Source organism: Equus przewalskii, chromosome 13 (assembly GCF_037783145.1).
Source record: "Equus przewalskii isolate Varuska chromosome 13, EquPr2, whole genome shotgun sequence".
Lineage (NCBI taxonomy): Eukaryota > Metazoa > Chordata > Mammalia > Perissodactyla > Equidae > Equus > Equus przewalskii.
Window position 1 is genome coordinate 39,477,824 of NC_091843.1, and position 71,351 is coordinate 39,549,174.

Below are 71,351 nucleotides of genomic sequence, written 5' to 3' on the forward strand. Positions count from 1 at the left end.
AGCTCTGGCCTGGGAGCCAAGCCCAGAGACCCTCCGAGCCATCCCCTGTCACCAGGTCTACCAAGGAAGCACTTTACCAAGAAGTGAAGGGCAGACAGGCCAGAGCGAGGCCAAGTGGCCCAGGGACAGAAGCCCCAGTCCTGCAGCCACACATCCCAGGGCCCCTCCTGGCCTAGTCACCTGCTTCCAGGTTATGTGATCTTGGGCAAGTTATTTCTTCTCTGAGCCTGTTTCCATGCCTGTTGAATAAAGAAGTTAAAATACCAACTTGGAAGGAGATGTGTAAGAATCAACATATATAAAATATAGATATATATCATCCTGATGCCAATAAGTAATATTTCCTGGGTACTGAGTTTGGGCCAAGCCCTCTGTTAAACACTTGATGTGCAGGATCTTACGTAGTTCTCACAGCCACCCTATGACAGGCACTGCGACTACTCCACTTTACAGATGCTGAAACGAAGCATGAAGTCACTTGCACTGGTGAGTAGTGGGGCAGGAACCTCTGTCACCATGCCTGGGCCCATACCACTACACCACGAGCCTGGCACAACGTCTGGAACATGGCCTTCATCCAGATGCTTATCGCTGTCACATCTCCCTACTGGGCCCCTGCCCAGCTCTGGAGAATGGTGTGGCAGTGAGGAACCCCGACCTGGTTCTCCCCACCCCCTAGACAGCTCCAACAGCCGCCAAGCCACATACTCACTTTAGGAAGACTTCCTCTCAGAGTGACCAAACCTCCCCCTACACCCACTCTTTGAGCCAGCTCCAGTGACCACAGGCCATGGCTTTGCTGCTGTACAACCTATGGTAACCTCCCTCCGGACCTGGCCTTGTGCTCTGGCCACCAGGGCTGCTGGCCCAACAGGGTCTGCTCACACTCTAGGAGTCAGGCCTGCTGGCACTGACACCTGGCACCTGCCCCAAAACTCTTTCAGGTCTTCTCAGAGGATCTGGGCCACGGGCCTGGGTCTCCCAGCGCCTCAGAACAGCAGGCCTGTCTGGCCAGAGGGAATCACGCGAATGAGAAAAGCAATGCTGCCTCCGTATTGTCCGGTGGAGCAGGGGGCATTGGATGTGTGCGCGTGCTGGAGTCTGGGTGTGCAAGTGCGTGAAGGAGACCGTGTGAGGGAGCGAGATGGTAGCGGATGTGTGAGTGTGCGTGTGCGCGCGTGACTCCGAGTGTGCGCTGCTGCAATCGGTCCCGGGGCAGGCGGCGGGCGGGCGGGGACGGTCTCCTCCTCCCACCGCGTTGAGAAATCTTAGTGAGTCACCAAGTGGTTCTGCATATTAATGAGCTCGCTGCCGCGAGGGCAGGAGCGGATTTAAAAGAGGCCTGGGCAGGCGGAGGGAGGCTGTGCAGAGAGCGCGGAGCCGAACGCAGAGCGCAGCGCACAGCGACAGCCCCGAGACACCCACCGACGCGGGCAGCGGGAGCCAGTCGAGCCGGGAGGCGCGCTACGGGCAGAGAGAGGCGACCCGGCGGCGTCTCCGGCCGCTGCACGGACGGGCGGGGCGCCCTCCCCGAGTCCCTGCTCTCGCGCCGGGCCCCTCCGGCCAGCATGAGGCTCCTGACGGCCGCGCTGCTCCTGCTGCTCCTGGCGCTGTGCGCCGCGCGCGTGGACGGTGAGTGCCCCGGGAGGTCCCTTGTCGCCGTCCTGTCCCGTCCTGGAGAACCCAAGCGCCAACTGCTAGGCTTCCTGGGCCCTCGGGGGTTCTGGGTGGGCACCGAGGGCGGTCGAGGGGCAGGAGACCCCGCGCGCAACTGAGCGGCCCCCCGCGGGCTCTCTTGCAGGGTCCAAATGCAAGTGTTCCCGGAAGGGGCCCAAGATCCGCTACAGCGACGTGAAGAAGCTGGAAATGAAGCCAAAGTACCCGCACTGCGAGGAGAAGATGGTTATGTGAGTTCTTGCTCCTCGCTGCGAGCGTGTGCGCGCTGCTTTTAACCCGGTGCTGGGGCACAGCAGGGGGCTGGGTCGGGCTAATGAACATTTCTCGCTGCCTTAGGCAAGGCCCTGGCGAAGCCTTTTGTAATTGCCCACAGAGTCCTTAGGACGCTGGCGCGACAGTCTGGAAGAGAGTTTGGAAAGAGAGAGGGTGACTGTCCCGCGCTCCGGAAACAGCCTCTCGGAGGAGTTCCCCCTCGCTGGGTTTCAAATGGGTAGCCTTGGTGTTTGCACTGCCCACCTTTCTAGGGCAATCAGGGTTAAGTGGCTCCCATGAGCCGATTTAGAACACCCAGATTGAAATCACTCACAACACACCCAGAACTCCTGAACTCTCGCCCAAACTGGGAGGCAGGCTGCCTTCCTGTTACGGGAGAGAGGATGGAGCAAACATCGTCTCAAGTCCTCAACTCCGCTGTTCAGATCCTTTTTCCATTCAGGGCACTATGGGCAGCCAGTTTTTGGCTTCTAGTGATTTCATTTTGAGAATGAACCTGGCTCTTCCGTCACCAGCTGGACGCCTGCGGGGCCCTGAGCCTGAGCAGCGCTGTGGAAAGTGCTCTGCTGGGGTTAACTGCCACGCGGCTGGAGCCCGGCTTGGTGGGGATGCAGGGAATATTTTTAAAACTGGGGCAGAGTGAGAGAACACTGAGTTTCCTTGGTCCTCTGTCTCCCAATTAACCACTTGAGGCCAGCACCACTGTTTCCCCATCAATAGGCTCTTGGCCAGGAAGGGAGCCCTTGGCAAAGCAGCTACCAAATTTCTGCCACAGACCATTGCCCCTCTTCCCCTCCTCCCAAAACAGGACACACTTTATTCACAGTCTGGGCAAGCGCCTTCAGCCTGCTGGACCTGCTGGCCCAAAAGCCTCCACGTAGTCCGTGGGGGCAGCCCCCAACCCCCACTGCCACCTGGGGGCTGCACAGTCGGCTGAAGTTAAGGGAATTCGCAAAGCCAGCCGGCCTGAGCTGAACCCCACTGCCTCCCTTCCTGGGTACCTAAATTAACCTCCCATCCCTGCCCCTTTGCCTTGCAGACCAAGTCCAGAAAAACTGCCAGAAAATCTTTTTTGATGGGGGCCAGGGGTCACACGAGCTGGGAGAGGAGCTACAAGCCCCTCCTGGCTCCCAGCTTGGGGGCCAAAAATGACCAGGACTTGCAAGTCAAGTCTGCACTCCTCTAAGTGCTGAAAAACGCTGCACACACAGGCTGGTTGCTGAGACCCTGCAGGAGAGAAGTAGCGTATGCAGTGCAGGGACATCTCCGAAGGACAGAATCCTCAGTAAACAGGCTTGCTCTTTTTCTTGGCTAAACTTTTCAGAATAGAGAGGAAACTGACAGCCGGGCAATTATGCGAGAAGGCTTTATGCTGCCTTGTGAGAACTTGCAGGGGCCTCATGAGATCTGCACACCCTCTCGAAAACCTCCACCCCACACCCAGAGCCCCCATCCCGTCCCTGAAGGGCTATGGGTCCTCTCCCCTCTCCAGTTCCTGAGACTCTCTAGAGCAGAGGAGGGGCCAGCACTTTTTTCCAAAGCAGGTTTTCAGCCACAAAGGCTAAACAAAAGCAAGTTTTCTAGCTCGCTCAGAATCACCCCAAAATCTCTGATGAGGCTGGGGGAGGCAGTCTGCTTTGCAGGTGGGTGTCCTTGCAACTAGAGGGCCTGGGAGAGTCCAGATTCTAAAAAGGGCAATTTGTGTCGTATGTCTGCCGAGCTCTTGCCAAAACCTTCAGCACCCAGAACTGCTGAGGAGAGGGATGCGGGACCCAGAATTTCTGAGTAACTGCTGGGGACAGAAATCCTCATGTCTTCACCTCACAACCAGTTTCCACAGTCCCAGTGTTTGGCCGGAGCGTTTGAGCACTGTGGTGGGAGGGCTGAGCGTCCTTCTCCTGCCGCCCCGACCTCAGCCTGCACACTGACTTAACTGGGAAGGGGATTTTTATCAGCCTTTGCATGTCCTTTCATTCCAAGTGCAAAAGCAGCATTTCTGTAGGCAGAAAGAGCAATGCACGGGCTAACTTCCTGCACAGTGACTAGGTGCTCTGGGGGAGGGGAACAACTACACAGCCCTCTGGAGCCTGCCACCTGCTCAAGACCTAGAGGGAGGGACAGGACACAGGGAGCACCAGGTCTCACAGACAGGGCCAGCAACATCAGGGCCCAGCACTTGGCATTAGCAGAAGACCGGTGCCTGCCCCGGGAAGCTTAGGCCATGCTGGGGGCCCTGGAAATTCAGAGCACAGGGAAGGGATGAGAACAGGTTGCCCTGAAACATTCTGCCCCAACTCTGGTGGCAAGATTCGATTTTCTCTCCCCGTCAATTGGGAGACTCAGAGTTCATGGAGACCCTGTTCCCTTCTGGAACTTGGCCCATGCACCCTGACACTTTACCTTTAGGAGCCTGCAGGAGCTAGCTGACCCCTCTCTCTCCCTCCCTGCTCTTCCCTCTCCAACTTCCAACCTCCCCTCTTTGCCCTCCCCCATTCCCCAGCAGCCTAGTCCTCCTCCATACCGTGTTCTTGCTGCGACCTCTCAGGAAGTGACATCCACACCTCTTGCCTTCACCTTCCTTGTCCACTAGGTGGTCCTTCATTCTTGAACATCATCCTTCCTCCCCTACCCAGAAGCTTCCTCCTCAGTCTTGCCACCCTGGCCCACCCCTGGCGGAGAGCGGCCTAGCAGTTCCGGGCAGCAGTCTTGCCTCTCCGTCCTGGCTGGAGCTTGCACTATGGCTTCTCTTCCTCCTTGGCCATCTCATCTTCCATGACAGCTATGAATAACAGTAACTCTTCACTGTGCATCTACTAGGCGCTAGGCACTTTGCATAGATTACATCCTCTAATCATCTCAGTAACTTTAAAAGGCAGATCCTATTATTATACCCATTTTACAGATAGGCAAACTGATTCAGAGAGGTTACCCAAGATCCCACAGACAGACCTGGGATTCAAACCCAGGCCCTACACTCTGTACGAAGCCACTGCTTCTCTACCCCATGGCAAGGCCTCCACTGAGTGTTGGAACACTGGCTGGGAGAAGCTAGAAGGGAGGTCTTATTTTCCTCCCCTTCATGCTCAGGAATCAAAATGGGCTTCGAGGCCAACAAGATTCAGCTTCAGGATCACAAATACCCAGCCCCAGGACCATGTGCAGAGGATCTGCGGGAACTGCGGCTTAAAGGGTCAGACAAAACCATAGCATGTGCCGAGCATGTCCAAGCCTGCCGTGGAGCTCCTCAGATCCAAGGAAAGAGGTCTTGGCATGCGCGCCTTGCTGGTTGTGTCTCTCTCTGCCTCTCAAGGCCAGGTTCAGAGGAGCTGGAAACATCCTCTGACCTTTGTTCTCCAAGGGAGGCATGAGCCCTGTAGACAACACCCTGCGTGGGGGTGGGGATGGGGGTGGGGAACTATCCAAGACTCCAAGGGCCCCGGGGGGAGAAGTGAGAGCCGATCACTCCATACGGGGTTAGACCCTAACATGGAACCAGAGATTTAAGGGAACCTTCCGAAGAGCCAGCCGGGGAGTGAGCACATGGGTAGGCTCCCTTGAAAAGAGGGAAGAGGCCACAGTCTTTCAGTGCCCTGACTGGGAAACACCCAGGGCCACCCACGGGCCACACTGAGGGACTCTCATTCGGGGTCCTCAATCCTCCTCCCTATCCCGTTCCATTTTAGCATCACCACCAAGAGTGTGTCCCGGTACCGGGGTCAGGAGCACTGCCTGCACCCCAAGCTGCAGAGCACCAAGCGCTTCATCAAGTGGTACAACGCCTGGAACGAGAAGCGCAGGTATGCCCTGCCTCTTTTCACCTTCCTTCCCACCTTCCCACCAGATCCAGATCCTAGACCCCTTCTAGGCCATCTAGCCCTATCCAGTGGGTGAACATCCCCCACAGTAGCCACAGTAAGCAAATCCCCAGACACTGCTTACATACCCCTAGGGATGAGGAACTCACCACTTAACAAAGCAGGCTATTGCTCTGTTGGACAGTTGTAAGCATCAACAATTTACTCTTTTATGAACTAAAGTCTGTCTCATTCTAACTTCTATGTTATAGTCTTAATTCCTCTTCTTATTTAAGTAACAAGTTCTTTGACCCTCAGTTTCCCTCTGTCAAATGGCTGGGCAAGCACCTGGCATGGCTCTCTCTGTGATTCTTGTGGGGCAAAAGATGACCACTTAAGTAACTGGATTTATTAATATAAAACTGTGGCTACGACCACAAGGTGAACAACATACTCTCCCCTCAGGGTGCCCATGCCCCCTGCTGCCCAGACACCTGATAAACTCCTTCTCATGCAGGTGCAGGGAGGGACCGTGGGTTCAACCCTTAAAAGTCGGAGCCACTCTTAACCACAGGGAGCAGCAGTGGGCAGATAACCAGACCCTGAACCAGACCCTTGCCCTCTCTGGGCTTTGTTTCCCCATTGGCCGAAGATGGCTTCCCAGCTCTGATCTCCCGGGGTCCGACGTGACCAGCTCTCCCTCAGCTGACACTTGGGCCGGCCCAACCCCCGTACCTGAGCCGTTTGTGCTGCCTCCAGAACTGCCTTGTCTGCACTTGCTTGAAATAGAAAGTGATGAGAGAGAGAGATTATTTTCTATAAACCTGATGGGAATGAAGCCCTCTCTCTGGTCAGGGCAGGCAGCTCACATGGTAAAAGCCGGAGCTGTCCCATCCACTGTCCGTCACCCTCCAGGCCCTGCGTCATCAAAAGTGGGACGAGGCTAACCCCGAAGCAGTTCATGGCGAGGTTGAAAACACCCTCATCGACTGCTGGGAGAGACTCAGGCCTTTGGTGTACTCTGCCCTCCTCCCCCGCCTCCCATAACATTGGCCGCTGCTTCAATAAAGAGGAGGCGGGCATGGGCCCTGCAGCCTGCTTTTTATTTCTGCAAACTCCAATAAAGAGGGCACCTCTGCTACCAGGCCTCCCATCACTTCATTACAAAATGAGTTCATCCCTCTTTCTTGGAATGCTGAGGTGTTCCGCAAGAGAAAGGGGCAATCCCTTGCCCTCCTCACCTCTCCTACCCCCGTAAAAGGTAGAAAATGTTTCTGTGAATGCAGAATGGAGATAAAGGAGCTATCTTGAAGTCCTCTTTGCAGAGAGAGGGAGAGAAAGCTGACCAAGGGTAGAAGAAGGAGAAGGCAATGGGCTGGCCCAGGCCCGTGGGGGCCAGTCCAGAGACTCTGAGCATCGCAGAGCCCAGAGTGTCTGGCTGCCACCAGAAGCAGCAGCATCAGTCATTTGATTTCAATGCATAATTAGATGTCTTACTCAGAAATCAGGAATGAGGCAGAGGGACCAATGGGGAGTGTGAGTGTGAAGTGTGGCCCTAGGGCAGCCATGGGGCAAGAGAGAAGGGACTGAAGTCCCTAAATCGAGATGATTTGGGAGGTGAAGGGAACGGTGAGCTTGTGAATGCACACAGGCCTGCCAACAACGAAGAAGTGAGCTCGAGGCACGGCCTCGGTGACAGTCCCAGCCCCACTAACCACCCTTCAGTCTTCAGGTAGCAGCTTCTAGAACTGGTGTTTTTCTGGAGGACATTCATTCTTTGGGCAAAATACAAAGAAAGATTCAAGCCTAAGTTGAGGGAGGGGATGCCTCTCCTCTCCCACTCCTCCCACCCCCGTGCTGCTGACAGACCTCGTTCCCACCACTGACATTCAGTGTTCCTTGGGCAAATCTTAAGTCTCTTGTGCCTCAGTTTCCTCACATACAAAGAGGGGTTTTTTTTCATAAGGCTTTGAGGATAAAATGAGATTGCAGAGATAGAAGCTGTTTAGAAAGCACATATCCAGATTTGGGAGGGCTTTTGTGGTCCATGTGGCGTCATCCTCTGAGATATCCCCCCCACGTCTGTGGGCCCCTGCAGTCCTGGGAGGGGGCACTCCTGAAGACAAGAATGAAGCAGCTTAGCCACCGGCCCGTGCATTGCCTGAGTCATGTCCCGAACCACTTACTCAAGTCTTTTCTCTTCCCAGAGTCTACGAAGAATAGGGTGAAAAGTCCCTGATGGGAAGACTTCGCACCAGTTGGGAGATGAGCAAAGGACTTCGCAGATAAAAAAAAAAAACAAACCCTTTCTTTCTCGCAGGCATAAGACACAAATTATATATTGTTACAAAGCACTTTTTACCAAGGGTCAGTTTTTACATTTTATAGCTGTGTGCAAAAGGCTTCCAGATGTGAGACCCGTCTCTCTTGCGCTCCAGGCTTCATCACAGGCTGCTTTTTACCGAAAAGGGGGAAAACTCATGCCTTTCCTTTATTAAAAAAAAAATGTTTTTTGTATTTGTCCAGACATCATTGTACATCTGAGCTTTATAACCGCCTGGGAGGAACAGGGAGCTTGGTTGAGACATTTCATAGCAGCGCTGCTCCGTTCCTAGCGCGGGAAGCTTCCGCTCCACGGTCCTGGCGCCTCGGCACAGCTGCCACGGGCTCTCCTGGGCTCAGGGTCACCACAGGCTCGGGGAAACTCGGCAGCCGCCCCTGTCGCTGGGCAAGGAGGAGCAGATCGCTCTGCATCTGTTCTCTGAGGAACTCGAGTTTGGCTGCCAGAGAAAAGTGCTCCACCCCTGGTTAATTTTTACCCGCTCTAGGAAACATCTCCAAGGTCCAGGGATAGCGAAGCACAGGGTCCTTAAGGAAGGGGTTGGGTCTTCTCTCCAACCTGAGGGTTTGTGAAAGGTTCACAGCTTCAGTATTCAACGCTCTGGAAGCAAGTGAAGCTCCCGACACTGTTAGCGAAAACCTTAGGAGAAAACTTAAAAATGTATGAATCCATGCACAACATACAGCTACAGACACACATTCTCTTGACGAGGGAGAGCCTTCAAAGCGCATTTCTTCCCCTCATCTCAATGGAACATGCAGTCCTCAAGCGATCTATCTGTGATTCCCACATCCCTCTCCAGGATGAACAGGGCAGCCGTCCTCTGAAAGCAGAGATGACCACCGCCCCCTTCTTTGTAAATATACTCTCATGACGCCCCCTCCACACGCTGCCCCTTCAGTACACGCCGCTCGGCACTGCTGTGTCATATGCTATGTAAATGTCGGAAACCATTAGCGATGCATGCAGGTTTCATATTCTTTCTAAGATGAAAAGAAAAGGAATAAAATATATTTGAAATGTATGAAAATTCTGGCTACTGACTTTTTTTTCTATTTAGTTAAGCCAGGATGACACTCAAATGTTGACCACGTCCTGGATAAACAGGGACAAATGTATTAGGAAGGAAAACTGGCATTTCCCAAATACCTGTCAACGCTGTCACTTCTATGGAACGTCGTTACAGTCCCCAAGACAGAAGCCAGGTCTGCAGGCTAATGCTTCTTCCCGACTCCCACACCTGGGGCAGGTTCATCAGAAGAGCCAGGTCGATGCCCACTTGGGTCCCCATTTAGAGAAGATAGTAGATGGGGGACCAGTCAAGATGCCCTTCGCCCAGGGCCCCATGATTCCAGGGGGACGCAGGGAGGAGCGAGAAGTGCCCACCAAGAGGCTGTGAGGCTCTGGAGCCAGGCTGTCTGGGAGCCACTACCAGGGAGTTGCTGAGGCTCCATGTCTGCTTCTGCAAGACGGAACTGATGAATGACACCTCGTGGTGCTTCTGAGGACTGAAGGAGGCAATCCACATAATGCCCTCAGGACACCAGGGCATGGTGAGCACTTGGTAAACATGAGCCCCTTCCATATTCACAAGAGAGGCCACTTTGCACAAACTGCCCATAGCACCATGTCTCACCATATCCACGTCAGCCAGGCCCTGACACAGGCCCTCTGTGCCCACCTGGGTCCCTTGCACTCTGCAGGACTACCCAAGGCAACATGTTTCCTGATGTCACAGCTGGCTCTGCCAATGCTTGAGGGGACACCCCGCCCCAGGGTGCTGCTGCAGACCATTTCCATCACAGCCTCACCTCCTGGCAGTGCTGAGTGACATCAAATGTACTCCTGAGGAAACTGAGGACCAGAGAGGTTAAGAAAGTTGCCTGAGGCCACTCATCACACAGCTGCAGTCACTGAGTCTGACAGCCTTTCTGCTGAGGGGAGCAGGAGGGGTGGGCTGAGACCACACTGGGCCAGGGCGACTGTGAACGGCTGGAGTTGGTCTCGCCTTTCCCTTCATTCTGGAGAAAGGAGAGAGCCCGGACAGGGAAGCCCAAACACCAACAGACAGATCAGAGCAGGAGGAGAGCCCAGTAGGAGGACGCACAGTGGGGTGGGGGACAGCAGAGGCTAGGCCCCTCTCCCGGGAGCCCTGAACCCTGCCTGGTCCTAGATTGGCACCAGTGGGCCTCAGGAGGGAGAGGCCACTGTAAGGAAGTCAGCTGAAAGAGCGTCACTGTCACCACTTCTGTCCCCAGACCCCCACACTCCCCACTCCCAGTCCCGCCAACCCAGAGACAGCTCCATCTGCTGGCTTCACTTTCACCCCTTCCACTCACTCTAAACACGCCACAAACCCCTCTTCACCCTTGCTTGGGGCTCTCCTCTAGCCAACCTGTGGCTCTGGTACCAGCACTTCCTCCTCCAGCCCTGCTGGCCCATGTGTCCCCTCCGTTCTCTGACCTTCCAAACCACAGACTAGATTCTTAATAACAGTAAGAACGTCTCCTCACAGTGCGCCAGCACTGACCTAGGCGCCTGCCCCGCATGCTGCATCTCCACCCGCCTACACGGCTGTGTTGTAGGTGCCCAGACAAGTTAAGCAGCGTGTTCAGGAGGCACCGACAGTCAGTGGAGGGAGAGCTGGACTTCAAGCCCCAATCTGTCAGAGAGCAGGAGGAGTGGAGACTTTGTGTGTAAATGTCTCGTCCCCTAAAGAGACTGTGTGTCCCTGGAGAACAAAGGCCAGGGTATGCTTCTGTGGATGACTTGGACTCCATCATCCAACAGACAGGTATTAGCTGGACCGCTAAGAGTGGACTCTCAGCCCCAACACATCACCAAACACCAAATGAGGGCCCTCTAGCGCCAGGAACTGTGCTCAGCCCCCGGGAAGAATGCCCTTTTTCCCACCTACAGAACTGCTTCCTGTCCTTTTTCTCCTCTGGGCTTCCCAGCAGCCCTATGAGGTGTCCACCCACCACATTCCAGAAAGGACAGTAACTGGTGCAGCAGAGCAAGGCCAGGCTGCCTATCCAAGTGGCTCTCCCGGGCCTCCCTGGGGGGTGTGCACATGCCTCTGCACACGGGGCTGACCAGGCCCATGCAGACCCCACCTCCAGAACCACTCCCTCCTCACAGATAAGCATGCTTCAGGATCCAAACGCCATACCCCTGACCCCCCACTGTTGACAAGCACATCCTGGGCAGGTCCGCAGTGTGGCACCAACCTTGACAGCAGGACAGCCACATCCTGGAGAGCTCCAGCCCAGCTCTGCAGCTATCGTTTCTGCTTAGCCAAACCCTCCTCAGATGCCCTCTCTGCCACAGAACTTTTCCTGGTCTCCTCAGACCTGGGGTCAGGACCAGCAACATAATTCCAAGGCCTGGTGCAAAATAAAGATGCAAGGCCCCCCATTCGAAATTGTTAAGAATTTCAAGATGGCAACAAGAGAGCATTAAACCCCAGCACAGAGCCCTTCCCAGCACAGGGTTCTGTGCAACTCACATGTCACAAGCCCATGGAGCCAGTCCTATACCACGGGTACCAACTCAAACACCTGTCTGTTGGGCCCATTTTGGCCCTGAGTCATTATGTGACTTGTACTGCAATTTAACAGTTGTATTTCAACTTGAACATCTAACAAGATGTGTTCTTAGAAGCCAGGGACTATGTCTTATGTTTCTTTATAAAGACCTCCCAGACCCTATCCTAGTACTTATAAGGTACTCAAACACATGAATTAATCTTCATCTGAAGGAGCTCCCTAAGAACACACTTTCTGCACTCATTCACTCAGCTACTACTACGTGCAAAGCCCTGTGCTGAGCACCATGGGGAACAGAGGCTTGAGGTGCTGTCCTTATGTCAAGCGCAGAGCGCAATCACTCATCCGCCAGCCACTGCTTCATTACGAAGATCATGCTATGTGTTGCACACTGAGCAGGATGCTGGGGACGGCCCCTCCAGAAACTCGGTCTATAAGGGAAACAAAGACGCTGCCTGAAATTGCCTGTTAGTCTAAGCACCATGCTAGAGGGCCACACACAGGCTCTAGGGACAACACCCCTAGTCTTGCAGCAAGTGTCCCCAGACCAAGACCTCTGTCAGTCCTGGGAGGGTTCATGGCAAGTTGCAAGTTATTCTCAAGCAACAATAGGAAGTACTGATTCCATCCTGGCTCTGATGCGGCCCGTGGCTCTCGTGTCCACACGCAATGCGACAGGCCAACAAGGACAGAGAGCGCTGAGGGCGGACAAGTGAAGAATGCTGAGGGAATTCAGAGGGGCCTCAGGAACACCAGCCGTGCCCCAGGAGAATGTCCAGGGAAACCAGCCCCAGCTCCAACCTCACTCTCATTTCCTGTATCTCTCTTGCTCTCCTTCGTCATCACCTCCCGTCTGTCCTGCCAGGGAACCGTGGCTGGGGCCTCCCCAGCCTCATGGGCAAGGAAGCCCACCACAGCTTTTCTGCTTATCCTCCCACACAGGGAAGACGTTGTACTCTTTTAGAGCCCTTAGGATATTTTTTCGTCCTCGCTTTTTTGAACAGTTGAATAGACATTCTTGGAGGTCATCAAGAAAACAACAAAACCCAAAGCGATTTTCTTACTTTTAAGGTAACATCTCCCAGCTGCCTCCACGCCACCAGAGGGTGGCAAAGAGCCAAGGGCCCCTCAGCCAAGGGCTCTCCAAGCTCCCTGAGACCGTGTGAGAACAGCAACAGTGACTGGTACAGTGACTGCTTACCATGAGCTAGATCCCATGCTGAGGACCTTACATGCCTCATCCCATTGGATCCTGGTAACAGCCACAGCAAGGGCTTCTAGTATCAGCTCCACTTTACAGATGAGGAAACCGAGGCTCAGGGAGGTGAATACACCGTCCATATTAACAAAGCTAGTAGGTGGTAGACAAGGATTCGAACCCACTTCAGAGCAGGGCTTCTGCTCCATGAAGTACATATTGCCTTACAGCTCCTGTAAATCCCAGCCCACAGGAGACTGTGCTGTGCCCTCACCCAGGGCTGACCTCCTGATTATGGAAAGAGGCTCATCATCCTGTTACCTGGGGCTGCAGGACCACCAGCCTTAGCAGATTTGTTCTGCGTGGGCCTCGTTTTGTCTCTCAGAGGCAGAAGAAGGCAACAACCACGTGTCCTAGGGCTTCTCCCAGTGACCCAATGAAGCGAGCCCTACGGTGTGAAATCGCCACTCTGACCCACGTTTGGTAGACAAATTCTGCTTAAGAAGAAGCAGCCAGCGACTTTTTCTCCCCAACTCCAGATAAGTTGAATAAACAAAACAACTACGACATCATCAAATTCAAGTCAACATTTTAGTTAGAAACAAGGTGAAACCATCAAGACATTGGTTCAAAAAAATTTACTCAAAACCAGAGTTAAAATAATCAGCCTGTGTCACAATGAGGAGAGTTGATATTTGGGGATGAGCGGTAGGACATCTAATCAGATGCAGATGAGACTCTCATTAAATATTCAAAGTTATTCCCCAGAGCAAAGGGGAAGGTGACGCAAGGGCCTCTTTCTTTCCACCCATTGTTTCCTTAAAGACAACCCCCACACAGGAATCATTTCTAAATTCCAAAGACTTTTGTCCCCCTGAAATAATGCCCTGCAAAAACAGACTGGAGTTAAGTATCTGCATTGGTACAGCAAAAAAAAATTATAAACTGAGGAAATTATGAGAGAAAGAATATCCTTCAATTCCCTTAAAGCTGCTCAGATAACGACCCTGTTTATTCTCTGTCCTCTGAGGAGCCACAGAGTTTAACAGAAACAACAGCAACAACCACAACCAATGTTTACTGAGTACTTTCTCACCAAACTCTACTATTAGTCCTATTTTACAGATGAAGAACTTAAGGCTGAGAGAGCTAAGTCACTTGTCCAAGGTCACACAGTGGCCAAGTGGTCTTGGGCAGTGTTAAAATCTTTGTTTGGACACTCCTAGGTGGGTGACCATGTCCCCGTTTGCCTGAGACAGTCCTGGTCTATGACAGCTGTCCCACTACAATTACAAAGAGTGTTCCCTTTCACTCTCAAAAGAGTTGTAGTGTGGGGGGCCAGCCCCACGGCCTAGTGGTTAAGTTCAGTGCACTCCACTTTGGTGGCCTGGGTTCAGTTCCTGGGCACGGACCTATACCACTCGGCAACAGCCATGCTGTGGTGGCAATCCACATGCAAAACAGAGAAAGACTGGCACAGACATTAGCTCAGGGCGAACCTTCCTCAAGCAAAAAAGAGGAGGATTGGCAATGCATGTTAACTCAGGGCCAATCTTCCTCACAAAAAAAAAAAAAAAAAAACCCAAAAGACTTCTAGTGTGGTTGATAAATCATATGATCACCCCACTTACAGGGCCTAGCAGGAGAATGCATAGGGTGTGGGACTGTGTGGGGTCCAAGAAATGATTGATCAACTTGTCCCCTTGGACAACCTACTCCTAAGTGAGTGTAGGCCCTTTGGAAGCAACAGCAACTCTTTAACCCCACAGAGCCTAGAGAATCTTCCCGGGCAATCTCCTGGTTTCCCCGTTCCACCCTGGCCTGCCTCCCCTGCTGGACAAAGACTGGAGCTGACACCCACAGATTGTTCACTGGGGTCACATGGTACTTTGGAGACCCACCTGTTGAATGATGACCCAAATCAAAACCCCCGTCCCTCTCTCTGTGTGTCTGTCCATATGAGATTCCCCTGACAATTAAAGTATCAGATTCTGGTTTCAGGAAAACAAAAGTCAGCCAAGCAGCTGCACATCCCAGAGGACTGAGTTTGCACATCCCATCCTTGACGATCTGGTTGGCATGTGCTGTATACATGGGGGATTAGCTACTTCAGAGGAGTGGTAATGGGATATGGGCCTTTGACATCCTATTCCGATTCAGGGAGGCTGGGAAGGCCTGGCGTGTATCAGGAAGCTTAGGGAAATCCATGGAGACCCAAAGGTGCAACTCCCTCAGGACTGACTGCTTTGGTCAGGGCTGGAGTGTTTTCCTACAATAAGGCTGCTGACTTGCTCCCTTCCCTGAGTCTGTAAGGAACTGGGGTGGGAGAGAGGGCAGCACCCCAGCACCCAGCACGCAGGCCATGCTGGAGCCTCAGCCTCACTGAGCCACTGGAGCTGGGGTAGCTCTGGGGGCTCACTGACTCTGCGGTCCTCTCCGTGTGTAGCCCTTGGGCTAGCACCCTATTCCTGAGGCTTCAGGGTTTGTCCTGCTGCCGCCCTGTCTGACCTGACCTTCCCTGGATGCTAAGGGGTTTTCTGCACTTCCCCCAAGTCTATTCAAACAGCTCCTCACGGGATCATCCCACAGCTCAATGTCCCAGCCCCAAGTGTCTGCAGACCTGAGAATGCAGGCTGTGAACCAGAGGGGCACATTCAAATCCTGGCTCCTCTCCTTAAAAGCCGAGTGACTGTGGGCAAGTTCCTTAATTTCTCCTAGCCCCAACTTTGTAGGGTGAGTGAGTATTAAATGAGAGAAATGCCTCAACACAGAAGGTAAGTGGTCAATATGTGGGAGTTGCTTATTATGATCGTCATCCTGCCTTTAAAATTTCCAACTACAGTTTTCCCTATGTTGACCTACCTGGATTAACATCACATTTATTAGGCATAAAAAGGCCAAACTTGGGGCACATATCTAACAAGAGACGAAGTTGGAACCTTCTGTGAACTTGAGCAAACTTCCATGCCTCAGTTTCATCACTTGTAAAACAGAAATAACAATAGTGCTCAATAACAAAGAATTTTTTAAAAAATACTAAACAAGATAATTCAAGCAGAATATGTAAAACTTTGTGTAGCACATAATAAGCACATAGTAAATGATAGCCAATAATAATAACAATAATTTCATGTTACTCACAAGAACATATTTAACAATCCAAAGACTCTTAAACCTGGGGGGAAACACCTTAGAATCTAGTCCCACTGTGTAGCCAACACTATATTTCTTTGAAGTTATAAATTTTTTAACTGCTTTTGAACACCAGGCCCCGTTGAAAAGCTGGCGAGTGTTATGTTTCCTTTTCCTTGAAAAAAATACACAAACTATTTTGCAAACCATTTCAGAAGATTCTTAGATTCTGCTGAAGTCATTCTCATAGTTCCTTGGACCCTGTGTGAGAAATTCCTGCCTTGGACCACCTAAGATAGGGCATCCATATGAGGCTGCTTGAATGCTTCCAGTAACAGGAGCCTCACCACTCAGAGAGCAGCTCACTCTGTGGTTGGAAAAGTCCAAGTGCTAAAAGCTTCAAAATTCTTCCTTAAAACAGGACACGAAAAGATGCCTCCCGAGGTCCATCTCTGGAGCAACAGGGGTGGCACAATACCTTTCTCAGGTGCCAGCCCTTGATGTTTTGGGAAGGCAGGGGCCATGCTGTGACACATCTGATCCTCTCCAGGTTAAATGTGCCTGTCTGCTCAGCATTCCAGGTGATGGCTTCCAGGCCCTTTGTCACTCAGGTCACCCTCCCCAAACCACCTCCCGGTGGCTGTGGCTCATTTCCTTTGTCCAGGACACTGTGCTTTTATTAACTCCCCCTGAGTCTGTGCCGCAGTTCTTAGCCACCTCATCACATCCTTTACGCAGGTATTTAACGGACCCCCAAGGCCTCATCACACAAGAGCCGGGTTTCACGCCTCACCCACTCCCCCCCCCCCCCCCCGCCGCCCCCAACCTTGTGTTTGGGCAATTGATCTTTTGAACCTAAGCCCACCGCTTCACATTTGTCCCAATTAAATTTAGTCTCACCAATTTCTTCCCTAACACTCCACACCTTTGGGGAGTGTTTGGAATCCACATTCTATCACCCAGTGTATTAATTCTGTCTCTCAGCTTTGAGACATCTGCAAATCGCATACAATATAAGGAAATTAATGAGACGTGAGCATCTCCCTGTGTTAAGCTCAAGGCAAAGTGCCTTACACACGTTCTCATTCAACTTCACACCAACTCTATGAAATAGGCATTGACATCTATACTCTCATCCCTGTTTGATAAACAAGAAAACTGAGTCTGACAGAGATCAATCACTTACATTAAGGTCACCCAGGTACCAAATAGCCAAGCCAGGATTTCAACTCAGGCCTAGCTGAGCCACACTATGTCACCACACCCTCAACATTTCCACATTGAATGGCCTCTTTCTAAATGTCTGTCTCTCCAACAAGGCTATGGGATCTCTGACAATCATGAGTAGGTTTTGTCTCTGAATTCCCAGCCCCTGGCAAGTGCCTGGCACAGAGTAGGTGTTTTATGACTAGTGGAGGAGGGAAAGCAAGGAAAGAGATCACTGTTGGCTAGTGTGTGAGAGAACGCTTCTTGAGCTAAGCCCTGATGTTCAAGTTCTCCTTTTAGAGCATTTATTTTGCCCTGTGGAACATTAGGATATATTGTCATCCACACATGACCAGATGGTTCTGTGTCTCCAGGACCAAGCTGGCCCCAAGACTGTGATATTCATTCACCCGAGTCATTGGAAACTGATCCAGAAGAAAGGCCCTGCATTCTCCCACACCCCTGTCCACCCCTGAGCCCAGCGGTGGGCTCTCCCAGTGTACCCCCACCCCACAGCTGGCCTCCTCAGCAAGGGGGCTGTGTGTTGGGAGGGAGAGGGTTCAAGAAGCCTCTGGTTGAGATTTCTCAAATGTTCTTGAGAAAATACCCAAATTCCTAACTAACTCAAACACTCTTTCTCATAAAACAGATTCTTGAGCAAACTCACAGAACTTTTACATTGAGGAATAGGGCTAAGCAGAAGAGGCTTAATATAAAATGACCAAACACCACCACTGGTGTCAAACTACCCTCTGGGTGTCGAACCAGTTCTGTCCACACAGCAGCACTTTTCCATGCACACCCCTCTCATGGCATACTATGACTTGTTCCTTTTCCTACAGACTGCAGGACCTCAATTCTGAAAACCGTCAAGAAGGAGTTCCACTAAACATATCTCTGGGGGTTAAGAGACTGAAAGAAAGACCCAGGGAAGGCAGTCTAGGCCCAGCGCTCACATGAAGCAGAAAGATCAAAAGTGCCATCTTGTGGTGACTTCACAACTTGCATGCTGCTTACCTTACCCCTCCTCAGTAATAGCATCCCCAGCATCCCAGCATCCCAGCATCCCGCTCTTTCCTTCAGAAGCCCCTTCCCCAACCTGTAAAGCCTGAGGGGGCTGTAAATCATGATGTCCATCCCCGCCTGGACATGTCCATTCCCAGAAGCAGGGAATGGGCATATCTGACCCAGGATGGCCAATCAGAGCTCAGCATCCTCCCCTACAGCACATGGATTGGCTGAGACATGGACACATAATCCAAGAAAGTCCATCAGAGACTTCACAAGATTTATTAGGTGGAAGCTGGAGAAAGGAGCTTCTCTTCTCTTTGATCACAAGCCGTAAGGATGTGGACTCAGGGCACCAGAGGTCATCACTGGGATCCTTTGAAGAAAACCTGGCTGAGAACAAAGCCAAAACACAGAACAAATTAGAGCAGAGAACAGTTATGGGACTCAGACCACATGGGATGCCCCTAGATCTAGCTTTGCCTGAACTCGTACCAGCTCTCTCTTCCCAGCTGTAGGAGCCAACTCATTGTGGTTTTGCTCAAGCTAGTTAGAGTCCAATCTCTGTCACTGTAATCAAAAGAGACATAACACATGAATAAAAGTAAAAAAGAAAAGGTCCAGTTGCAGAGAATAAATAACACTTACATTAACTTTATAATAAGACTTTAGAAAATTAACTATGAATAACAGCTCTATTGAACTAAAACTGAAATAACTATATAATACATTTTAAAGCCATGGATTTCAACCTAATAGATTAAAATAAAAAGCTAGCATGGAAGAAGGATCTCCATCAAAAGGTCAAAAAGAACTGATTGCTGACTATAATAGAACCCTGAGTATTTTGTATTGTCAAATATCTCTTTGCAGCCTGTGTGGCAATATGGAAATGTCCTCAGGAACAGCTGCATAAACCCTTTAAGCCAATAATCCCATTTCTAGGAGTCTGTTCTAAGAGAAGAATCCCAATCAAGGAAATTAATACTTGCACGGAGATGTTCATTGCAGCACTATTTACTATAGGTAAAAATAAAGAAACAAAAATGAAAGCAAACTCAAAAGATCAGGATAAAAGTGAGTGTGGTATGGTATGTCAATTTCATTAAATAGACATAGCTAGGCAAACTATTCATATGCCGACTATAGAAATACTTATTCAAACATTTTGAACACCAACAATAATTTACCGAGTTCTTATTATGGGCTATGTATTTCACATGCTTCATGTCTTTTAATCCTGAAATAATTTAAATGTTAGATACCCTTTTACAACACTTTTATAGGTGCAATCTAAAGCTTGGAGGGATTTAGAAGTTTTTAGTGAAAGTGACAGATGAAGGATTTGAACCCTGTAGTCCAAGTCCAAAGGCTGTGCACATGCCCTCTGTGCCACACTTCAGGAACCAGGGGAGGCACGGAGAAAGTCCCCTACTACGTGAATAGGCAGCACACGGCCTTTGTGGGAGCTGTCTTGTATGTTTAGTTGTCCTTTTCACGTTCCAGGCAGAGGTGAAGGAAAGAGCCTTTATTCAGCATCTAACACGGGCCAGGCACCATGCCGGGTACTTTGTTTCCGTTGTCTCCACTAACCCCTGAAGTGGTCCCTAGGGGGAGATATCACAATCCTTTATTTCTACAGAAGCTGAGTTCAGAAAGATTGAGATGTTTGCTCTCTGTCAGGGGCACAGCCCCTTAGCCACATGTGTAACAAGAAGATGAACAAGAGAAACCATGGAGACCTGCTCAGTGAGAGCAGAGGATATGGAGCTGGGAATGGTCCGGGCGTTCTGAAAGTCGGGCAGGGTATCTGTGCCATAAAGCCAGGGATAGGGAGAACAACATGATATAAGTGGTCACCATGATTGCACTCTTACTCCATACCAACACTGTCCATGATTATCTCACCTCATCCTAAGAGCGGGCCTTCCATCCACGCATTATTATCCCATTTTACAGATTGGGACACCCAGCAAGTAAGTGGCACAACCAGGCTACAAAACTTAATAAAGAGCCATTCCACACCACAGCACATGGCCTCTCTGGAGCCCAGCACTCTCCACACCTGGACGGTTGAGTCTGTGGCACATTTCCAAACACTGGAGACGGAGAGGGGCTGGGGTGGTTCCCCACGTGGCTCCAGGGGGGCTGAGGTTCCAAATGGCAGCAGCATAGCTGGTGGGAGACAGCAGCCCAGCTCCACACTAATTGTCCCTCTTTGTGGTGTTCGGTTAAGGACTCAGAAGAAACCAATCTTTGTGTCTTTTCATGGTTAAAATTCTACATGGAACAGAAACCTCAAAGCAGTCACCAAGCCAGTCTTTGTTGGGTTTCTAGGCAGTAAGGATGCTGCATCTCAACACTGAGCGCTCAGAGAGAAGGGCTCGGTGATTCAAAGGGGAACTCAACAAGAGCCTTTTCTCCCAAGTCCTTGCAATTTTGGACTCACTTTTAATCCCCGGAAGAAAAATTGGATCCCTTTTCTCCTCCACATCGCAATGCTGTTGCAAGTTCAGAAACTGTCAGTGGAAGATTTTCTACCCCATTCTGGTAGAATCAGTTTAGTTTTCAGAACCTTGAAACCTTCATTTTTTAAAAAGCTCAATACACTCAGAAATACATATTTATATATTTTTTAACTCAAGTTCCTAAATACAAAGAAATAAGTGAATTATAGTTTCACAAACAAGCTTCAATTGCATTCCTCCAGAATAAAGCGCCAGGCAGGTTTCTGAAGAAGCCACTCGATGGAAGCTTTGGCTTAATGTGCTTGTCTTAAAAGAGCACATTTACCCTGAAAGAAAAACCAAAGGCAGATTTAGGTGCCTGGGCTCTCCCTCCCCCAGGTAGGAAAGGGGCTGTTCCCAGCTCGAGGAAGAATAAACAGCTTCTAAAGGCAAAGACTTCTTGTCTTCTCTGGGCCTCGCAGTCCTCTCTGGGCCACTCATCACCATCATCATCAAAACTGTCACTTCTAGAGCAGCTAAAATGTGCAGGGCCCTGCCGGACGCATGTGACGTCCTTTACTCCATCAACTCCTCAAACCTTCTGGGGAAGAGGCATGCTTATCCCCACTCTGCAGATGGGAAAGCGCAAAGACTCTAAAGACCCACACAGCTAGCAAGTGGCACAGCCAGGGTCAGGCCAAAGCTGTCCGACTCCAGTCTGAGTTCTTTCTGCCCCAACCTCCTGCACCGCTGCCCTCCTCCAGTGCTGCACTGACCAGAGGATCTACAAACCTGGAGATCAGACTGTGGTGCTGAGGTGGGAAACCGTCCTCCTGCTCTTTAAGAGGCTTTCCGTTGACCCACCCCAACAGGCTGTTCACAAACAAATGTCCTCTGACTCTCTCCCCAGACAAAGCTGGACTCCAGACTCTCTCTTCCTTATTACTCCAGTCAGCCAACCAGCTGCACACAAAAACCCTGCCTGAGGATCCCGGGATCCAAAGGTGGCAATGGTTCAGCCATTTTGGAGAGCAGTTTGACAGAATATTGTCATCAAAAATGCCCATTTCCGGCATCCTACAAAGTACCTGAGGAGTACTCCATATATGGATGGCACACTCAAATGGGGCAATTAAAGATGATTTAACAAAGGAAAGTCAGTAAAGTGCTGAGGCCAGTTCTACCAGCCCATGAGAGACGATTGCTACATTTTCAGAATTTTCATGAGCCAGTTATTAAATCGTTGGTAGCTTGAAATCAGCCATGGTGGGAGAATTTACACCACAGAAATCCGGAAATGCTACAAATCAGGGTTGGGTTGAGTTTTGTTTTTCCCAGAGAGCCAGTTATTAAACATTTACTAGCATACCCCTGGGAGAATTTATAAAAATGGGCAAAGTTAAGGGAAATCAAATGGGATAACGCAGTCCCCTGGGGTTAGCAACAGTGGGGAGCTGTTAGCCATGGAACCCTGAAGGAGGGCCAGTGAGGAAGGGTTGCCAAACCCGGACAGTGTCGCTGGAGGGGAGGGCCATGCCACAGAGGCTTTGAGAGAGGTGACCCTGGAGGGCAGGAGGCAGGAAAAGAAATACCCCAACTCACCCCCTTCCCACCTCACCATCTCCGGCTCATGCCCGCCACTGACCAAGCCCACCTGAAAGCAGAGGGTGAGGGAGCCCCCCCAGTGACGTCCATAATAATCAGTCTCCAGGGGGCACCGTGCAGACGAATGAAAGGTAGAGAATGGAGCTGGGGATACGCTGTATCCGGAACAATATGCCACCAATTGTTTTTAAAAAACCCACTTTCTATGCATAACTACATACATATATTTCTGGAAGAGCCACCAAGTGCCTGGTAACAAAGGTTACCTCCAAGGAAGGAGGTTGGACAACTGGGGTCAGCAGAGGGAGACTTTCTTTTCATCAAACTCCCTTTCATACTGTTTGACTTTTATTCCTGTGCATATATTACCTTTTTAAAAGGAAGCAATACTTTTTAAGCAGCAATGCTTTTCTCTCTTTACACATTTGAGGCGCCTACTAAGTGCAGAGCTCGCTATTTGGTGGGACAGTAACAGACCACCATAGTGCACAGTTGCAGGGAGCACCCTTTGCTAAGAAGAGATGCATCCTGGAATAACGCAATGCAGCAACCCATAGTGGAGAAAGCTGAAGTCCCGATGATACGAGGTAGGATTCACACCGGAGGAAAACGTTCTCTTGCGAGCTGGACTCTGCCCCAGATTGGCTCTGGGATCTGGGTAACCCACCCGAGCTTCAGTTTCCTGGCTGTTGGTAGAAGGAAACCACTGCTATCTCGGTGGGGCAGGCAGGGGCTGGTTTAGATGCCAAGGAGAGGGGATTTCCTTCGAGGCAGAGACTCCGTGACCCCTGTCAAGGGACTTGGGGTGCAGCGGGGGGAGCTGCCCTCTGAGCACTTTTCTTTCCAAGTCCTTTGCACCCACCTCCCAGCCTTCCCATCTGGAAAAGGCTTCCCAGAGTAAGCAGATGCCTGTGGGAGGTGGGTACCGAGCTCCACCTTGTGGCTGCTCAAATAGTTCCCTGGAGGTGGCAAAGGATTCCCGGAGTGAATGCAGGGCTTGGAGAGGCTCCAAATAAAGACGCCACCCACCAGTTCACCAGACACTTTCGCCGCCTCCTCTCTCACTCTCTTTCAACACCGTGTCTACAGAGGAAGAGTGGCCCCTGTGAATGTTTACCCAGGTCCCACTTGGGACCAGGGCTGCATGTCAACTCCTGATAGCCCCTGCTGGTCAGGAGGGGGCCCTCAGAGGCCTTTCAAACAGTGGCCACATCCATCCGCTGAGGCCCTCAACAGGACAAAATACCCAAACAGAATGTGACAGCATTTCTCTTCTACATTTAATAAATGAATGCTTTGAACCCCTGCCAAAATACTTAATGAAATTTTGTCATACGATCCATAAGATTTTGGCAGACTTAAAAATATTAATTCGTAGTGTGTAATATGGTATCATCTAGAAACAGGCAAATTCAAAGTGGTATGATACCTATCTTCTCTCCAGCCTGTCATTTTTAATTATGAACTCATTGGTGATAACGTTGAAATTTAAATGGCAGCCCCTCCCTGAATGGGAGATGGGACCAAGTGACTCTCCTGCCAGTGCTGGCAGCTGGCCCTCTGGCTCCCCTGTATGGAGCACTTCCTAAGTGAGAGGCATGCACAGAGCACTTGCACACATACACAGCTCCGATTCACTCCCACAAGATGTTTCGGAAAGCACATTCGGGAGCACATTCATTCCTCCGAGGGGAGGGCTGGGCAAGAGGACCCAGTTCCTACACCTGCCACCGAGGGACCAGGGATGCTTCTAGTAAAATTGGAAAGGGTCTCGTCCATCAGCCTCTTGGTAACCCAGATGGAGGGACTGAGGCCCAGCAAGGTGAAGGGTCTCAGCCTAGACCTGGCTCTGTCCCCACTTCCCTCTTGAATGTTCCATCATGGAGCCACGCTGTCTCTGGTTGAGGCTCAGAGAAACATCATCTTTACTGTGACAGAAAGGTGGAGGGAGGCCATGCTTACCTGAATCTACTGGACCCCATTCCCTGGGGAACATTGTGAGCTTCCCCATGTGTTTAGCACCACAGTCTTGGGGGCTGAGTTCTGGAAGTCTCCAACAGGTCACCTTGTCCAACCGTCTTATTTCACAAATGGGTAAACTGAGGTCACAAAGGGAATGCAGCCTAGTTATGAGACCTTGACAGGGGGAACAATCCCTGGGAGGCTCAGGCCTGGGAGACAGCCAGGGGCTGGAGGGCAGGGCGTGGGCAGGATGGTCAGGGCTTTGCCAGCTGCGTTGTGACCTGTCTCCCTGTAAAACCAGAAGCAACAATTGCCTCTTTGCGACCAGGGTGCAGAGAAAGTGGTTTCTCACAATAATCCTAATGGAAACTAAGAGAAAGAAACAGAAGGCATGTCTTTCTTTTTTGAAATGAAATAGAGCACTTGAAAAATAAAAGACGTTTATTCTGAACAGTAAAAAAGAAACTCAGTGTTGGAGGAGCATTTTCTTACCACCCATCTTTCAGTCTCCATTTAAGCGTGTCCTCCTCCCTGAAGCCTTCCTAGTTCTGCCAGGGAGACTGGAGTGCTGCCCTCCAGGGGGGGTGCTCACTGCCCCCCTGCTCTCCTCCACCATGGCGCTGGTCCCTTCCCCATCTCCTCACTAGATGGTGGGCCCCCCAAGGGCTGAACCTGGGGCCATGGCTTCTCTGGGACACTCCCAGGGCTCGGCTCAGCACGCAAACCCAGCAGGTACTCAGTAAATATTTGAGACCAACTAAACGAGGAGCTACCTGGACTCATCATTAGTTACAGGAAAGTACAAAAAGCTGATGAATGCAACTTTGTAAATCTCAATATGGAGGAATCACAAAATACAGATGAACAAAGTCTAATACAAGGTATCTTTGAGAAACATGATATCTACACATAAGGTTTACAGGGTTTCCAATTCAGTGATCTTCCCATAAAAGGTCTCTTCTAGCTCTCAGGTTCTAGAACTCTGGCTCACACATGGCCCACAAGGGTTTATTAGCTCCAGACTCAAGGAAGCAAAGGCCCAGGGGAGGAGAAGCAGTGCCAGCCTGCAATGGGGTCAGAATTCCATTTTATTTTATTTTAAAGATTTTATTTTTCCTTTCTCTCCCCAAAGCCCCCCTAGTACATAGTTGTGTATTTTTAGTTGTGGGTCCTTCTAGCTGTGGCATGTGGGACACTGCCTCACCATGGCCTGATGAGCGGTGCCATGTCCGTGCCCAGGACTTGAACCGGTGAAACCCTGGACCACCGAAGCAGAGCGTACAAACTTAACCACTCGGCCACGGGGCCAGCCCCGTCCATTTTATTTTGTTTGTTTATACTTTTCCTTTTTTAAAACCACTCACCTGAATATAGAATATATACACTTAATTTAAATTTTTTAAAAATAATAAAAAGATAGAAGATAAATGGTCTCACCCCCACTCCTGTGCCCCACCCACTCATTCAGGCAACCCCTTAACAGTTTCATGCGCACGCCCCAGAGTTTCCTCAAGCTTACACCAGCAAGGTGAATATCTATTTTATATCCCCTCTTCCTTGAACATGAACCATGGCATCCTACACTCACTGTTCTCACCTTAGTCTCTGCTGTTGTTTTGTTTTGCTCTCTTAATACGTCTTGGAGACCTTTCCGTATCAGTACATAAAGAGCTTGCTCGTTATTTTCTTGTAGCCACATAGCATTCTTCTATACGTTTGTGACAGACTGTATTGACCACTCCCCTATAGATGGACACATAGGTGGTTTCCACCTTTTATATTTCAAATATTGTAGTGAATAGCTGACATCATTTCACAGTTATGCAAAAATACTTGCTTGCTCAGGTTTTGTCTCTTTTCTGGAGCCCCTCCGAGCCCTTCAAACCAACCCAGATCCCTCACTTCTTCCACACCTCCCTTCAGTTTAGTTGCTGAGATCTTCTAGTGCCCGTGAGGAAGGACGGATGTGAGCAGCCCAACCTCCCAACTCAGCCCTCTCCATTCTGGAGGCAGAGCTGTGCCCCCCAGTTCTCCCGCGTGCCCTCCAGCCCTCAGCCCACTCCTCTGCCCACCCGCCCAGCGCAGGCCTGCACACCCAGGGAGGACTAGGGAACACTTCATGGGCAGTGGAGCCACACGTCCTCTTGAGTTCTTGTACTACCATCACCCTCTCTCACCAACAGGTGGCAGTGCTTCCCACCTTTCGACAACTAAGATGCTCCACAGGCAGCCCTGCTCCCCGAAGAACAATAAACTCCTGAGGATGGGTGTAGCCTTCGTGACTTTTCAGTCCTAGGATTGTCCACACATCTCTCTACAGGATCCTCCCAACAGCCTAAGGCCATGACTACGATTTTCTCTGGTTCCTGCCTCCTCTGTCCTTTTCCACGTAGCAGGTGTGTGCAGCTTGTATTGTTTCCCTGTCTACTAGGAGACAGAATCACCTAGTGGTTATGAACTTGGGCTCTTGAATCAGACTTAACCCCCAAAACCCAGTTCCACCACTGACTTGCTGTGCAACCTCTGACAATTGACATCACCTGTCTGAGCTTCCACTGAGCCCTCCACATGACAGGAGTGTAACAGTGCACACCTCATGGAGTTGGTGTGAGGATTAAATTAGGTGTAATGCTCGCACGGTGTGGGCACACGGCAAGTGCTCAGTAGATATTCGTTCTTATTCATGTTACAATGATATGCACTGTCTGTCCAAGATTGGTGCCTCACTCCTAAAGGCTTTCTCGACATACACTGATCTTCCATCAGCTCTTCACACACTACAAGCTTGTTCCTGCCCCAGAGTCTGCACTTGCTGGGGCCGCTGCCTGGAATGCTCTCCCTCTAGCTCTCCCCATGACTGGCTCCTTCTCATCTTTCAAGTCTCAGCTTCCAAGTCATCTCCTCAGAGGGTTTCCCTGCCACGTCACCAGAGTAGATTTCTCCTGGTCTTCCCCACAGTGGCACTCTGTTTGTTTAGCACTCATTACCTCCTGCTGTTGTCTTAGGCGTTTGTTCATTTTTGTGACTATGGTCTGTTTATTCATTAAAATGTAAATTCCAGAAGGGCAGTTCCACTGGGTTTCCAGCACTGCACACAGAGACCCCCGCACCTGAGAGCCACTTGATAAACGACTGGCCGAGTGAACGAGAGAAGGTAGGCAGAGTTGTACTCGAGTTCTGTCCCCTGGCCGTTTTACACGCTCGTGTTTTGATTCCCAGCCGAACACCAGCTCTTTGAGGCAGGAAGGAGGTTTTCTCCCACAACCAGCCCCCAACTGGACCCACTGCCAGTGCTCAGTGGGCAGAGCCAGGACTTAGATGGGGGGGGGGCAACTGAGAGGGCTGCTGAGGGCTAGGTAGGACGGCAGAGCCCCTCACATTCCCACCCTAAACATATACCAGGGGTGATTCCTGGGACTGATGGAGATGTGCCTCTGGCCCTTGCTACACCAAGTGGCTTTCCTTAGAACCAGTCCCAGGTCTCCTCCAGCTGAGGGTCGCCCACCTAGCTGTGCCTTGCCCTCAGCAACTGCTCATCCTCCACCCACTGGCTTATGTGCTGGTGGAGAGAGAGTGATGTGATGCAGAGTGACCGCTGGGGCCAGGGAGGGTGGCTTTGACCAGGACCATCAGGGTGGCCTCCTCTGAGAAGGAGCCGGCAGGGGGAGAGAGCTCCAGAAGGCACAGCAAGTGCACAGGGACTAGGTGGAGACCAGTGTTGCTGGAACAGCGAGGGCAACGGAGGGAGGAGCCAGCAACGAGGCTGAGACATCCCAGGTCAGCAGGGGCAGATGACGCAGAACCTTGTTGACTAGGGTTAAATGAAAAGAAGGGGCATTTTCATCTAAGGGCGATGGGAAACCTCTGAAGGGTTTTAGACAGGGAAGTTAAGTAATCTTTTACCCAGGAAAAGTTGACTTAGCATCATGGCGATGAATGAATGAATTAATTAATTAAATGGACAACTACCAAACCAATGACCCTAAGTAACCTGAGGTTTCTCGGTGCCAAGGTCATGCTGAATTCTTTAGGGACATGGGGACAAGAAGCCCAGGACAGCCCACAAAGTCTGGGGCCATGAACTCCATACCAAACAGAACTCAGAGAATAACCCCTTGGCCACTCAGAAAGGCTGCTGGCTTCAATTCTGCAGCACAGCTCGGCTCTCTGGCCCCTCAGTAGCTCTGCTCACTGCACAGATAGAGAGAGCAGAGAGGAGAGAAGATCGTTTAATGTCACACAGCCAGGTGACCCCCCAAGACTCTAAGTGAGGGCAGCACTCACCAGTGAGCCTGGAGATCTCCCGCTGGTCTGCAAGCCCCTGGGCATACCTTAAACACCTCCACCCCCCACCCCCGTCATCCCTTTTTGAGATGCAGAGCGTGAGGCCTGAGAGGAGAAGGATTTTCTCATGGTAGCAGAGGGAACCCAGACCTCTCGATTCTCACTAAGAAAACAAGAACAGAGACCAATTCAAACCCAACAACGTCCCCTGCATACCACGGTCACAGCCCTTCCCCACACGAGCAACCAACCAGCAGACAAGCACAGACCTTCTCCCACAGCTTCACCCACCTCCACACCTGCAACAGCTGCCCTCCCCCACAGAGCTGGGCTGAGGTTTCCATCCCATGTTCCCAGCCCCTAGATGGAACCGACCAGAGTGAGTGTTCACGTACAGGGTGAAAGGGACAGAAGGAGGCTGAGTGGTCAACATCGTGGGCACTAAAGCCATAGAGCCCTGGGTTCCAATCCTGGCTCTACTGCCTGCCAGCCCCATGATCCTGGACGTGTGTCTCAACCTCCTTGAGCCTCAATCTTCTCACACTTAAAAGGCAGATAAAAAATATACAACTCACAGGCTTGTGAGTTTAATAAAACCATGCATACTGAGGGTGTAGCTCAATGTCCCTCTCACAAACATTGCTCACAAATAGTGTTTATATCAATATGAATAATGATGATGATGACGGAGTCAATAGGTAAAGAGGGATGGGTTCTGAGCATCTTGACCCTGGGTGTTCCCAGAGCTCATGCAAAGGGGCATATTTGTTAAAACAAGAAAGAAGACTGGGATGTTTTAGAAAGATTCCCATTTTTCTAAACAAAGTTTTCTGCATCGCCCTTGAATTAGCCGAAAATCCAGTCCTGCTGGGTTCTCAGCACCCCCACCTCACTCCACCCCGGAGTCCAGGAGAGCCACCTCCCAGCTCCCACTCCAGGACACGACTCTCAGTGGTAACAGGTGTTGCGGTCAGCAGCCTGTGGCTTGGGCTCTGAGAGCTGGTGTTGTCCCCGCGGTAACTCCGCCTCCTCTCTCCCTCAGTGCCCAGAGAGGAGGTGTCCGAGGGAGCAGAAAGAGTATCACGTGGCCAAGGTTTTGGCAGAGATTGGCTACGACTTCCCTGTGGCCACGGGAGTGACTGGTGGTGAAGGCGTGACCAGGGTTTCAATCAGCCTTTGCGTGGCCCCCATAGCCAGCAGGGTAATTAGGGACCTCTCCTCCTCGGATTATGGCACCTCCATTTCCCACGCCACCCCGTTTGATCTCCTAAAGTTACACTGCCACAGAATGAGTGAACAGATACCCAGCCCCCCTCAAGCCCTCTGCCAGCCAGGGGCTGAGCACCCAGCAGAGCCAACTTGTGGGCCAACTCTCAGGTTACAGGAGGTGGAGTAATTCCAGAGAAGTGATGCAACCCAGCTCCCTGCTCCCTGCTCCCCTAAAGGTGAGGGAGGGCTGTGTATGTGCACATGTGTACATGCATGTGAACCACACATGGACAGACACACACATATGTGAACACCCAGAGCCCATGCACAAATCCATTCTCTCCAAGAATATCCTTTGAGCATGCACCATGCTGGGCCAGGCACTGTGCCAGGTGCAGAGGGCACAGAAGAAGGTGGGGCAGAAAAGAAAGGCCCCACCTGTGGGCAGATGTGAATGTGTCATCTTTGCTTCTCTGGTTCCCTTTCTAGGGCAGACTCTGTCCCAGAGACCCTTGTCATCGCTTTTATTAGGTTCATGTTGGGCCACTGACGTTTCTCTATTGCATCCAGCAAAAAAGGGCTCTTAGATCAATGCCTTCCAGAGCAGTCTGCTTTCCTTAGATTGATAATGAGTAATATGTTTCTGCGCACAAACTTTGGGGGGACCCACAGTGTCCCAGCTGGAGGTGCCATGAGGAGCTGCCTCCCTCCCTGTAAGGAGCAACCACTACCTTCTTCCTCACGAGCACACAGTGGAAGCTGCTTTTTACACTTTCCTACTTGTCTTTCTGACACTGATTTGTGCCTTCCCCACGGGCCCCAGGCCCAGGATGCCCGTCACCTGGTCCCTGCTTCTCTTTTACTATTTCTGTTTCAGAAACACTCACTGAAGTGTGTCCATCTTGGCCCCAATTAGCATCAGCTAGGGCACTCAGCACAGTGAAATCTAAGCATTGCTCTTAAGTGAACATTCTGTCCAGAATGGCCCCTTCTCTTGTCCTCATGCAGCAGGGGAAAAAGGAACGAGGGGAGCAATGATCACCCCACTCGGAATATCCAGATCCTCTACGTATTTATCCAGCACACACTGCTAATTTGTCATTAGATACTGCGGCACCCACTTATGAGGCCCCTGGGGTCAGGGAGCTCTGGGCTCATCCAGACTGTGTCCTCCCGCTGTCAGAACGCTGTCCTTCTGGGAAGGCAGTGTGGGCGGTGTCCTCCCTCCCGCCGCCCCCACCCCCACTTCAGATGCAAAGTGCACATATGGCTCATCTCCATCTTTGGGGGAGGTTCTGTCTAAAGTCCTCCCAAAGATTCAGATTGTATGACAAATCACGTTCTAGACTATCGTGGCGAGAAAGGGCCAGGGCATTTGCATCATTACCCCCAGACAACAGCTTCATTAGGCTGAAAGAGAGGTTTGCAGCCGCATGAGCTCTGCCACTGACCTGGGCCTCTCACTTCCCCATTGTCTGTGGGCTCCAAGGCTCTCACTCCAAACCATATGGTCCCTTTGGGCATCTCATACTGCCTTCCGGGAAAAGCAGGCGTGTTGGGAAGCGCCTCGGGCAAGCCAGAAGCCTGCCCGCAGGATCCCAGGTGTGATCCTGCCCCAAAGTGGGGTCCAACTGGGCCAGGAGAGAGAAACCACCGAGATCAGAGGAGGCGGAGCTCTAAAAAGCCCGAGGGGAGGAGGAGAGCTCCTCAGCCAGAGGGCTAAGGAGATGAGCACCTTGGTATCTGTCCCCATACTGTCTGACAGCATCTTGGTGTAGACAGCGCGGGGGGGGGGGGGGGGGGGGGGGGGGGGCGGGGTGCAGCACTGCTCAAGCTAGGTCTACTCTTTCTTCTCTGTGGCCCCTTCTCAGTCCCCCAAATATCTGGAGACCCCTCAAGGGCCCAATACTCCACGCATTTCTCCCACAGAGATGAGAAGCAGACCCACAATCTGTCAGGCTGGAGTCTGAGGGAGCCTTCCCCTTCTCCAGGCCCCAAGACCCCCAAAACCTGGAAACTAGACCGTCCCTTACAAGAGGATACCCTTGGCTCTGGCCTAAAGGAGTCTGGGTGAGCGGCTCCAATCCCTCTGTCTTCAAAATCCCACCTCTTTGAAACTCCACTTTGTTCTCAGCCTTTGCAAAATTCCAAATAGTTGGGATGAACCCCGGAGGCCGGCAGAGCCACATGGGCCTGGTGCCCTGGGGGAGGGGGAAGCCAAGCACCCCTGTCCAGGGGCGGCCCTGGCTGGCACCCTGCGGCCCGGAGCCTGTGTGCTCTCATTGTCATCAAGAAGTGGGCCGATGTGGGCCTCGCCTGATGCTTCTTCGCGCGTAGGGGAAGAAAACATGAACGCTCGTGCCCAGCACTTCCACGCTGCCAACGGGGTGGATTAGGGTCAGGATTAACATTTTAAACTCGACCAGACTTTCTGACTCAAAGATCTCGGCGCGCTAATCGCATTACTATCCCTGGGATTATTGCTTTACTCGCTACAGAGCAGATTCTAAAATCAAATTGCTTCAAGTCCCCTCCTGTTTTCTCTTTGCTCCTTTTTGGGGGTTCGGAGCTTGTGAAGGAGACTATTAATAGTTGAACCTCCCATAATATCGCTCTCCTTCCCTGAGCCAGGAGGCGGTAAGAAGACTGGCTACAGGGTCCCTTTATTCCCGCCCACGCCTGCTCCTAATTCCTGGTAATTTATCCCACATTAAAACTTCTTTAAGTAAGAATGGACAAGCATCAGCACCTGCTATGCAAATGCGGCCAAATCCAGCGGGGCCGCGGGGCGTGCGCCCGTCCGACCGCGCGCGGCCATTCAGGCTCCGCGGCGCCGGCGGCCCCTCCTATGGAAACGGCCGAGGGTTGACAGATTGCGACGTGCTCCGCGGCCGGGCGGGGCCGGCGGGAGGGGACAGAGCGACAGCACGCCCTCCAGCCTCGGAGAACGCCCCAGAGGGGAATAGCTGGACCCCTCCTAGGGGTTTTCTTGACCTGCATTTTTTTCTTCCACCCGTCTTTTATTGTGTTTCTTCACGAAACGCCCTATTTTAATGCCAACACCTGTATCCCCCGATTTTCCCCCGATTTCATCGGAATTCTCTATGAGAGCGTCTGAAGTTTCCTGTTTGTGACAACGCCCGCCCGCCCCCCGCCTTTTCTGCAGGCGTATGGTCACCGGGGATGACCCCACCTTGCCCGGCTCCCTAGGCGTCGTCGTGCGCCCGGAGCCAGCCCAGGACGCAGGCCGGGTTCCGGCGTGGCGCGGTCCTGCCGGATAACAAGGATTAGTTTGGTGGGGACCTTTGAAGCCAGTGCCCTCCTCACGTGGCTGGAGGCGACGGCGCGGTCGCCTCTCGTGCGGCCCTAATCCGCTCGCGGGCCTGGCGAGGAACTGCCGCCCGCCGCCCCGCGCGCTCCCTGCTCCGCGCCGGGGGAAGGGCCGGGGCGCGAGGGTGCTCTGCGCAGGGCTCGCCAAGACCCCCTTCTTCCAGCCAAGGAGGCTTTATTTGTGGCTCCATAAAAGACAGGGAGCCACGCCGGCTCTCCGGGGGCCGGAGCAAACCCGCGGCGGCGGCGGCTGCGAGGGTCGGGGCGCGGGCGGCCAAAGAGATGCAAAGCGATAAATACATTGTTCAGCGCCGCCCGCTCGCTCGGACCCTGGGGGGCAGAGAAAACGAGGCACTTTTCTTCCCCCTTTAACTCGAGGGGAGTACCAATAATTCATGTATGTTATAATTCTTCATTGCCCCTAGGTAGTCTGGGAAAACTGGAAGAAAAGAAAATGCCAGAAAGTTATGGTAAAACTTAAGATGCGGCCGAAGTCGCTTTCTTTGCCCCTGCTGCGAGTGTTTGAATAAGAAGAAAGCTCCTGGGCTGTAACAAGCAAAAAGAATGAAGAAGACAAAAGATTTCCAGAAAAAGGTTTAGCTAGAAGACAAGGCAAGTGAAACTGAAAGGAGAAAAAAAGCATTTACAATGGAACAAAAAGTGTACTAATCGCTTTGATATATTATACAAGCCCAAAGACCCCAAACATTGTGTAATTATTTATAAATGACTTCTCCACTCCTGTGTATAATGCAGAGGAAAGAATAAAACTGCAGGCTACTCTCTAAACTATTTCTAAATAGACCTGGTTCAAAAGAAGGCAGAAGTGTTTGAAATAAAATAATTAATGGTGCATTTTATGGTTGTCTCATTAAAACATTTTAATTACTACAAACAAAATGCATTTGTGTTCCAACCCCACGTGAATTTATGTCGCTGAGTGTTAAGGTAGAGAAAAGCGAAAGGAAGACCCTTCAGCTATTTCTCCACTCTCTGTGTTTATTTCTGAATTCTCCCCACAAACCAATAGTGAAGTTCCATTAGGATAAATTTCACGGGGGCTTCTTTTGTACACAAAGAAGAAAACACCCCTGTGCGGTTTTCCCACACCTGATCCACAAGCATCTTGACACGGAAAGGTTTTTCATCTCCACTGAAGACCTTCTTAAGAACTGAAAAACATGAAGCAGACAAAAACGGAACTGCTCAGCAAAATTCACTTTGGCTTTCGCACTATCCTGTGGCAGGTGCAGCCTGGATTTGGGGAGCTAAATCTAGTGACAGCAACAGCAGGGGCTATGTTTTGTTTTGTTTTTTTAAATCTGAGCCCAGATTTAACTTCAAGAAATTGAGGAAGCAACACTCAGAGGCTTTGAAGGAGGTTGTGGATTGATCTAGCCTCAAGCAGCTGATGTGAAAATGATTCCAGGCCTCACTGCTGGGGAGGGGGTGGGGCGAGCACCTTCTGCCTGCTCCCTCTTCGTTTCAGGGCCTGCACCCTCGAAGGCCCTCCCTGCACAAGCTTGCACACCCCCTTCGCCTCCCCCACTCTACTTTGGGTACAAAAAGGACATTGTTTCCCCCAAGACTGGCCCAAACCGCAAATGCACTTCAAACCTTGGGCTAGCTCAAGCACACATTGGCCCCCTCCCCACCCCCAGGCTTGAGAACTCCAATCAAATCTGAAAAATTCTTGGGGAAATAATTTATTTGGGTTGCGGAATTGCCCAGTGTGTTTTTGGAAAACATTCCTTACACAGCACTAGAACAAAGCAGATTTTCACCAGGACTTGCCCTGGAGGCCAAGATTCATCCCACACGTAGGCAGATTGTACACAACCAAACACATCGGTACACAATGCCGCAGAATATTCAAGCAGACATCTCTGAGGTGGGAAATGCATACAGCCGGCACTGTATTTAGCAGGGCAGGGGCCCAGGGGGCCTCCACGGATTTCTGGAAACCATGGATAATTTGCCATTTTCCTTGCTCTGTCACTGAAAGACCCCTCTGTTTCCCCCCTCCTGCCTCGTCTCCCTCCTCCCTTCCCCCCCCTTCCACAACTGTCATGGGTCATCAGTAAAGAAAATAGGGAATTGTTTCTCCTTTCCATTCCCCCAACCCCACCCTGCTTCTCTTAGATGGAAACGCATATCTGCGGGTGTATTTAATGGACTGAAAGGAACACTGCCCGCCTGTGGGTCCGACATCATCCTTCATCCCTTCCTCCTCAGTAACTGCACCTTTTTCTTCCTTTTTTTCCTAAAAAGATTACGACATCTTCTTTCCAAAATGCCACCCACAAAATCAATGCCATCCCTCCCCCCAGGTAGCTCCAAAAAGAAAATGATGATGGAAGTTGAGCAGTCTTGTTGAGAAATGGTGGCCCTCCCCACAGCTTTACCTTGTGCAAAAATTCCCATCCAGGCTGCCCCTGTGATGGCGGCAGTGCCCAATAGCCTTATGAACTCAGTGCAGGACACTGCCCTGCGCGCAAAACCTGGCGGGATGAGGGGCTGAGCAGAGTGCCAGCACCATTCACCTCTCCTATCATAAGCTGCATCTGAGAGCTCGTGTGTACTGCAAAAAAAGAACTCTGCCTATAACCACACAAAATTCAGATCTATATGTAGTTGCCCCAGCACTCCTGAAATTAATATTCCGGCTAACCAACTGGAGTGGATGGGGAATGACAAATGTCAGCTAAAATAATTTGGGGGGGAAAGTATGAAGTCTGGTGGTGTCTTCCCCCGCCACACACACACATTCAGATTATCATCCCAGCACTTGTAATTACAGGACACTAACCCCTCAGCCTGACTCCTGTTACAACATCTCTAAAAGATAGTTTGCTCAACCTCAGGCTTCCCTGTTTCTGATAACTGAAAGGGAGGATGGCAAGGAGGCTGTTTGGCTCAGCCTCATGGTCACAAACGGGCTTTGAAGGCTGTGGGTACCAACTCCAAATGAAGTCATACACGTGGTCACTGAGACACTGACAGGGCTGGAGGAAGAAGCTGTGCAACCACAAATTTAAATCTGGCTCCATTCCTGGATCTCCATCCCTACAGGCATTTTAAAATCCTGAAACTTTTTTGTGAACAGCACAGACTCCTTTGTATTTTTATGTGTAAATCACATCAACTTATTACATGTAAACATTTATACTTTGCTACTGTTTTCTCCTGTTTTGGCCTTTCTTTACTAAAAAAAAAAAATACACCAAGAATCTCACAAGACCCTGAAAGCATTTGATGCCCTTCTCAACCCTGAGAGCTTCTCCCTCTCATCTCTCCAGAAAACTGGTTCCTTCATCAGTGTGTTGATGTCAGAAAGGTCCTCTCAACAAAGAACTGAAATCACTTCCCTCCTGGTTGCACAGTGGTCTTGAGTCAGACCTCCAGAGCTGCCCAGAACAAGTGTGCACCTTCTGGCCCCTACATGCCTTTCAAGGATCCTCTCCTCGCCTCACTCTGCCCATTGCCAGACAGGCAGGCAAAGCCACAGGAGGAGCCCCAGTCTTGGGATCACTTGGAACACCTCTGAGCTGTCACAGAAACATCCCTGATCTGCCTCAAGAGCTTAAGCAAGCACAGGATAGGAGGGCGGATGCTAAAGCAAGATCTTTTTTCCAGAATGAGGGGCAAACAGAGGCTCTAGGTATCAGTCAATAGTAACTTCAGGGGCCAGCCCCATGGCGCAGTGTTTAAGTTCGCACGTTCCACTTCCCGGCGGCCCGGGGTTCACCGGTTCAGATCCCAGGTGCAGACATGGCACCGCTTGGCAAAAGCCATGCTGTGGTAGGCATCCCACATATAAAGTAGAGGAAGATGGGCATGGATGTTAGCTCAGGGCTAGTCTTCCCCAGCAAAAAGGGGAGGATTGGCAGTAGTTAGCTCAGGGCTAATCTTCCTCAAAAAAAAAAAAAAAAAAAATAGTGACTTCAGCATGTGGTCCAGATTTTCAGAGATGCTGACTCTGGGCATCTAGGGTGGGGATCTCCAACATCACTACTACCCCCTCAGGTGATCACAGTGTGAGAAACTGACTTAATCCAATCCCTTTGAACATCTGCCGCATCCACCCACCTCCACCCCCCAGCAGATTGGCAGCTGGATGGCTCACACAACAGACAGCCAGAACACCTGGTGCAGCTCTCACCACCTTGGTGCCTGCTGTGGTTGGATTTATTACATACCCACATGGCATCCTATTGTGCTCCGAGAATGAGGGCTTCCACAGATGTGCTCTGTACTAGGCTTCAAGGAACTGGGGAAGGGGGTGGAAATTTCATCTCCCCCAGCAAGGATACATACCCTCCTAGAAGAGGCCCAGCCTTTTTCTCTCAAGGAGAAAGCTCTTTGCCTCAAAAGGAACAGGTCTGAGCCTAAGCTACCATCTCATCCCCATCCTCCCAGGGTTCAGCTCCAGCCACAGCGGGTCACTTGTAGGAGGGGTCCCCAAGCCTCAGATGCACTTATGAAAAGCACATGGGACAGACACTAATGTCCAGGGAGAAGCTGCCACAAGCACTGTCCAAGAGCCAGGAGCAGGCAGGGCAAGGCTAAGATGCCCACCTGGTCAGGTCACTAAGGCTCCGGCAAAGGAGGGGGACAAAGGCAGGAGAGGGCACAGAGCCACTGCTAGCTCATAGGGTACCTTGGTACACATTTGAAAAGCACACTTCTCTGGATACATGCAGTCCTACCTCAGGAGGCATGTCTGGATGGGGAGTGAAGAGGCTAGATTTTAGCTCCCACGTAACCTGGATGCTCTTGTGCAGTAAACCACTGGAATAACTGCGACAGCCCTGCTCAGAGAGAGCAGCAGGAGGAGGAGACAGAAAGGAATAAGAAAGGCCACCATGGCCATTCAAGGCCCATCACAACTGCCCCCAACCTCTTCCCACTGGGCCCCACATTGCCACCACAGTCATCTCCTCCCCGCCCTCCTGTCTAGATTGTCTAGTCACATCCCATCCATCCTTCAAGGCCTTCTCAGGTCCCCCTCTGCCAGGAAGCCTTCCCTTTGGGGGCTGCACAATGCTCTTCAGATCTGCTCCCCTTAACAGGCCCTCAGTACTTCTCTTAGCCGGTAGCCAGTCACCCTTCTGTGGCCACGTGTCCCCTGCCCCAGGACTATAGGTCTGCCTGACACTCCACAGAGCACCTGGCACAGAGCAGCAGGCAGCAGGTGCTCACTGTGTATTTATTGATTAATGGTAATGGAAAAACATGGAATGAAGGCTGAAAGGATTCCTGAGTCTGGCCCAAATTCAACCACCAGTGATCCCTGGGGGAACCTGGAGAAAAGACCTCCCCATCTCCCGCCTCAGTTTCCCATGTATGAGGAGCAGTGGATGGATGAGAATCTCCAAGGGTTCTGCCGGCATTGAACCCTAGGCTTACGGGACCCATCAGCCAGGTTTTCACCTCTGTTCCCCAGTGTCTAGCAAAATGCTTGGCCCAGAATAGGCAAGCAATATGGTATATAGGTTGCCTCAGTCTCTGTGCTTTGGCAACCTAAGTCTTTAACTTAGTATATATTTAGCAAACCACAGATGTCAAACCTGGCCAATTCAAGCAAAAAAGTCCTACTGGGAAAAGGCCTGCTATGGGTTTCTCCTGCAACCAATGGGAAGGCTGGAGAACCAGGTGTGGAAAACAAGCTGGCAGGAGTGGGAGTGGGGGGTGGAGAGTACAGAACCACAGCTGAAGGCAGGTCCAGTGAAGAGCTAGGTTATGACACCCACTGGCTCCTGGTCACCTCTTCTACCACTGGCCCTTCCAGGTTGCTGCTATGACACAGTGTACTCTGAACTGTCACTGCCTTAAAGCCTAAGTTCCAAGTGGGGCATTGGATGGACCGCACTGAAGTCACATGGCCACACCCTCATTGCTAGGAAGGGGCTCACGCATTCAAATTCCTCAACAGAAAGGCTCTTGAGGTGCAAGGCAGCCAAGAAATGACAAATGGCCACTCTGATGACTCTGTTCCCCTGACCAAAAAGATTCTCTCCTCTAGGAATTTGGAAAAGGAGCTGTAGTACGTTGAAGAGTGGCTTCCCAAAAGATATGTCCACCCACAACCTCAGAATGTGAACTTATCTGGAATAAGGGTCTTGGCAGTTGCAATTAAGGTAAGGATTCTGAGATGAAATCATCCTGGATTAGGGTGGGTCCTAAATCCAATGACAAGTGTCCTTATGAGAGACAAAAAAGAAGACACAGGAAACAGAGGCAGAGACTGAAGTGGTGCAGGAACAAGCCAAGGCTTGTCAGGAGCCACCAGATGCCAGAAGAAGCACGGAACAGACTCTCCCTCAGTGCCTCCAAAAAGAGCCGACCCTGCTGACGCCTTGCTTTCCAACTTCTGGCCGCCTGCACTGTGAGAGAGTATATTTCTGCTGTTTTAAGGCTCCTAGTTTGTGGTAATTTATTACAGCAGTCTCAGGAAAATAATCCAAGGGCCCAGAGATGTCATCAAGTGGAGGCTGGTGGGCGGGTACTGGGGCCCTGGGGAAGCTGAAGCAGGAGAAACAGAGGCAAGGAGCTGCGTGAGGCCCCCCAGGCTCACACCAAAGCCGGCAGCCCTTGGGCTCCTTGAGACGCCAGGATCACCCAACAATTTCCCTTTCTTGCTTAAGCTGATTAAGTCACTCTTTGTGACTTCTAACAAACCGAGGGCCCTTATATATGGCCGGGTCAGCCTTCCCCCCAGGTAGGGAGTACATGTGGGGTGCAGGGGGTGGCAGGGGGTTGGGGGGTGGAGTCCACTGAGCCAGAAAACAAGCACTGGTCAGCCAGCCAAGGTGGCTGTGTCCCCAGCCAGCACCTCTCCAGAAAGCGGAGAGAGTCGCAGGCAGAGTCGGCTGGAGGACAGCGGGCCAGGCACCAGGCCTGAGGCCACCACCCAGATATCACGAGGAGGAGGCTGAAACTTTGCTGAAAGGTGTTAATTTTTATTTTTATCCCCCACCCCCATGATCTGGTGTTTCTTGGTGACTGTTTTCCCCTAAATACTAAGTTGAGGGTATCGGCGCCTCTGTTGCCCCAGAGCATTGGTGACCAGAGAAAAGCCATCCTGATGTGCAGCGAAAACCTGCTGGAATGGGCGCGCTGACATCACTGAGGGGGAGAAGGGGAGGGCGCCGAGGGGCTCCACTGAGCACTTGCTACCATCTCTCCCGGGCTAGGAAAGCCCGGTGCCCTCGCCGGCTCTCACCTGAGGGAGCCTCAGAGGCCGAAAGCCCCCTCCAAGAGATGCAGGGTAAACGGGGCGGGGGGAGCGGGGGGGCTCCTGAGGGGAGGGGATTCTCAGGCTTGTGACCTTAAGAGTCTTCGCACAGGGTTGGGGGGGTGGGGGCATTAGAAGGGTTCCGCGGAGACTCCATCCAACTTGGGAAATCATCCATTCGTTTACTTTCCGCACTGCCCCCCCCAGCCCCGCCCCCAGGTGAAGGTCCGCAGGGCCATTCTCCTATTTCTTCACCAACCTGGGCGGAGCAGGGACGCTTATCTCTGCCCTCTGCTCTATGACCCTCACCTGGCCACTCTCGGGTCTATTTGGATAGGGTTTTCGCCTGGTTCCGAGGGCGCTGCATCTCGCAGCCATTCACGCGGCGCTCGGTTACAAAAGCGCGGTGTCCAGCGTCCCACGAACGTGACCTCATATCATCCTCAACAGGGGAGACTTGTGCCCCATTTACAGATGGAGAAACTGAAGTCAAATCACCTGCCCAAAGTCAGGCGGCCGGTCGGCAGCCGGAGAAAGAGAACCCAGGCTCCCAGCCGGCTCCACGTCTCCGCAACTCGCGGAACCGCTCACACTTTCCTGCCGGCGCCCCGCCTCCCCATCCCACCCCAGGGAGGGGCGCCCGGCCCGCCCCCGGAGGAGTGTGCCTCTGCCGCTAATCGCCGGCCACCCCCGCCTGGGTTTCACTGCCTGGAGACGCCTGGCCCGCGCGGCCCAGAGACAGCTCCCGGGGCCGCGCGACGCCGCCGATTGGCCCGCGGTAATTACGGGCACGCTCCGGGAGGGGGGAGGGGCGAGGGCGGCCCCCCGAGAGCATAAATTATGCAAATACCCGGACGCCGCACGGGGCTGACCTGCCGCCTCGCTCCATTCACGGGGGCTGCCGCGGGGGCGGAGGTGGCAAGGGAGGGGGGCGCCCATTGTTGCGCCGGGTACTTAAGAGGTCTTGAGGCCGGTCGTGTGCCACACTCGGTACTCACACGAGCTGATCTGATCGCCGGCAAGATCACTCGGGAGACCGACCGGGAGCGTGGCCCCTGCAGGCGAGGCGAGGAGGCGAGGCCAAGTTCCCAGTGCGCCCCTGCGCCCTTCCAAGCCTTCGCGCCCGAAGCGGGCACAGAGTAGCCCGGGGCCTTTCGGATCGTAAGTGCGCCCCGGCGGCCCTGCCCTCAGCCCAGGCTCCTGTCCTCTAAGCGCCTCTTATCTGTCCGTCGGTCCTGCACAAAGCAACGATGCCAGCCCCTCTGGAGACATGCCTCTCGGACCTTGACTGCACCGCCAGCAGCAGCAGCAGCGACCTGTCCGGCTTCCCCACCGACGAGGAAGACTGTGCCAGGCTCCAACCTCAAGCTTCCGCTTCGGGGCCGCCCGTGCCGGCCTGCAGGGGCGCTCCCGGGATTCCCGGGGCTTCCGATACTCCCCGGGCGCAGGACGACGATCAGGAGCGGCGGCGGCGCAGGGGTCGCGCACGGGTACGTTCCGAGGCGCTGCTGCACTCGCTGCGCAGGAGCCGGCGCGTCAAGGCCAACGACCGCGAGCGCAACCGCATGCACAACTTGAACGCGGCGCTGGACGCGCTGCGCAGCGTGCTGCCTTCCTTCCCCGACGACACCAAGCTCACCAAGATCGAGACGCTGCGCTTCGCCTACAACTACATCTGGGCTCTGGCCGAGACTCTGCGCCTGGCGGACCAGGGGCTGCCCGGGGCCGGTGCCCGGGAGCGCCTCCTGCCGCCTCAGTGCGCCCCCTGCCTGCCCGGGCCCCCAAGCCCCGCCAGCGACGCCGAGTCCTGGGGCTCCGGTGCCACCGCCTCCCCTTGCGCCGCCGCCGCCTCGCCGCTCTCTGACCCCAGTAGCCCCGCCGCCTCCGAAGACTTCGCCTATGGTCCCGGCGACTCTCTTTTCTCCTTCCCTGGCCTGCCCAAGGATTTGCTCCACACGACGCCCTGTTTCATGCCTTACCACTAGGCCCTACTTATACACCGTTACCTTCCCCCTCCCCCAGGAAACAGGCAGTAGGCGAGACCCCAGCTGCGGCCTCCGGACCCCAGGCCAGGCGGAGGAGAGGAAGCGGGAGCTTTAAAGGGGAGGGGGATACCTGAGCCGCCTGTTAGGTCGCTGCATCCTCGTTGTGGCTGCCCCTTGGTCTATTCCTCTAGCCCTGAGCCCCAGGCCCCTCCTGCCCGCCCCTAGACGGCCTTTCCTTTTGCACTTTCTGAACTCCACAAAACCTCCTTTGTGGCTGGCTCAGAGCTGACCCCAGCCACCATTTCAGTGTGATTTAGAAAAGGGACAGATCGGCCCCTGAAGACGAGGTGAAAAGTCAATTTTACAATTTGTAGAACTCTAATGAAGAAAAACGAGCATGAAAATTCGGTTTGAGCCGGCTGACAATACAATGAAAAGGCTTAAAAAGGAGAGACAAGGAGTGGGCTTCATGCATTATGGATCCCGACCCCCACCACCGCAGGCCAGCTCGAGGAAGAACCCGAGACTCTGGCATAGCTATTCAGACACCGGGCTGCAGAGTACATTAATTTATTCAAGATGCCTCATTCATATGAAAATGTATTTTTGTACATAAAGAGTTTATTATGAGCTATCAAAGTTTACATTTTTGTACTGCAGATGTCTCGTGTAAATAAAAACTAAGAAAAAAAAAGTCACTAAGTTTCTTGCCTAACGTTGGTGTGTCTCTGGGGATTTTCTTCCCTTCCGCGGGCTGCGCAACCACTAAAGTGAAACACTATCTCCACCCACCTTCAAACCCTCCAGTCCCATTTCAAAAACAATTAAAAAATAAAATGCACCTGATTTCCACCAAGAAAGGGATAAAGACAGACAAGGGCATTTGGGATCCATCATTTCCTTTAACCTTGTAAACACAAGGGAGATCTTTCAGGCTCCCCATAAGCCAATTAAGACTTTTTAGTGGGGAATTAGCCCCGGATATGCAGCTACCTGTAGAGGTAGGGGCAGTGGGAGAGTCTTTCTTTTGAGGAACGCCACATCAGCTGGCTCTGTCTTTCAAAGAGAGGGGATTAAAAAGATCAATACAGTGTGACCACTGGCTAGGAAGTCCCAGTGACAGGTGGGCCCAGGCTGGGCAAGCAGAAGGGTCCACTCTTATAACAGCCTATTTAGAGGGGGAAATTGATTTGTAAACAGTGCCTCCAAATTGTTGTCCATTGAGCCTGGGATCACCCTGGCTGTGAGGTGTGGGGTGAATTACGCTGGGGTGGGGTCCCTGGGTGGGGTGTGCAGCTGCCTAAAATTGTGAGGTAGGATGCCTGCAACACACAAACACACACACACACACACACTGTGCCCACCCTGCGGGGAGAGAGGGATGTGAGGTGTGCTCAGTCCTGGCTTGCTCAGCCAGTGCTCAGGGGCAACAGCCAAAGCTTTCATTTGCTGCCAGAGAAATCAGCCGCCCAAACTCAGCGGGGATTCTTCTGGCTGCAGTATGTTTGTCTGTCGTCTGACAATTAGCTAACAGCACTGGCCAGTAGTGGCTTTTGTTTTAAATTTCAGAATGTGGGTATTTACAAAAGTTAGTTCCTAAAATGCTCGTGCTGCCTGTTTTCCCAGGTCACAAGTCACCCCACATTAAGACCAAATTTTTTTCCACTGGGTTGCCCCTTCTCATGAATATAATTATTTAGCAGGAGCAAGTAGAAATGGGTTCAGGAAAATAGTATTGTACGGTGTTAGAGAAATCATACCCATTTAGGAGATGAATAGAAGCAGAGGGCCAGAAGTAAGGCCACTTATAGCATGTTCCCCTTGTGGAAGTGTGTTCCCTCCTCACACACACGTCCTCATGAGCTGGATCCACAGATTCATAAGCTGGGTCCCCAGCAGGCGTTGCTAAGCCCAGCCATGGGCAAGAAGCCCTTTTTCAGATAAAAAGACTCCTTTTTGGAAGGTTCTGGAAAGTTGTATGCCTTCTCTAACTGCCCTCAGAGTGGAGATACGGTCCTCCAAGAAAAGCTTCAGAAGTTGTGAGGGCTCAGAAGGGAGTTGCTTCTGCTAAAAGCTCCAAAGAAAAAGTTGTGTCTCTTGAATGACCCTGCCCCGGCCCCGCTCTATTGTCTGTCTCAGAATTAATTCACTCTGCTAGCTTTGCATTTTCTTATAGCAAAACACACAAATGGTCTGCATCAGATTTTCTGCTCTCCTGTGCATAGGATGCTCGGAAGTGACTCCCTCCAGCTTTCTGAGGGGCTCAGCCTGAGTCTGCAAGAAGGGCAGGCCCCCTGAGGAGACTACTCAGATGTGGCATAGGTGCACTTGTCTCGGTCAGAGGAAGAGAACGGCCAATTATGTTTATCGTTGTCCAAAATCCTTGGGGAAAACCCCCAGCAAACAAAGAGCCCGAGGGACCCGGAGCTCGTGGAGCTTCTGGAGCTCCTGCTGCAGTAGGAGCTTTGTCTTGAACAACTGCAGCCAGCCAGTGCTGAAAACGAGAAACATCACCATCACCACCCCCAAGACTGAAGAAATGCAAACCATACTCCCGACTCTGTTGCCAAAACAGGCTCACAACTCAAGGTGCAGGGCCCAGAGCACTTTCTATCTAGGGAAACATCTTTAACAGTGATTGCTGGGGGGCATCTCCACCCCTCCTAGTTAATATTGTTCTTCCAAGGAAGCAAGCATATATGTGGTCTGCGTGGCCCTTGGAGCTCTCAAATGAGAGAAAAGGTGATTGAAAATGCTTATCCCCAGCTCAGGGGCCTCTTTCTCCTTGCAGTAAACTCTGGTTCATCCACTGGCATCTGTGAAGGCAGGCTGGGAGCTACTAGAGTATTCTAATCAGTTATAGGGCATAGAACGTCCCACTGACAGCCATGTTTCACTCCAACAGAATCTGCCACTGAGGAATCACTGGGACTTCAGAAGCCTTATCTATTCTCTCTCTCAATCTCTCCCTTTGCTCCTGTTCTGGTGTAACATATCTACTTTCACACACTGCCTCCAAGCCTTTGAGAAGCCAGGCCAGGGAAGATGGGGATGGCGTAGTAAAAGGAAGAATTTTGCTCACTCTCTCATCTCTTTAATGACGTTATCATGCTCCTGCTGTGTGCCAAGCATCACTCTAGGCACTGGGGTGACCAAGACAAAGTGCTTGTTTGAAAGGAACTTATGTACTAGTGAGAAAAGACAAAATAAACTTATGACAGATGGTGGTAAATGCTGAGGAGAAAAAAGAAAGTAAATGAGGGGACTTTGGAAAGCCAGGGCGGGAGGGAGGTTGCTCCTCTAGAAAAGATGGTCAGGGAAGGGCTTGTAACGAGAGGACATTCGAGCAGAGGCTCAGATGCAGAGAGGGAAGGAGCAGCCGTGGCGGTATCCAGGGGGAAGCATCCCAGGGAGAAGGCACTGTGAGGGGACAGCCCTGGCCTCGCACCGTGGATTACAAGGACAGCGAGGAGGCTCATATGACCGCAGCAGAGGGCATGAGCGGGGCCAGGATGGAGACAGATGGGGGCAGCACAAATCATGACTTTTTTCTTAAGATAATTGAAGAACTGAAAGCAGAGGAGTGATGTGAACTGACTTATGTTTTTAAAGGCCACACTTGTTGTTAAGGGACAGCAGGCTTTGGGGGCCAGGGGGAAGTAGGGACCCAACCAAGAGTCTGCATGTTAGTCCTGAAGAAAGACTTACATTGGAGAGGGGGTGAAGAGTGGTCAGAACCAGGACAGCTTTTGAAGAAGGAAACAGCAGGATTTGTTTTGTTTTGTTTTGTTTGAGGAAGATTAGCCCTGAGCTAACTGCTACCAGTCCTCCTCTTTTTTTTTTGTTTTTTGCTGAGGAAGCCTGGCCCTGAGCTAACATCCATGCCCATCTTCCTCTACTTTCTATGTGGGACGCCTACCACAGCATGGCATGCCAAGTGGTGCCATGTCTGCACCCGGGATCCGAACTGGCGAACCCCAGGCCGCCAAGAAGTGGAACGTGCTCATTTAACCGCTGCACCACTGGGCCAGCCCCCAGGATTTGTTTTGAGTATGAAGAAAGAGAGACATCAAGGCAGATTCCAAGGATTTGGGTCAGGAGCCATGAGCTCACAGAACCCATCCCACAAACCCCTCTACAAATGGTTAGTTTTGCCTGAAACTGCTCATTTTAGCACCCAAAGCAAAGATGGAAACATGAGTTGTAGTGTCCAAAAGATAAAGACAGATTGCTGCTCAAGAGAACCATAACTTTTTCTGGGCATGGGACCTCAGAGAAACACCTCAGAGAAAATTCATAATGGGGGTAGAGAGAAGGGGCTCCTGATGTCATGGGCAATGTCCTCAATAGCGTCATCGTCATTGACCTCATCATCCTAGCTAACACTTACATAGCACTTACTCTGTGTTCTACGCACTGTTCTAAACACACTCCACATATTAATTCATTTAATTCTCACAACCCATGAGGTTGATAATGTCATTATCTCCATTTTACAGATGAGGGAACTGAGGTACAGAGAAGCCAAGTAACTTTCCTGAGACCACACAGCTAGTAAGTCATAAAGCTGGGATTTGAACCCTGGCAATCTGGCTCCAGTGTTCCTGCTGCTTCTTAGATTGCCTCTCAAGGAATGAAAATGAAGGACAGCCAAGCAAAAAGCATCATGGGCTTCACACTTAGCTTTCTAAGGCCCAGTGTGACCCAGGAATAAGCTTAATGATAGCTACAGGCAGGGCCTCAGCTGCCATATGGGGCCTTTGGCTAAATGAAGAAAAGGCCTCCTTCCCCCTACTCCTCCAGTGTACCAGCCCTGTGCCAGGGTGCACGGCGGGGTCAGTGGAGTGTCCCCTTCCTCCCCCCACTCCCGTGGGGGCCATGAACAGGGTACAATCTGTACAACCTTATCTAGCAGCCCTGCCTAGAGGTAAGGATGAGTCAGTTGAATTGCCTTTTCCTGACAGAGGTGGGCACAGTCTGCAGAGGGTTTGGGGGGTGAGTTTTCTGGCAAGGACTGGAGTGTCACTACTTCAGTTTACAAGACCAATAGGGCTAAGAGCCTGGTGGCATCCTCTTGTGAAAAATCAGTCTCTTCACCATTCACATTGGGCTAGAAAGGCCCTACCTACATATCTTACCAAAGCCTAGACTTCCTTCAGAGAACATTTCTGGGGTTGCTCCAACCTAGGCCAAGCAGGGTATTGAGGCTCCAAAGTTCCACATCAAAGAGCGTAATGGTGAAGATTGGAGCCTGGAAGGTGCTCCTGCCAACTTTCACCAATTGCCTGCATCACCCATAAACCAGAATAAGCCCAGGGTACATCTAACTGTAGCAGCTGTCACTTCCTGAGATGATACAGGACAGGCACTTGGCTCCAGCACTGACTGACCTCACCTGCTCCCCACTGGGCTGGTGGCCAGGAGCCAGGCAACCCTGGAGGCAGAAAGCCAAAACAGGATGTTGGGATTTCAGATGGCTGAGCTTACACCATCCTTTCTGACAGTGATTAGATGCCAGTCCTGGTTGCCTGCAGAGGTCATTCTCTTGTTCGGGTGAAGCCCATTGTGCCATTGACTAATATGTCTTCTCCAGCCTTGAGAGTGAAGGACAATGTGTACCTGGGGACAATGGGACCAATATGCCAAGTTGGTCTCAAGTCATTGAGACACAAGCAAAAGATGGCCATCAGAGGATACCACTGCTTTGTCAATTCAAATTTGATCTTTGCTCTATCTAAAGGACTATACTTGGCCCTTAATAATATGCTGCTTCTTCTATTAGGTTAAACTCACCCCAACACAGCATGGGTACCTACTTTGCACCCAGCATGTGAGCTTGGTAGATTGTACTATTTGCCCATAATTATTGGTTCCCTCCCCATCTTCACCATGCTCTCCTGTAAGTCAAAGGTGCTTCTATCCTATTGAATTTGGGCTTGCTCATGCAACTGGCTTTGGCCAATGGGATGTGAGTAAACATGGGCTAAAGCATGTCTAAATAGAAGCTTTCACTGCACAAGCTTTTCACCGTCTCTGCTTTCTACATGAGGACAGCATGACTGAGAAAGTGGCCACCCCTTCAGCTGGAGTCCCTAAATGAGAGATACCTGCACTCAAATCCTTGTTTCAGGGTCTGCTTCTGGAAGAACCCAAAAACGAGACAGGCCAGATCTTGGATTCATTCACAGCTTTCTATTCAAAGAAAACTCTACCCAAAAAACTACAGCTGGCTCTTCCTAGAACTAAATCGAGATGCCTTGGCATGTACACCACTCAACCCCTCCATATTATCTAGGCTTGGACTATAAGAACCCTCTCATCACTCTCCAAACACAGCAGTGCCCCTTATGGCTCTGTGTCTTTCTACCCACTTGTCTCCTATCCAGCTACCACCAACCTCTCACTCATCCTTCAAACTGCAGTTCCAACATGACCTTCTCTGTGAAGCCTTCTCAGACATCCTAGGCCAATTTAGTTACTCCATCCTCCTCTGGGCTCCCACACATTAAAGTCACTACCTGATCATCGTACACACTGTGAACGTGTCGGCTTCTGAGGGACTTTGGACTACTTAACCCCAAGATACATGCCTGAGTCCTCTACATGCCCCCAGAGCCTGCATGGCTGAGATAAAGGATGAGATCATCCTTTATCTGTGAGGTTCCTTTGCGGCAGTTCACAATTTCACTGGAAAATCACCAAAGTGGCTCTCGTCTTTCTAGGAGGGATTGAAGGTGGTCCAGGCCAAAGAGGGGTAAGTTGGTTTTGTTCAGTCTTTCACCTCATCCTAGTCATTTTCCCTTAAGGAAGAAGGCCATAACCCAGAAGGCAGCCAAAAGAATTTATCTTGCTTTCATTTCCTCCGCAGACCAGCCCAGAGGCACCCAAAGCTATGTACAAAGAATCATCCAAGAAGTCTTTCTTCAAAGAATGTAGATGCCTGAGTCTCACCTCCAAAGATTTTCCTTCAGAACATCTAGAATGAAGGCCTGGCATTTGTGCACAGATGATTAATATGCACAGCCAGGATTAAGAAACCATGGGCTTGAAAAACCTTGTGCCTCCCACAAGATTCAGTCTATTACCCAGGGGATCCTAGTGGAGTTAAAACCCAGATGTGCATGGATCTGGAGAGACCCCTCTGCACACATCCCTCATATGCTCGTGGGACACACGCAAGGGGATGGGCATGGGCTTCTCACCCTTCAGATTTCTTACCATCTTGACAGGACTAACGCCAAGGATGGGGCCAGTAAACCTCACTGTTTTACAGTGTTACCCAATTGCTCCAAGCCCAGAATTATTTTAGATTTTACTTGTTTGGAGCCTGGTGACAGAAACTGCTGGTTATTCACTAAAATCCATTCTCCTCTTCTTGGGCACATGACTAACTACATTTCCCAGGATTCTTTGCAGTTAAGCATGACGTTGTGACTGGGTTCTTTTTACTGGATCATGAGTGGAAATGTTGTGAGCTACCTCTGGGACTACACCTTTATGACAATGGTGGGAATTTGCACTTTTGTGTAAAATATAGAAAGTTTCAAAGAACCCCATTCCCAGTTTAAAAATGAGAAAAAGCCATATAATCTACAAAATCGTAACTTTTCTTCAGCTAATCAAAGAAGTGAGGTCACAAGACAGTTAGATAAAGTGAACTATAAGAGGAGAAAGCCTATCCGAGGAGAGGCAGAGCATGTGAACTGTTTCACCTTGGGCAAAGCATGTGGGGGAGAAGTGGCTGCCATACAAGCAAGTAAGAAGAAATTGGCTAAAATTGTAATAAAATCTAAAGGCCAAATGTGGGCTAGGGTGTCCGTTTGGAATAGGAGAGCTCATATGCACTTGCAAGAGCCCATTAGGTGCTCACAAGAATGATTAAGCCAGAGCAAAAGACCAGAGAGAGTCCCCTCGATGGTGAAGATGTTCAGGAGGTGATTGCTGTTTCGGAACAGGCACAAGTCCCACTTACTTTCCCAGCATGCTATCCTTAAAGCAAAAGCAGTAAGCCACTGAAGAAGGGGCATTTTCTTCCCTAGGATATAAGCAAACGTCTATTGCTTCTGGGGAGATACAGAAGCAAACCCACCTGTTTCTGGTAGAGGGGTAGGAAACTGCCTCAACCTAGGACAAAGGCAAAGATCAGTCGCTGGTGGAGGAGGAGTAGAGAAAACAACCTCTCTCTGGTGGAAAGGCCAGGATCCTACACCAATACTAAGCAAGGGTCTGTCACTGGAAGGGGAGGAACAGGAAACTCCTTCCAGAGAACAACCACAGATATGAGTCAGAGTTTGGCTTCCAAGGGGATGAAGAGCTGGAAATCCTCACCCATGAAGCCAAGACACATAGGGCTTACCAAGACTGAGGCTGGACACCCTTTACAAACCTAGCATCAAGTAACAAGCAACATCAATCTAATGCTGGATGAGAGACAGGAGCATGGAGAGTGATGTCCCTCAGGAGCACAGGCAGGCAAAATGGCTGAAAGATGAGCCACTGAGAAAACTCCTCTGGCACCCCTCCCCCTCCTCCCAGTAAAAGTACATGGTAACAACAGCCCAGTGCTGAAGAAATTGGAAGCCTATGGTGCACTGAAGGTAATAATAACCATAAGAAAACACAAACCAAGCTCAACTCTTGACTAGATTGACTGAACACTCTCTCTCCATGCTAACTGCATGACAAAAGAAGAGGCATGTCCAGTCATAAAATTATTTACCTTCCTCTCTACTGTTTCTGTACACATGATGTCCAACATGAATAAAAAATTACAAGACATACCAAAAAAGGGTAAGAAAAACAACTCACTCCCAAGAGATAAAAGAATCAATAGATCTAGACTCGGCTATAACCCAAATATTGGAATTTTCAGATAGAAAATTTACGATAACTATGATTAATATGTTAGAGAACCTAGCGGAAACTTGGACAGCAGGTTTATATTAGTCAAGATTCTCCAGAGAAGCAAAATTAGTAGGAGATATATATCTATGTAAAAGAGATTTACCATAGAAATTGGCCCATGTAGTTATGGAGGCCATGAAGTCCCATGATCTGCTGTCTGCAAGCTGGAGAACCAGGAAAGCCAGTGGTGTAACTCAGTCCAAGTCTGAAAGCCTGGGAATTGGGGGCCAGTGATGTAAATCCCAGTGTGAGTCCAAAAGCCCAAGAACCGGGAGCAATGATGTCCTAGAGCAGGAGAAGATGGATGTTTCAGCTTAAGCAGAGAGCAGATTCGCCCTTCCTTCACCTTTTGTTTTATCAGGTCCTCAATAGATTGGATGATGCCCACCCACATTGGTGAGGGTGATGCTAGTCTCTTCCAGAGACATCCTCACAGACACACCCAGAAATAATGTATTACCAGCTATGTGGGCATCTCTTATCCCAGACAAGTTGACACATAAAATTAACTGTCACAATGCTTAAACAAATTGGGAATTTCAGCAGAGAAATGACAAATATAAGAAGCAGTAGAATTGAAATAGAAAATAAAACATGATATCAGAGATGAAGAATTCCTTTCATAGGCTCATCAGTAACCTGGCCTTAGCTAAGGAAAGACTCAATGACCTTGAAGATAGGTCAACAGACCCTATCCAAACTGAAACACAAAGAGAAAAAAAGAATGGGAAAAACCACAACAGAACAGAGTATCCAAGAACTGATATCAAGTGAAAACTTGAATCTACACAAAGAAATGAAAAAAAAAGAAAATGATAAAAATAAAGTTAAAAGACACTTTTCTTTTTACTTATTTTAAATTGGTTTAAAAGATAATTATGGGGCTGGCCCAGTGGTGCAGTAGTTCAGTTCACACGTTCTGCTTCTCGGCAGCCCCGGGTTCCGTGATTCGGATCCCAGGTGCAGACGTGGCGCCACTTGGCAAAAGCCATGCTGTGGCAGGCATCCCATGTATAAAGTAGAGGAAGATGGGCATGGATGTCAGCTCAGGGCCAGTCTTCCTCAGCAAAAAGAGGAGGATTGGCAGTAGTTAGCTCAGGGCTAATCTCCCTAAAAAAAACAAAAAAAGATAATTATGTAAGACAAAATGAATAATACTGTATTGTGGGGCTTATAACATATGTAAAAGTAAAATTTGCAATAAAAATAGCCCAAAGAATGGGAGGGATGAATAGGAATATACTCTCATGAGATTCTTCCACTTTACATGAAGCGAATATTCTTTAAATGTAGATTCAGGTAAGTTAACAACGTATATTGTAAACCCCAGGGGAAAACTGCAAAAATTTTTTAAAAGGTATAACTGATAAGCCAATAGTGGAAATAAGGTAGACTAATAAAAAATTTCAATTAATCTAAAAGAAGTGGGAAAAAGGAACAAAGAACAGATAAGACAAATAGAAAACAACTAGGAGGACAGTAAATTTAAATCCAATCACATCGATAATTACATTAAGTGCAAATTACATGAAAAAGCAAAGATTGTCACAACAGATAAAAAGCAAGACTGAACTATACGCAATCTACAAGAAACCCACTGCAAGTGTAAAGACATAGATAGCTTAAAAGGAAGAGAAAGGAAAAAGTTATATCATACAAATACTAAACAAAGGGAAGTTACAGTGGCTATACTATCAGACTGATGGACTTCAGAACAAGACATAGTTCCAAGGATAAAGAGGGACATTACATAATAATAAAGGGGTCAATTCACCAAGAAGATATAACAATCCTAAATGTGTAAGCACTCAACAATGAACCTTCAAAACACACGAAACAGAAACTGATGTAATTGAAAGGAGAAATAGACAAATCTGTAACTATAAAGACTTTAACATTCATCACTTAATAATCTATAGAAAAAGCAGACAGAAAAATAGTAAGGATATAGAAGGTCTGAACAACACTATTAACCAACTTGGTCTAATTTACATATAGAACACTCCATCCACACTCAAACAATATAGAATACACATTCTCTTCAAGTACACATAGAATCTTCACCAAGACAGACATATTTTGGGCCATAAAACATTCTCCGTAATTTAAACAAATTCAAGTGACATAAAATATGTTCTCTGAAACAGCAACTTTCCAAATAATTGGAAATTGAACAACACACTCCTAAAAACCCATTGTTCAAAGAGGAAGTAAAAAGACAAATTTGAGGGGCCGGCCCCATGGCCAAGTGGTTAAGTTTGCATACTCTGCTTCGGCGGCCCAGGGTGTCACCGGTTCGAATCCTGGGCGTGGACATGGCACCACTCATCAAGCCATGCTGAGGTGGCGTCCCACATGCCACAACTAGAAGGACCCACAACTAAAACTACACAACTATGTACTGGGGGCTTTGGGAGAAAAGAGGAAAAATAAAAAGTCTTTTAAAAAAATTTGAAAATATTTTGAATTGAATGAAAATGAAGACATAACATATCAGAATCTGTGAGATGCTGCTAAAAGAGTACTTAGGGGGAAATTTATAGTTTTAATTGCTTATACTAGAAAATAAGAAAGATTTTTGAATCAATAAGTTTCTTAAGAAATAGAAAAAGAAGAGAAAATTTGACTTAAAAGTCAGCATAAAGAAGGACATAGTAAGAAAAGAACAAACTTCAATAAAATTGGAAACAGAAATCAACAGAGAAAATCTGCAGAGCCAAAAGCTGGTTTTTAAAAATTAACCTATAAAATTTATAGACTTCTAACCAAACTGATCAATAAGATAGAAGAAATAAATTACCAATCAAGAATGAAAGAGGGAACATTATTACAGATAATAAGGACTTACAAAGATAAGGGAATATTATAAACTTTGTGCCAATACATTTGATTGATTAGAGGAAAGGGATGGATTCCGTAAAAGATGCAACCTACAAAAGCTTAATCAAAATAACTAGATAACCTGAATAATCCTATATTTATTTTAAAAGTCTAATTTGTGGTTACAGCCTTCCTGCAAAGGCCCAGATGGCTCTCTAAAGTAGTCTATCAAACACTTAAAGGAGAAATAATATTAATTCCATAGAAATTCATCCAGAAAAAGAAGAAGAGAGAACACATCTCAATTCAGTTTTTGAGCCCAGCAGTACCCTGATATAAAAACTAGACAAAGGCTTTACTTTACAAGTAAAGTAAGTTATAGACCATATTCCTCACAAACATATGTGTAAAAATCCTCATCCAAACATTAGTAAGTTGAATCTAACACTATACAAAAATGGTAAATGTATCATGACTAAGTGGATTTTATCCCAAGAATGCAAATTTAGCTCAACATTTGAAATTAATCAATGTAATTCATACCACATCAACAGAGGAAAAGAGAATAAAAACATAGAATTATTACAATAGATGCAGAAAATTCATTTGAAAAAATTTGATATCCATTTCATGATAAAATATCCCAGCAAACTAGGAATAATTATCAACCTGATAAAGGGCATTTACGAAAAAACTTCCACTCGTATTATACTTAACATGTGTTCCTCCTATGATCAACAACAAGACAGTGAAGTCAGCTTTCACCACTCCTATTCAACACTGTACTGAAGGTCTAGCCAGTGAAATAAATCAAGAGAAAGAAATAAAAGGCATAGATTTGGAAAAAAGCCTATCTGTCTTTATTTGCAGACAGCATAATCATCTACACCTACAATTTGGAAAACAAGAACAAAGTTGGAGGAGGGACATCACCTGATTTCAAGACAGTGTGGTATTTGTAAGGGATAGACTCGTAGACCAATGAAACCAAATGAATAACCCCAAAATAAACCCATACATATATGGTCAATTGATTTTAGACAAAGGTGCCAAGGTAAGTCAATGGAGGAAAGATAGTATTTTCAGCAAATGGTGCTGGAACAATTAGATATCCATATGCAATAAAAATGAAACTTGACCTGTACCACACACCATAAACAAAAATTAACTCAAATTATAAGACTTAAAATGAGAAATCATTTAGAAAGAAACACAGAGAAGAAAATCATTGGACCTTGGATTACACAGAAATTTCTTAAATAAAACTTGAAAAGCATGAAGCGTAAAAGAAAAGAATTAATAAATTAGATTTAATCAACAATTCAAAACTTTTGCTCTTCAAAAGACACTGTAAAGAAATGAAAAGAGAAGCCATAGACTGGGAGAAAATACTTGCAAAACACATTCTGATAAAGGACTGGTATCCAGAACATATAAAGAACTCTCACATCTCAGTAATAAGAAAGCAAACAACCCAATCTAAAAACTGGCAAAAAAAAAAAAAAAAAATTAGACACTCCACCAAAGAAGAGAGAACATTGGCAAAAGACCATATGAAAAGATGTCCAATACAATTAGTCATTAGGGAAATACAAATTAAAGCCATAATGAGATGCCATGAGTCCACAGTTCTTAGAATGGCTAAAATAAAACAGCTGACAATACCAAGTGCTACCTAGGATGTGGAACACTCAGACTCTCATACATTCCTGATGGGAGTACGAAATAGTACAAGCATCTTGGAACAGTTTGGCAGTTCCTTATAAAATTAAATATATATTTACTGTATGGCTCAGCATCCCACTCCTACATATTGACCTAAGAGAAATGAAATCATGTGTTTACACAAAGACCTCTATGCAGATGTTTATATTACTTTTATTTATACTCTCCGAAAATTAGAAAGAGCCCAGGTGCCCATCAACAGGAAAATGGGTAAAAACTGTTGTATATTCAGGTAAAAGCAGTTCATTGATACATGCAGGAACATAAGTGAGTCTCAAAAGCATCATGCTAGGGGAAAAAAAGCCAGACTCAAAAGGCCAAATACTGTATGATTCCATTTACATGGCATTTGGGAAAAGCAAAACTTCAGGGACAGAAATTAGATGAGTGATTTCCAGGGGTGAGTGAGGGAGAAGATTAATGAGAAATGGGGCAAGTGAGATCTTTTTGGGGAGATGGAAAAATTCTGTATCTTGATTGTGATGGTGGTTACACAGTTTGTCAATACTCACAGAATTGTGCATCTTCAAAGGATGAGTTTTATTTTAGGTAAATTATACCTCAATAAACCTCACTTAAAATATGAAAAGTGATCATGGAATGTGGTGAGCTCCCTTCCCATGACTGTCACCTGGACCTGATACAACCCAGCTTCAGCCGTGAGGACAATAAGAGTACTGGGGCCAGTGCCACTCAAAGAGTTTTCTCGCCCCAAAATCTGATGAAACAAGTATAGAAATTGAGAGGCTGTATTTAGTAACATTTATAGCAATTTAAGTGTATTGTATCTAATAATAAAACACTTTAGTCTTGTATTTTGCATGTCTTTGGGAGGTATTTTTCCAGTAATTCATTTTTACTATTTTTTACAAAAATTTTGGTCTGAAATGGATTGAAAATGTTAAAAAAAAAAAAAAAAAAAAAAAAAGAGTCCTCCACCACATATAGTTTGAGAAGCACTTCCCTCGGGGATGGCAGAGCACCTTGGAGGAACTTGCATCCCTGCCTGACTGCGTGAAGCAGACCCACCTGCCACCTGGGATGCTCCTCTTGGACTGTTCCATAAACGAGAAATAAACTTTGTTCAGTCTCATTGTATGTCTCTGTCACAGAAGCCGAACTTTACCCTAACTGGGCTCGCCACAAGGGCTATCTGCTGACCCTGAGCCGCTGCTTTAGTCCCACAAAGACCTAGAAGCCAGCTCTTTCCATGGAGAGCACAGACTCGAGATATATGGAGAAGCAAACAAAGTGAGCATTACTTTTCACAACACAGAGAGTCCCCACAAACGAGAGGAGGTCAGAGCCAAAGTTCTCACTTCTTCAGCAGGGTACAGGCAGGCCGACGGCAAGGATGAAGTGTGCAGCCATTCCAACAGGCTGGACGGCCCCAGCAGAGCTTGGCTTTCCCTGGCTGGTTGTGGGAAGAGCAGGACTTCCATCAGGAAGTACAGCGGTAGCAGTTTGAACAACTAGAGCTGCCCCAGAAAGATGGCTCTCAAGCCTCCCTCTTACGGGGCCAACTGCCAATGGGTGCTTCTGACTACTACTGAGAGTAATCAGATGACGGAACTCACCAGTCCAGTTCTGCCAATTCCTAATTGCTAGCTTCTTTTTGCTTCAGTCTCCTCGTCTGTAAAATCGGGGGTGATGATGGTACCTACCTATGTCACAGAATTTTTCAAAGTTTCAATGAGACATAATTCATGTAAAGAGCTAAAACTGTGCCTGGCTCATTAAAAGAGCTTGATAAATGTTAGCTGTTGACTGATTTAGCTGCAAGCCAATTACCCTTTGTAATGAGATGGTCTCTTTTTTTGGTCACCAGATGGTCCCTATAGTGCTTGAAGGCTGTAGGCCTTAGACACAAACCTGACTAGCGAAACTTGATTCTAATGCTGCTATTTGAGTTTAGGAGCCAGTGCTATACTTCAAATGTAAAACTGTGATTAACAGATTTAGGAGGGATATTACATTATACCTAGTGATGGTCTAGTTGAAGCCCAGGCTCAAATCTCACTACCTTTAAGAACTCTTCATATTAAGCATGAATACATGAGTACAGTGCCTTCCAGTTTACAAAGCAATTTCACATCCATCATCTGATATTAGCCTCACAATGTCCAGTGAAGTAGAAGGGATTATTGTATCTATAGCACAGATGAGGCAAGGGGCTCAGAGGTTAAGTGGTTCACCCAAGGTCACGGGGTTAATGAGAGGAGAAGGTGGGGCTCAGAGATGCATCTGGTTCCAGGCCCATTTCTTTTTCCCATACACTTTTCTGCCTCTCCAGACTTGCCTCACCTGACCCAGAGCATACCTCTACTAATCAGTCATTTATACATTATGATTTGTAACCAAGCCAAGGATTCATAATGATGAATATATAATTAGTTTGAACCATATAAAATCACTGATATTTGAACTACAGAAATGGTGATTTCATATAGTTCAACCTAATAACTAACACTTGTTTGGATACTTACCAGGGGTTAGGCACTGAGCCAAGCACTGTACGACGGCATTGGCTTATCTAATCACAAAACCTTATCATCTCTACTTTAGAGAGCAGGAATCTGAGGCCAGGGCTACAGAACCAACAAGTGATGGGAGCAAGATTTAAATCCATATATCTGAGCTCAGAGTGCAAGCACTTAACCACTGTACTGCCCTACCATTTATTTCCCCAGCAGGAAGACACGAGCTCCTAACGACAGAAGCCATGTCTGATTCGGCTATATGGTGCTGCATGCAATACCTGGTATTCTTTCATTCATTCATTCATTCATTCAACAAATTTGAGGGCCTGCTAGGCTTCTTGTTGTGAGACTCAATTCTCCTTGAGTCTCACATACTTCTATACTTCTTATGAGCAGAGTCATTGACTGTTCTGTGTTTCAGACTATCTTTTCAAAGATATTTTTATACTGAACAGCCTTGGAAGATAGAGATAGTGTCTCTCTCCAGAGCAAAGGGCAGACTGTCCAGTATAAAAGAAGCAGGTTCCCTAAACTCAGGGTTCCTGTCTTGTAATTCATTGAGTGTGTAGGTGTCATCTGGCCCTCTTCGTGTCACCCAATGGAAATCAGGGCTTGGAGAACCATCACAAAGTACTAAAACTCTGGTTACCACTATTGCTATGAGTAATAAACTATCCTTTACCTCTGACCCAAGAGTCACATATCTTTTACCAGCACAAAACTTTGGCAGGCTACCTTGTTAACTTGCAAGTAGGATACAGTCTCAGATTCAGAGTTCTTGACAGTACTACGCAAGTGCTGGCCAAAGAATGAATGCATGTAATGAGCACTCCTTGTATACAGGGCACGGTGCCTCAGACATTCTAATGGTGTCTCTTGGGAGCCATGGCTGCCACTCCCAGAGAGATAATGCAAAGAAACAGCTAGCAGGATGGGTCTGATCTCCCTAGGCTGACCACTGATCTGCAATTAGCCACATCAACACCAGCATTTTTAAAGAAATGTGTGTCTGGCTCCGATTTTCTGAATTCCACAGTGTCTACCTAGGAGTACTTTGTAAGCGCTTGTTGAGCAAAGGATCCATTTGGCTACTCAATAAATATTTATCATGGGCCTACTATGTGCCTGGCTCTGGTCTAGGATTTGGGAGAATGAGACAAACAGGATCCCTGCTGTCATGGGATTTATCGACTGAGGGTGAGAGAGTCAACACACAAAATACCAGATGGTGATAAAGAGCTCTGCAAAGATTTAAAGAGGAAAATGTGCTAAAGAGTGGGTGGAAACCACTTTAGAAGCAGTGGTCAGGGGAGGCTTCTTGGAAGGGAGGACCTCTAGGCTGACAGGTGAGTGATGAGAATCAGCCTTGCTCAGATCAGGCGGATGAGCAATCCAAACAGAGGGAGTTAGACTGGTGCATTCGAAGGACATCGAGGAGGCGGGTGTGGATGGAGCCCAGCAAAGCCGGGAGGTGGTGGAGGCAATGACAGAAAGAGAGACAGGAGCCAGATCGTGAGGGGCTTAATGAAGTTCCAAACACATTTCCTGTCAGAATGACTGGGCACAAAAGAGTGCTTTCAATCAGAACCCACCTCTAGAAGGCGCTCGATCCTGCACCATGAAGTACTTTGACCTCAGCAACTCTGTCATCTGTAAGGTTCCCACTTGCTAGAAAATAAATAACTTAGGTAGCATGAGTCTCCAGAGAATGGGTATTTAATAAATAAACATATCATGGGATTTAATTTTTAAGGGTAGAGCTTCTGTGACACCAGCTGAGTTCAGTCAACCTGAGCTTGTACAGAAAGCCCCTCCCTGGAGACTGCTTGAAGACGAGGGTCGGATCTCCCCAATTATGGGCTACATAAGGCCACTGACATGTGAGGGGCGCTGCCAGACCTCAGAGGAGGGCTGAGGAAGACCCCGCAGGTGCATGCAGAGCCTGAGGTTTTTAAAGGAAGGGTAAGGGGTAAGGGTACAAGCCTGGGGGCCCTTGCAAATATCATAGTGCACCCCAGAACCACCTGCTGTAATGTGGCTAAAGGAATAGTTTCTAAAAGAAAAGAAAAACTCAATGGCCAAAGATGCAAATAACCCATTTATAAGAACCACCACCATCTTGAGTATTTAGAGGTTTAGAACAAACCTCTAAATACTCAAACCCAGGAGAACAAGTCAGTAAAGTAGAGCAGAATAGCATCATAGCATCATGGAAAAAGTACACTCTACTAAGAATGGTTATTAAGACTATGTAAGCACATAAACCTTGAATAAAACGTTAGGGGGAAATAAATTGCAAACTTTACATACACATTGACCAAAATGGTGGAAAACTAGCTATGCATAAAAATCAAGACTGGAGGAGTTGGAGAGAGACATCAACGGTAGCTCAGAAATGGCGAGAAGGTGAAGTTACAGATCTTATAAAACTGCTTACTCAATCAAAAATTGTAAGTGAAAACATTTAAAGATTGGAATACACCTGAAATTTGTATAGTGTTATAAGTCTATGTTACCTCAATTAAAAAGACTACTAGATTTCTTGCCATTTTTTCTTTTTTTAAATTATAACAGCATCAGAATGAGATGAAAATGTGCCATATCACCACTTACTATAATTTTCCCAGGATATTTACATATAATCCCTCAAATTGGATATTGAGATAAGAGTTATTTTTTTAAAAATGGAATGCAAGTATTGAGGAAAACAGGTTTTCCAGAATTAGCAAGTCCTAAGATAACAGAGACGTCCCCATTTGGAAGCCCGTTACTCTGGCCAAGTGATTCACTTGCAAAGATTCTACAAGAGTTAATAGAAATAAAAATGCACACCATCAGCCCTTGAGTGTCCCTAGGCATTTACAGCTTTCTCTTTGCTACAGGCAGCAGTTTTAATAAGTTGCCCTGTCCAGATTCCCCTAATGATATGCTTTCTACATAAAAAAGGGCTTGTGAAACCTAATTCCTCTGACAGAAGCGAGCTCGGGTCTCTGAAGCAGCGAAGATTTCAGATTTCCGCCGGGTTTCCTTGCACCTGCCCTTGCGAGGCATGAGGTTTTGTGTGCAGAAGCCTCCAGGGGTTGAAATTTAGCCCTGTCCATGTAGCAGGAAGGTCAGCCCAAGTCACTGGGTCCCAAGACACTGGACTTCAATCTCAGACCAAAAACAAAACATCAAAACACTTCTATTCACCGGGACGTGCTTAGCAGCGCGCTGGCATTTACAAATGTAACGCAGCACCGCGCAGCTCCGGGAAGGGGCTCCCCTTAGAAAGTCGATTGTTCTTCGGAGATCTGACAACCTCTATCAGATCTGTGTCAGCTCGGCTCCAGCAAACACTCCAGAGAAAGCCAGCCTCCTCCAGGCTGAGCCCTGGCTGCCACCTGATACCTGAATGAAGAGCAGAGCCAGCAGAATCCAAACTCCTTTCGGGACGTCTGCTTCTGTGGGAAATGGTTTTGATTTTCTCAAAAACCATTAATGTGGAAGAAAATTAATTTTCCATTGGCTTTTAAAGACTGATGTTATGTCCCCACTAATAAGAACAGTAGTCTTTTACCAGGAAGAAAACCTTTGCTTCCTTTACCCTTATATTTCTTAGTAAGCACTTTCTCATCTGGGCAGTCCCCTTACTTTATAGTATTATTATTTGTTGCAATGATGATAATTATAATAGCAGCCAGCATGGACTGGGCATTTCCTGTGTGCCAAGCACTGTACTATTTAGGCTTCACAGCAAACAGGGAGAGATCATCGCCCCCACTTTGCGGAAAGGACAGGGAAGCTCAGAAGTTCAAAGGGCATGCCGTGGGAGGTTACCCGAGTAGTGACTGCAGAGCTTGGACTTGAAGCCAAGCTCTCAGCTGCTCTGGGTTCTGCTTCCGTTTCCCCCATGTCACTGTGGATGCACATATAGATGATGACAGCCCTTGAACTGTATAAGAAACTTCCCCCGAGTCTGACAAATCCCGGTTTAATTTGGCAAACATGGAACATCTGCCCGCCACATTTTGGGGTGTGCTCTAGAACAACCCTCCTACTGCTGGGTGCCCACAGGGCAAGGAACCAACACACAGGTAGTAACATGAGCCCAAGGCAGAATACAAATGGCTTAGCAGTGGCACCAACAAGGGCAATGAGGTTCTAGAAGAGGGAACAATTAATTCCAACTGAGGCATCGGGTAAGGATTCCAAAATGAGAGCATCTGAGCCGGGGCGTCAAAGATGGAGAGAACATTTTTACAGTGACAGTGATTTTTTTGAAAAGGAAAGTGATGAGATTACTGTAGAGAATTTAGAAACATAGAGAAGTATAAAAAATAAAATGAAAATTATCCTTAATTCCATCACTCAAAAGTAACCACATTTCTCTTTTCATCAAAGTTAATTTATTGAGGTATAATTTGCAGGCAATACAATGTACATGCGTACAATTTATTGGCTATTGACAAACAAATACACATGTTGAACCATCATCTCAATCAAAATATAGAGCATTTCTATTGCCCCATAAAATTCCCTCGTGTCCCCTTTCATTTAATTACCTTCTTTCACTGGCCCCAGATAATCACTGATTCACTTTCTCCCACTTTAGATTATTTTTACTGGTTCTAGAACTCCACGTAAATGGAATCATACAATATGTACTCTTGTGTTTCTTTCACTAGGGATAACGTCTTTAAGATTCAGTCATGTTGTTATGTATAGCAGTGATTCAAACTCTTTTTTTGCTGACTGGTATTCGATTGTATGTGTGTATCACAATTTATTTATACATTCACTTATTGATAGGCATTTGGGTTGTTTCTGGTTTGGGTCTACAAAGAGTAATGCTGCCATAAACATTCATGCACAAATCTTTGAGTGGACATATATTTTCATTTCTCTTGGGAAAACACCTAAGAGTGGAGTTCCTGAGCCATATAACAACAGTATATTTAACTTTATAAGAAACTGTGAAACTGTTTTCCAAAGTGGTTGTACCATTTTCCACTCCTGCCGGCAGTATATGAGAGTTACGATTGCTCCAGATACTTGCCTAGACTTGGTGTTCTTATACTTTTTAATGTTAGCCATTCTACTGGATGCGGAGTAACATCATATTATGGTTTTAATTTATATTTCCCTCATGACTAATGATGTTGAGCATCTTTTCATGTTTTTATTGGCCTTCCATGTATATCTTCTTTTGTAAAGTGTCTGTTCAAGTCCTTTACCGATTTTTACACTGTTATTTTTACTACAAGCACATGTTCAATGTAGAATCAGATTAAGATAGATGGATATTAGTCATTCCCAAACACCACTATGAGGGAGATAGAAGAAAAGAATAAAGCCAAAGTAGGAGTAACAGATATTTCTAAAACAAAATCTGTGTTACATTTTAAAATTTTAAATCAGAGTTGATTCTGATACTTATTTTTTCCTCTGCCAAGTTTTTAATTGGGTTGTTTGTTGTCTTCTTATTGAGTTATAAATGTTCCCTGTGTATTCCAGATGCAGCTCCTTTATCAGATATATACATTCCAACTATTTTCTTCCATTCTGTAGCTTGCCTTTTCATTTTCTTAAGTGTCTTTTGAAGAACAGAAGGTTTTCATTTTTGTGAAGTCCAATTTATCTTTTTCTTTTATCGTTAATGTTTTTGTTTCTTATCTAGGATGTATTTGCCTCCTCCAAGGTTGTAGAGGTTCTGGAAGAAACCTCCCATGTTTCTTCTAGAAATGTTACGATTTTACCTTTACACGTAGGTCTATGGTCTATTTTGACATAGGCCTCTTTCAGCATTTTATATCTTTCCCTTAAAAGATCTCAAGCTCATTGTCAAGGGGGAAGACCAGGGGCCTAAGATTCCTGCCCAATTGGAGCTGACATGGAGGATGTGATTTGGAGTTAGATGGAGAACAGTACAGTTTGCACCCCATCCTCTGACTAATACCCTTCCCCAACCCAAATAATAATCTCATCAGCTGCTGTGAGTGTTAGCTGTTAACAGCTCACAGCTGCTTCCTTCAGAGAATTACCCTCAGCTGCTGGGAGCAAGAGACAGCCTAGACAGCTACTCCTTCCTCTCAGGCAGCCTGCAGCCAATGACCAATCAATGAAGGTACAAGATGGGACAATCTTGAGGTACTATTCATACTCCAGAGCTTCCTGTGGGATCAGGTTGAGGCTGGACTTCAGCTGAACTCCTGTCTGGGCCTAACTTCTTCCTCTGCCCTATCCTGTTCTCACCCCATACAGGTGTTACCTGAGAATACTCATATAACAAATCACTTCCTCAAGAATCCCTGATTTAGGGGCCAACCCCATCGTCAAGTGGTTAAATTTGTGTGCTCTGCTTCAGTAGCCCAGGGTTTTGCCAGTTTGGATCCTGGGCGCAGACCTAGCACTGCTCATCGAGCCATGCTGAGGTGGCATCCCATATAGCAGAACTAGAATGACCTACAACTAGAACACACAACTATGTACTGGGGGGCTTTGAGAGAAGAAGAAAAAAAACAAGAATCCCTGATTCAGGCTCTGCTTTCAGGGAAGGCAACCTAAGGCAATTATCTAGGCCTTCAGAGAAAGAGGCAGCCACCTCCAAAGCCTACATTGAAAGCAAGAACTCATCACATCTCCTCCCTGAGCCTCAGTCTCCCCATCAGTCAGGAGATTTACTAAGATCTTTTGCTGTGCTGATATTCTGTCACCTATAGTGAGGAGTCTGTGATCTAACTGGGACAAACGATGCTTTGTCCCCCTTCCTCTGCAGAAAAAGGTCCCCAGAATACACCATTAGACGTTGGCTCTTGTGGGTCATCAGTACGCCTTCCTCTCCGGCAGTTTTAATACATATTATTTCAACCCGTTATTTGGGATGCCTACATCACTCACCTCAGAGCAAGTGGTCCTCTGAGCTAAAGGTAAGCATCTTTTTTTACTCATTATCCAGAATATCGTATGCAAACTTTCCAAGATGGATCATTCCACAATAGACTTGATTTGGGCGTCTAGAAAACACAGCCTTCAATTGTAAGCCCGTGAAACGCTATACCATAATTACAGTTTCTAGGCACCTCTAATGACCCATTAAGATGGATTTGGAGAGCAGGCACAAACTATGCAGCCAGCAGCAGGTGAGACTACAGGGTCTAGCGCTTTCTTTCTGAGGACAGAGAGCCACCAGAAATAATCGGCTACAAAGGAAAATCTCAGGGGAAGATGAGAGTTTATCCTCTGGTACGCATCACCACAGAGAAGACAAATCTTGAGACTTTTCATTTCCTGAACTAAAAAATCACTTCGAAAATGCGGAATATCTTGTACTTGGCTTACAAGAATGCAAATTAGTACAATTGCTTGGGAAAACAATTTGACATTATCTTGTAAAATACTATTCACCCATTACCTTGGGCCCAACAATTTAACTCCTATTCTCATATTCTAGAGAAATTTTTGCACTTGAGCACCAAGAGATACATAAAAGCAGCATTGTTTATAATAGCCTCAAAGTGGAAATGACTGGAGTATCCATTTTCAGGAGAATGGATCAATACCCTGGGGTACCAGCACACAACAGCACATTAAGCATGAATGAACTCCAACTGCGTACATCAGCATGAGTGGATCTTAGAAATATAATATTGAATGAAAAAAGCAGGTCACAAAGACTATATAAACTTTATAATACCCTTTTTTTTTAATTTTATTTTATTTTGCTGAGGAAGATTCACTCTGAGCTAACATCTGCTGTCAATCTTCTTCTTTTTGTATGTGAGCCACCACAGCATGGCCACTAACAGATGAGTGGTCTAGGTCTGTGCCCAGGAGGCAGACCCAGGCCGATAAAGCAGAGCACACTGAACTTAACCACTAGGCAACTGGGGCAGGCCCTATAATATCCTTTTTATAAAGCAAAAGACAAGAGAATGATAACCACTAACTTTAGGATGGAGGTCAGGGGCAGGGCAGAGGGACAAGATACAAGAGGAGTACATAGATAGATGTACCAGTAATACTCACTGTAGTGGGTTGAACAGTGTCCCCCCAAAACATATACCCAAGTCCTAACTCCTGGTTGCTGTGAATATAACCTTATTTGGAGATAGGATGTTTACAGATGTAATTAAGTTAAGGATCTAGGACTGAGATCATTCTAGATTTAAGGTGGGTCCTAAATCCAACGACTAGTGTCTTTGTACGAAAAAAAGAGAGGGAGATTTGAGGCAGGGAAGAGGGCCATGTGAAGATAGAGGCAGAGACTAGAGTGATGTTACCATAAGCAAAGGAATGCCAGGAACTGCCAGGAGCTGCAAGAGGCAAGGAAAGCTTCTCCCCTAGAGCTTTTAGAGGGAGCATGGCCCTGCTGACACTTTATTTTGGACTTCTTGCTTCCAGAACTGTGAGAGAATCAATTTCTGTTTTAAGCAACTCAGCTCGTGGTAATTTGTTAGGGCAGCCCCAGGCAACTAACACAGGGACACCCTAGATCTTAAGTTGGGGGATAAGTTTTTGGGTGCTCTTTTTTTTTTTTTTTTTTTTTTTTAAGATTTTATTTTTCCTTTGTCTCAAAGCTCCCCAGTACATAGTCGTATATTTTTTTGTTGTGGGTCCTTCTAGTTGTGGCATGTGGGATGCCGCCTCAGCATGGCTTGATGAGCGGTGCCATGTCTGCACCCAGGATCCAAACCAGTGAAACCCTGGCTGTCGAAGCAGAGCGTGCTAACTTAACCACTTGGCCACGGGGCCAGCCCCTGAGTGCTCATTTTCAAGTTTCTTGTCATAACCTACACCTTTCATGTGTTCCATTTCCTGAAGCAAATATTACAAAACATGCTCGGGGGAAATAAAGTTTAGAAAAGCATGTACAGATGATCCTCAACTTACGATGGTTAGACTGACAATTTTTTGTCTTTACGATACTGCAAAAGTGATACGCATTCAGTAGAAACCCTACTTTGAATTTTGAATGTTGATCTTTTCCCAGGCTAGTGATACATGGCAAGATCTTCTCTCGTGATGCTGGGCAGTGGCAGCAGCTGCAGCTCCCGTCAGCCACACAATCACAGGGTGAACAAGCGATACACTGACAACCATTCTGTACCCCTACAGCCATTCTGTTTTTCACTTTCAATACAGCAGCCAATAAGTTACATGAGATATTCAACATTTTATTACCAAATAGGCTTTGTGTTAGATGATTTTGCCCAAGTGCCGGCTAATACAAGTGTTCTGAGCACGTTTAGGTAGACTCAGCTAAGCTATGATGTTCAGTAGGTTAGGCGTATTAAATGCATTTTCAACTTACACTACTTTCAACTTACAATGGGTTTATAGGGATGTGATCCCATTACAAGCTGAGGAAGATCTGGCTAAGCAAAGCAAAAGTTCTTCAGCCTATTTAAGGTCTCTGAGAGACTTGAGGAATTTCTTGGGTATTGAGTCCCTACTATGTGTCAAGGTTCATGCTAAGCCTTTACAGATGATGTGACATCTAATTCTCAAAGCAACCCTGGGGTAAATAAGTTATCCATCTGCAGATAAGAAAACTGAGGCTGGAGGCAGTGAAATGTTTGCCTAAAGTAATACAGTGGACAAGGAGCAGAGCACAGACTCAAATGAGGGTCCCTTTGCAAAGACCAGGCCTTTTCCACCACAACACCCCAGGTCACCTCTGCTTACCTCAAGCTTGTTAGCTCCCAAATACCACATGTCACCAGTTATAACTCCAGGCAAAAAATGGGAACATATACCTGCTTTATCTCCTGTTCTAGATTTCTCTTCAGACAGAGTTGGATGAACATCGTTTGATCTCACCATTTTCACATGTATTGTGCATTTAATGGGCCTTTTATCTTCCGACACCTCTTACTGAGACCCTGTAGGTCACCTTAAATCAATCACATGGGGTGATTCATCCATCACCCATTCCTTGATCGGGCTACATCAAACACAATGCTGGTAATACAGAAAGCTAAGATGAAATCAAGTTTCCTCCGTCTCCTCCTCCTGGGGTGGGAGTGGGGGTAACATTGCTTCTCCTGTATTAATACAGGACCAGCTGAGCAATCAACCCAACAGGAATAAACTCTCAGGAGACATTTTATCCTGAGTTGCCTGGGACTGTCCCTGCGTTGGCACTGAAAGTCCCACACCACAGGAAGCCCCTCAGTCTTGGACAAGCCAAGATGGTTGGTCACCCTTCCTGGGGAAAACTCCTTTTCTTCCAGGATCTCAAGTATTCACAAGGGGTGGGAAAGAGAAGCCTGCATCATCTGATCAACCATGTACTGCCTTCTGGGGCCCAACTTGAGGCCGTGCCCCCTCCCCACATTTTCCCATGAGAAAAGACGTTTGTCAGACCCTGAGCCCAAGCCAGGATCTGGGGTCGGGGGTGGGGGCATGCTCACACCACCGGAGCAGGTGCTGTTTTCATTCCTTTCTTTCCTTGTCCCCTTCAGCAATCAGTGGGTTTTAATTAATTGATACCAAAGACCAGCTTCCAAAGCTGCATCCCAGCTCCCCTGCCATCAATGCTCGGGAGGAAACGCTGTGATGACACTTGGGACCAAAGTCCCAAAGCAGCAGGGCACTGGCTGTTCAGGTCCTTGCTCCATCATCATGGACAAATGGCAGGTTCACATCACTCTGCAGTTTATAAAACTTCTCACATACAATGGCTCGCTGGTTCCTCAGGTAACCAGCATGTACCTGTTTGTCTCCACTTAAGAGGTGGAAACAGACTAAAGGGCATGAGTCAAGAAAGTGGCAGAGCCAGACCCGACACTGAGTGTGATGCCAAGCCTCCCATGGCCTCATCATGTCAAATCCCTCTTTGAAGGGCTCCAAGAACAGTGGGGAAGAAGTCAAGAAGCAATCACCATTTTTTTCACCCTCCCACCTCCCCCGCCTCTCAAATAAATGTATCATAATCCTGGAAAACACACTCAGCAGATGGTTAATTCAAGAATAAATTCAGGGATGCCAGATTTTTTCCGCCACAAAAACCCGACACTTCTCCTCCCCTGCCGCCTCACACAGGGGTGGGAGATGAGGATCCCTCGAGTGAGAGCCAGCTCCAGACAGGAGGCAGTGCAGCAGGGAGGGACGAGCCACCGGGACCACAAGGACCCCAGCCTTCACAGTCAGTTGGCGCGTTCCCTACCACCCTCAAAGGGAGAGAGCTGGTTCAAGACACTTGCAGGCTGTCCCCAGGGGCCTGCCCCAAAGTGCCCGGGCTGGGCAGGACAGATGTGCCTCCCTCGAACTGAGATCCGAGTCATTCAGCTCAAAAGAAAAAGCACCCAGCTCATCTTTCACTTCCCTGGCTGTGAACCCAGGGTGGGGAGGGTATGGGGCGGAGACTGATCTGATAAATCCCATTCTGGAAGATGGTTGTGTGGAGGGGGGGCATGCACATGAGAGCACACGTGTGTGTGTGTGTGCCACATGCATGCACAAAGAAGAACTCTCACCAGAAAGAATTTTAAAACAGTGCTTGAATCCATTTGCCAACATCATCTACTTACAGGGCCCCCGAGAAAAGGGCTGGACGCTATACTACAGGTTGTTGAGGGAGCAAAGACAGATGGGTAGGCTGTGATCTGCAAGGGAAATGAATCATGCAACCACTGGCTTTATCCCGAGTGTACACTGAGCCAGGCAGAGTAAGTGCTGGCAGCACATGGAGGGTCATTGTAAAGGCTTTCATTTCACTTCCAACAAGAGAAAAGGGGAAAGAAGGGTGGTGGAGCTCTTTAGAAATGAGTCCCCTCCCTTCCAATAGAAGAAAGCAGGTACAAAGTAAAGAGGGTGGTGGATCCAGCCTCCCCACCTAGTTTTCTGCTATCCCACAGCAGTGTGGTCCCCCAAGTCCTCCTCCACTGGCAGTAACTGGAGCAGACCACAAGGAAGGGACCTCAGGAGGGCTGGCTGCTGGTCATGCCCAGTGGGATCCTGCAATCCATGACTCCTACCCTCGGCTTCAGGGTCCCTGCACCAGTTTCCTCGGTCATCTCCCTGCTCAGGTCTCACCCATTCTGGTCTCCTCTAGAAGGCCGCCAGTGGGTTTTAAAACACAGGTCTGACAACCTCATTCTTTGTTTAAATCTTTGTACGGCCATGAAATAAAACTCCTATAGGATAAAATTCCAGACTGTTCATCTCTTCTGCCCCTCCAGCCTCATCTCTCTTTGTGACCTCCACATGTCCCCCCATATCATGCTTTCCGTAACTTCAGGCTTTCCCCTAGGCTGTTTCCTTTGGGGGGACATTCTTGTCCTCTGTCTCATGTCCTTCACACTCCCAGCTCCTACTCAATCCCCAAACTCAGGTTGTATCACCTCCTCTTTAAGGCCGTCTCTGAGCCCTCTGTGCCCCCCAGGCTCCAGGACTTGTGTCTACACTCAATGACCACAATGTACCAGAATTATTGGCCTACCTGTCTGTCCCTCCCTTTAGACTGAGTCCCCTGGGGTCAGGGACTGAATTTCATCATCTCTGTAAGCCCAGCATCAGCACCTAGTAGGATCTAACTGAAGGTGCTCTCAAGTCAGCAAATGGACCAACACTTCTCTGTCTTGCCCAGGAAGATTCCTGGGTGGTGTCTGGGTTGCTTGTAGGCACCCACTTTGGCAGGAACCTCAGCATGGGGGGTCATGGCATACTTCCAGCAAGAACACACACCTGCTGCATTGTCCAGGCAGTCCTAAAGGTATCAGAGAAGGCTCCTCCACCTCTCTCACACCTGTTTCAGGATTCAACCACCTCCTAAGTTAGAATGATATTACCATATTTTTTGAGAACTTACTGAATGAGTTGTGCTTCACATTCATTATCTCATTTAATCCTTATAAACACCCTGCAATAGTGGCTGGCCCCATGGCCGAGTGGTTAACTTCTCGCACTCCGCTGCAGGCGGCCCAGTGTTTCGTTGGTCCGAATCCTGGGTGCGGACATGGCACTGCTCATCAGACCACGCTGAGGCAGCGTCCCACATGCCACAACTAGAAGGATCCACAATGAAGAATATACAAATATGTACCGGGGGGCTTTGGGGAGAAAAAGGAAAAAAATAAAATCTTTAAAAAAAAAAACACCCAGCAATATTCCATTTTTCAGATGAAGAAACTGAGACAGAGAGAAATTAAGGAACTTCCTTTTATTTTGTTTCCTGTGGAGGGGAAGAGCAGAATCATCTTCC

The 71,351-nt window shown here is 48.6% G+C and overlaps 2 protein-coding genes and 1 long non-coding RNA gene across 3 annotated transcripts; 2 read left to right on the forward strand and 1 right to left on the reverse strand.

Annotated features, from left to right (window-relative positions):
* The first annotated feature begins 966 nt into the window (after positions 1-966).
* Positions 967-9,115, forward strand: CXCL14 (C-X-C motif chemokine ligand 14). Its single transcript, XM_070570942.1, has 4 exons — positions 967-1,632; positions 1,802-1,907; positions 5,634-5,747; positions 7,952-9,115. Exons 1-4 carry the CDS (start codon positions 1,569-1,571, stop codon positions 7,965-7,967), a joined length of 300 nt encoding a protein of 99 aa, XP_070427043.1. The 5' UTR covers positions 967-1,568; the 3' UTR covers positions 7,968-9,115.
* A 9,325-nt stretch (positions 9,116-18,440) lies between these two features.
* On the reverse strand, positions 18,441-24,306 carry LOC103543450 (uncharacterized). Its single transcript, XR_542904.2, has 3 exons — positions 24,192-24,306; positions 18,673-18,747; positions 18,441-18,570 (listed from the first exon to the last, which is right to left on the reverse strand). It is a non-coding gene; the product is annotated as an uncharacterized lncRNA (long non-coding RNA).
* Positions 24,307-40,592: 16,286 nt separating this feature from the next.
* Positions 40,593-42,628, forward strand: NEUROG1 (neurogenin 1). Its single transcript, XM_008510325.2, has one exon. The coding sequence runs from the start codon at positions 41,502-41,504 to the stop codon at positions 42,234-42,236; it is 735 nt and encodes a 244-aa protein (XP_008508547.2). The 5' UTR covers positions 40,593-41,501; the 3' UTR covers positions 42,237-42,628.
* Positions 42,629-71,351: the final 28,723 nt, after the last annotated feature.

Bases quoted from the DNA above. Each gene is read 5' to 3' on its own strand.
- NEUROG1 (XM_008510325.2), top strand. From the start codon at position 41,502: ATGCCAGCCCCTCTGGAGACATGCCTCTCGGACCTTGACTGCACCGCC.
- CXCL14 (XM_070570942.1), top strand. From the start codon at position 1,569: ATGAGGCTCCTGACGGCCGCGCTGCTCCTGCTGCTCCTGGCGCTGTGC. The intron at 1,633-1,801 runs GTGAGTGCCCCG...GCTCTCTTGCAG, and splicing joins GTGCGCCGCGCGCGTGGACG to GGTCCAAATGCAAGTGTTCC. The intron at 1,908-5,633 runs GTGAGTTCTTGC...GTTCCATTTTAG, and splicing joins TGCGAGGAGAAGATGGTTAT to CATCACCACCAAGAGTGTGT.